Source organism: Solanum dulcamara, chromosome 3, assembly GCF_947179165.1.
Source record: "Solanum dulcamara chromosome 3, daSolDulc1.2, whole genome shotgun sequence".
NCBI lineage: Eukaryota > Viridiplantae > Streptophyta > Magnoliopsida > Solanales > Solanaceae > Solanum > Solanum dulcamara.
The window spans coordinates 64841628-64913716 of NC_077239.1; the positions used below are offsets into that span (position 1 = coordinate 64841628).

At 37.1% G+C, this 72089-nt stretch overlaps 1 protein-coding gene across 5 annotated transcripts; it reads left to right on the forward strand.

Annotated features, from left to right (window-relative positions):
* Window positions 1–18037: 18037 nt before the first annotated feature.
* Window positions 18038–34248, forward strand: LOC129882695 (uncharacterized). 5 transcript variants are annotated; one of them, XM_055957104.1, is made up of 6 exons: window positions 18038–18720; window positions 20196–20247; window positions 30866–30975; window positions 31927–32013; window positions 32093–33671; window positions 33777–34248. In XM_055957104.1, exons 1-6 carry the CDS (start codon window positions 18367–18369, stop codon window positions 33947–33949), a joined length of 2355 nt encoding a protein of 784 aa, XP_055813079.1. In that variant the 5' UTR covers window positions 18038–18366; the 3' UTR covers window positions 33950–34248. The 5 variants fall into 5 exon arrangements, with proteins under 5 accessions (XP_055813079.1, XP_055813078.1, XP_055813080.1 ...); XM_055957103.1 differs by having other exon boundaries at window positions 32093–34248; XM_055957106.1 differs by lacking the exon at window positions 20196–20247 and having other exon boundaries at window positions 18642–18720; window positions 32093–34248.
* Window positions 34249–72089: the final 37841 nt, after the last annotated feature.

A 72089-nucleotide genomic window follows, 5' to 3' on the forward strand; every position in this document is an offset into this window, starting at 1 on the left:
GGGCTTGGTCACTGCGACCCTTTTTATGAGGAGGCACCCCTTCTTCCGAAGTTATGAGGCTATTTTGCTGAGTTCCTTAGAGAAAGTTGTCTCATGCCCCTAGGTATTCTCTACCTATCCATCTGTGTTGGTTTCGGGTACAGATACCCTCTTGCTGAAAGTCATTCGAGCTTTTCTTAGGAGTATGGCATGGGTTACTTCAGCGGCGTAGCGCTTGGTATTCAAACATTTTCACTATGATGTTTATGCTTTGCTTGATCTAGGTGCAAACTTGTCTTTTATTTCCCCTTATGTGGCCATGATATTTGATATTAGTCCCGAGACATTATTAGAGCCTTTCTCCGTTTATACTCCCGTAGGTGAGTCGGTTATGGCTAAAAGAGTCTATAGAAGTTATTCGATTACGGTCTTCTATAAAGTTACTTTATGTGATCTAGTTGAGCTTAAGATGACTGATTTTGATGTTATCCTTGGTATGGATTGGCTATATGCATGTTATGCTTCTATTTATTGTAGAACCCGAGTGGTTAAGTTCTAATTTCCAAATGAGTCTATCCTAGAAGGGAGGGGTAGTAATTCTGTGCTCAAAGGTCAATTTATTTCGTACCTTAAAGCTTGGAAAATGATTTTCAAGGGTTATATTTATCATCTTGTGAGGGTTAGGGATGAAAATTCTAAAGCCCCTATCATAGAGTCGGTCCCTATTGTAAATGAGTTTCCGAATATGTTTCCTAATGATTTACCCAGTGTTTCTCCTGAAAGGGAAATTGTCTTTGGCATAAACCTTCTTTTGGATACCCAGCCTATTTTTATTCCTCCTTACCAAATAGTTCCGATGGAGTTAAAAGAGTTGAAAGATCAATTGAAAGGCTTGTTAGAGAAGGGTTTCATTAGACCAAGTATATCCCCATGGGGTTCTCCCGTATTATTTATTAGAAAGAGGATGGTTCATTATGTATGTGCATTGAGTACCGACAATTGAACAAGGTAACTATCAAGAATAAATACCCAATTCCGAGGATACATGACTTGTTTGATAAATTACAAGGAGAAATTACTTCTCCAAAATATATCTTCGTTCCGGTTATCACTAATTGAGGGTGAGGGAGTGTGACATTCCCAAAATGGCATTTTTGGATGAGGTATGACCATTATGAATTTTTAGTTATCTCATTTGGTTTGACCAATTCCTCCACGTCTTTCATGGGCTTAATGAATATGGTGTTGAAGAAGTATTTAGCTATGTTTATGATTGTATTCATTGGCGACATTTTGGTTTACTCTTAGAATGAGGAGGAGCATGGAAATCACTTGAGGATTGTGTTGTAATTTTTAAGAGACAAACAATTATTTGCAACGTTCAACAAATGTGAGTTTTTGTTGAGAAAAGTGGCTTTTCTTGGTCACATTGTATCCGGTGAAGGGATTATGGTTGATCCTAAGAAAATGAGGTGATTAACAATTGGCATAGACCATTATCTCCTTTGGATATTAGGAGTTTCTTGGGCCTATCCGGATACTATAGGAGATTTGTGGAAGGATTTTCATCGATCTGGTCACCTTTGACCAATTTAACTCAAACGAAGGTGAAGTTTCAATGGTTAGAGGCATGTGAAAAGAGTTTTCAAGAGTTGAAAGACTGTCTCACTACTGCTCCTATCTTGACCTTGTCAGAAGGGTTTGATGTTTTCGTAGTATATTGTGATGCTTCAAGGGTTTATCTTGGTAGTGTATTGATGCAACATGGTAAGATAATAGCCTATGCTTCTAGGCAACTTAAGGTGCATGAACGGAATAATCCAACCTATGATCTTGAAGTAGCGGCGGTTGTGTTTGCTTTTAAAATTTGGAGGCACTATCTTTATGGTGTCCATGTGGATGTGTTTTCCAACCATAAAAGTTTACAATACGTGTTTAAGCAAAAAGACTTGAACCTTCGGCAAAGTAGATAGCTTGAATTATTGAAGGATTACAATATGAGTGTGTTGTATCATCTGGGCAAAGCTAGTTGCCGATGCACTAAGTAGATTGTCCCTGAGAAGTATTGCACATGTTGGGAAAGATAAGAGAAAATTGATCGAAGACGTTCATAGATTGGCATGTTTGGGCGTGTGTTTGGTTGATGTTAATAATGGAGGTGTTCTTGTTCATAATGGTTTGGAGTCATCTCTTATAGGGGAAGTTAAGGATAAGCAAAACCAAGATCCAATAATAAGTGAGTTAAAGAAGTCAGTTGTCGAAAAAGCCATTAAGGATTTCTCCCAAGGGGAATATGGTGTGCTTCATTATCAAGGTCGGTTGTGTGTACCTAATGTTGACGGGTTGAGAGAGTTGATATTAAATGAGGCCCATAGTTCACAATATTCAATTCATCCAGGTTTCACCAAGATGTATTGTGACTTAAGAGAAATGTATTGGTGGAATGGCATGAAGAAGGACATAGAAAGTTGGTAGCTAAGTGCCTAAATTGCCAACAAGTTAAAGTTGAGTATCAAAGACTAGGAGGTCTAGCCCAAGACATTGAAATTCCTACTTAAAAGTGAGAGGATGTAAATATGGATTTTGTAACGGATTTGCCTTGTACTAAGAAGCAATATGATTCTATTTGGGTTATTGTAAATCGGATGACCAAGTCGGCTCATTTTCTACCAGTTAAGACCAGCTATGGTGCCGAAGACTATGCTAAATTGTATGTTCATGAGTTCATAAGACTTCATGGTGAGCCCTTATCCATCATATCAGATCGAGGTACACAATTCACTTCCCAATTTTGGAAATCATTTCAAAAGGGTATTGGTACAAAGGTTAAGTTAATTTCCACTTTTTATCTTCAAACCGACGGTCAAGCTGAAAGAACGTCTTATAGGATGAGCCCAAAAAAAACCCATAGACGCTTTGACAGGTCGTAAACATAACCCATTCCCAAACTTCAAAGACTCGATTTTTTGCACTTTTCTCAAACCTACAGGACGAGTCGTCTAGACAACTTGTCATTCCTTAGACGGCCCGTAGAAGGTGATTCATAGGGTCAAAATCAAAAGTTTAATAAGGGGAAATTGTGTCTTTTGAAAATTTCAGTTCAATGAACCTAGAAACTTTTATGGCCAAGTTCAAAGTCTATAAATATCTAATTCTTCAAATTTCCCTCCTATTCAATTCATTCTCTCAAAATTTCCCAAGGCAAGAACTCTCAAAGTCTCTCAAGGTTTCTATCCTAATTCAAGCTAGGGTTTTCAGATTTCTTCAAAGGTTCTTTTTCAATTCTTAGTGAATTCAAGCAAGGTATGTTGTTATTGATTCATAGATCCTTTCACCGATGAAGTCTCAAAGATTTCTCAAGTTTAAATCAATTATGAACCCTAATTTTGATGAATTGCATTGGGCTGATTAAATTACATTTTTAGATGTTATCAATAATCACTATATGCATGTTCTCATATGAATTGAATGATTTCAAGTTGAATTATGAGTACCCATGCATAAAGCTATTCTCAAGCTATGATTATGAGTTAAATAATTTTCAATAAAAGTTTTATGAGTTAAAGTTGAGATAATGATTTTTAAAGTTAAAGTTATGATAATGATCAAATTTCAAATCAAAAGATGTTGTTATAGTGTGATAAGTCCAATTCTCACACAAGTATGTTTTAAAGATGTTGATAAGGAGAATTCTAACTGAAGTTACGAATTCTTATGAATCACTAAGTTAATGATCTATGAAATATGTTTTTAAAGATGGATTGATAGGCAGTTACTATCTTTCCCTATTATATTAAGATCATGTTTTATGAGTTTTCTTTGGGATATTGTCTAAGAATCGAGAGGACTTCTAGGTGGGGTTCGGTCTAGTAACATAGTTAGTTACCCAAGAAAATCCTAGTAGCAACCTAAAGTTTCAAACTATATTGTCTGCATAGGATTTCCTTCATGGCCTAGATAGTGTATCCACATATAACATAATTGAGTTGAGTTACTTATAGAGTATGCCCTAGAAAAGTAGCCTCCTCTATCTCGATGTAGGAGTCATCGGCCTGTCTCGATACAGGAGTTATTGAATTTCATGTAATAGCTTACATAATCTTAGATGTCGGTTATAGGTCTTATCCCATACAAGTTGAAGTTAAGTTATGAGTTGAAAAGTTAAAGTTGTATGATATGCGTTGACCATGAGTTTCATATGTTTACGCATGTTTCTAAGTTCTATTCATGTTCATCATGATTGGTCATGCATGTTATGGCATATTGATTACGTTCTTTTACTTTTTCATGCATACCTCACATACTTAGTACATTCAAACATACTAACACATATTTTGCCTACATTATCTCGGACGATCCTTACGACCATCCTATTCGTGGCTAGAGATTGCCCTAGATTCTTAAGGAATTGGTGAGTCCTTATTCAATCGAGGACATGACTTTTTTTCATGTTCTATTGCTTTGACTTTTTTCTATTGTTAGGGTAGGTTGGAGCTTGTCCTAAGATCCCATCAAAGATTAGACTAGAGGCATGTTTAGATGGCTTATGATGTAGTCCGGTTTGGACATCTATTGGGTTGATTTCCCTTAGTACCGTTTCCCCACTTGATGTTACTTCCTCTTATCTTTTCATGTTTTTTTATCTTATGTATGCGATATATACTAAGATGGTTTATTATTGGGGTCCCTCACATCCCGATTGCTGTGTCATGGCTTGGCCCTAGTTTGAGTCGTGACAATGGGTAGGTCAAATTATCCATGGTGAATACTGAGCGTGGATGGCGAATTATGGGATGTGGTAAAACACAAGAGAGCTTTAGTAGGCTCAAACATAAGGGAAAGATGGAGGTTAACCACTAAAATGAAGAAATTACAAGTAGGGACTAACATATAAGTTGATAAAACAAGGGGGAATAGGAAATAGTTCTTACATAATGATTTCCCAATAATTTCAGAGTATATGGAAGTTATGCTTTACAGTCTGCTTGGAGTTCATTTTCAAGTTGATGTGGTGTTTATTATTTCTTGATGTACAACTTTTAAAAAAATATTAGGATACTCTTAATCCATTACTACTTTAATACCATGAAGTGAAGTTGAGCGTATGCTGAATAGGTACATAGGTGACTATTCCAGAAATAGAAACTTGGACTACGTTTATGTCATGACCCAAGCTAGGTTTAGGCACGACACAATGATTAGAATCCCCAAGGACTCCAACCAAGCCTGTTAGCATATCATTCATGAATATATATAAAGTAATTAAGACTTAATAAGAATCATCATAAAATGGAATAAAGCTCTACACATAAATGTTTTGAAATAAGAGAAATCAACTCAAAGTTCAAAGAAAAGAAGACAACATAGACTTCATAATATCTAACATGCCTCTACTCGTTTAGATAGGGGCATAAGACAAGCTCCTATCTCACCCATAAGAAAATAAGTGTCATAAGGAACATATAGAGAATATAAATGTCACATCATCGAATCATGAAGACTCATTAACAAAAGATAAGTAAGCTTAATCTCTAGCAATGAGTGGAGTGTGCGTGAAGATCGTCTGAACCTATATTATGATACTATATAGGCAAAAAGTATGCATTAGTATATGGAATGCACTAAGTATGTGAGAAACATGTATGAACAATAATAATAGGACATAGTCAATATGAACATGTGATGCATGGCCAATAGGTTTAAAACATGAGTAAAAGAACTTGTAAATCATACTCATGTGGTCAATGCATCATAAAATATTATCATAAGCGTTTATAGAATATAACATATACATATGTGGGATATTAACTTTAATCGACATGTAAGACCATGTGAGATATAACATGAAATCCAATGTAACTCCCTGTAAACCCCAAAAGTTGAAAAAGTTGACAAATTGAGTTAGAAGGGAAAACAGTGAAAATTTTGGTCTAAAATTCACAAATGGTACTTGACGACATGCCCAGTGGGTTGGGAGAGTCTCCCAGACACCACGAGTTCTCCAAGTGACTTGGGAGGAATGTTTAATGATCAGGGATAGTTGGCGAGTAGAGATGGGCCTAGGCGACTTGCCAAATAGGGGTGGCAAGCAAGAATATCTTGCTAAAAGATTTAGAGAAGTTACTAGGAAAAAAAGAGGTTGGGTGATGGGAAAGGGTGAGTTGGTGACTCGCCAATGTATTCGGTGAGCTAAGTCATACTTGCCAAAATCTTTTGAGATTTTCCCCTCAAAGCTAGGGAGGTTACTGAAGAAGTAGGGAATCTTGGCGACTCATAGACTGGGTCGGCTATCTCGACCAACCTCGCCCAACTATCCTCCGCCAATTTTAAGTGTGGGATTTTTAGCCCATTCCAATTTGTTTAATCCCTAGACTACATCATTTTAAGCCTAAATCCCAAGACTATAACTTCCCAAACACGTTGAATTCTCCTCATTCACTCTCTAATTCCTAATCAAGTTCTTTGTCAAGGTTAAAGTTAGGGTATAAGGGATTTCAAGTTCAAGTCTCCGTATTCACCGAATTTAGGGCATTATTGATCAAGGTATGTAAGAATTTATCCATGGATCCTTTTATTAATGGAGTCCCCAGGTTTTCTCTAAATTCTTCTTATTGAATTTTATTTCTAAGCCCTAATTCTTATAAAATTGCATTAGATTAGTTTGAATATCATTTGTCTCATTATCATTGATTTAATTGTGCATAAATGGAGTTGAATTGCAAGATTTCAAATTGATTTTCATGGACCCATGCACTATATTATTTTCAAGTATGAACTTATGAAGTTATGATCATGAATTGAGGTACTATTTTATGAAAAGCTATGATGATGTTTCAAGAAAGTATCTATGATTGTGAAAGGTAATTCTCACACTTATGTTAAGGAGGTGAAAGGATTTCTCACCTAATCAAGGATTCATAAGGATTGAAAGGTTTTCTCATTCTTATATGAATCAATCATATTTATGAGCTACTCTTATGATTATTCTCATGATGATATTAATGAATATATTTTATTGAATTCTGCTATAGAGAACTTTAAGGTGGGGTTCGTCCGGTAACCCAAGTAGCTATCCAAGGAAATTCTAGAAGCAACTTTTAGTCCCTAACTATGTTGCCCGCATAGGTTTGCCTTTATGGACTAGCTAGTGAATCTACATATAGCTCATGATGTTAAGATGTTCTCATAAAGTCTACCTTGGTAAGTAGCCTCTCTCTTCTCGATGTGGGAGTTATATCGGATTTAATGTTATAGCTCGCATGGTATTAAGTGTCGGTTAAGGTCCAATCCCACACAAAGGTATATGAAGTATTATGAGTTCTCATGATGTTATGATGCATTGAACACATGATTACGATTGACATATAAATATTTTTCATGTTTTACTCATGTATTAAAGATATTGATAATGCATCCCACTTTCATATTGCTCATTTCCTATTATCATTGTTCATGCATGCTTCTCACATACTTAGTGCATTCCATGTACACATTTTTTCCCTACATTGTATCATAATATAGGGTCCAGAAATCACCACGCATATCCTACTTGTGACTATAGTTTGAGTTCTACTCTCTTATTATTGGTGAGTCCTCATGATTTAAGGATGAGATATTTATACTTTTATTGTTCCTATGCTTTTATTTCTTATTGTGGGTGGGCTAGAAAATTGTCTTATGCCTCCACCTAGACTTAGTAGAGGCATGTTTAGACTTTCATTAAGTATGTAGCTCCGTTTATTCGGAAATGTTGCTTTAAGCTTTCTCTTTATTTGATACCTTCTTTTAGACTTATCTTCCACTTCATGTCTTATTAATGTCTTTTAATTACCTTATGCATGCTATGTATGATAAGAGGTTTGGTTGGAATCTCTCAAAATTCTAATCACCGTGTCATTCCTAGGGCCTAGCTTGGATCATGACAAATTTGATATCAGAGCACAAGGTTTAAGGAATCGTAGGGGAGTCTAATATGCCGCGTTAAGTAAAGTCTTATTCATCGGTGTGAAACGTGCTACACCTATGAATAGGCGGTTATGTGGCATTTTAGAAAATTCCACTTCTTTCATGATCTTATCGAGCGATAGAGTTGAACTCTAAGGATTTTCTTCTAATTCTTTCTCTTTGCGAGTTCAGAACTATGCCTCCAAGAAGAATTCCCATACGAAGGAATGTTAACATGGAGAAACAAGCTTCCTAAGATCACAATGACCCTTTGAATGACCAAGTCTCTCATGCGGAGTTCTGAGCTGCTTTCTAAGTTCTTGGTCAAGCTATAGCGGCCCAAGATAACCGAGAGGTAGTTGCTCCCGTGAACCCAAATATAGGTACGAGTGTAACAAGGGTTCGTGATTTCAAGAGGATGAGTCCCCCAGAGTTTCATGGATCTAAGATGGATGATGACCCACAAAAATTTGTAGAGAGCATTCATAAGATTGTGGAGATTATGGGGGGTAAGTCCAGTTGAGATGGATAAATTGGCCACTTACCATTTGAAAGGGGTTTCTAGGATTTGGTTTGACCAATGGAAAATAGAGCGGGTTAGAGAAGCTGATCCTATTGTTTGGGAAGAGATCAAAGAAGTGTTCCTTGACCGTTTTCTTTCCCTTGAGCTAAGGGAGATAAAGATTCAAGGTTCATCAACTTGAGAGAAGGTATCATGAGTGTGAGGGAGTATGTCCTCAAATTTACCCAATTATCAAAGTATGCACCGGTCATAGTATCTGACCCAAGATTTCAAATGAATAAGTTTGTGTCGGGTATTTCATACTTGGTGTCTAAAGAGTGCAAAACCGCCATGCTTATTAGAGAGATAGATATCTCATAGCTCACGACTCATGCTAAATAAATGAAGGATAAAAAGCTTAGGGAGAAGGCAAGGGAGGCAAAAAGAGCAAGAATTGACGGTGGTGACTTTCCACACTATAGATCTGGTAATGGTGGTCGCCCTTAATTTCGCCAAAGGTATTCGGCCCAAAATCATTCAAACACTCCAATTCTAATGTTATGATAAAGTGAGGGTGTCTAACCTTAAGGCTCAAGGAGGAGCTCCAAGTGGCCAAGTTATTCCTCCATGCAAAAAGTGAGAAAGGAACCATAAGGAAGAATGCTTGATGGGTTCGAATGCATGTTTTAGGTATGGTAAGTCGAGTCATAAATCAAAGGATTATAGAGGTGGTGGTCGACCCTAAACTCAGACTTAGGCTACAGGCCATTTGATTCAGTTGGGTGCTACTATGGGTGTTGATGGCGGTCAACGCCAAAACTGATTCTATATTCTTCAGACTAGGTAGGATTTGGAGGAGTCTCCCAATGTTGTGATGGGTATGTTGAAAGTCTTTGACTTTGATGTTTATGCTTTATTAGATCCAGGTACTACTCTATCTTTTGTTACTCCCTTATCTTGCTATGAGATTTATTGTTGATCCTGAGATATTGGTAGAGCCTTTTTTAGTTTATACCCAGTTTGTGATTCGGTTATGGCTAAGAGAGTCTATAGAGATTGTTTGGTCTCAATTTTTCATAAAAAGTTACCTCATGTAATCTTGTAGAGCTTGATATGATTGATTTTGATATTATCATTTGTATGGATTGAATTCATGTATGTTATGATTCCATATATTGTAGAACCTTTGTGGTCAAGTTCCAATTTCCTAATGAGGCAGTCGTAGAATGGAAGGGTAGTTATTCGGTGTTTAAATGTCAATTTATCTCGTGCCTTAAAACCCAAAAAATAATTTCCAAGGGTTGCATCTATCAACTATTTCGAGATAGGGATACGAATGCTAAAGCTCTTACTCTTGAGTCAGTTTCTGTTCTTAATGAGTTTCCAAAAGTCTTTCCCAATGATCTCCCAAGTATCCCTCCCGAAAGGGAAATAAACTTTGGTATCGATCTTCTGTCCAATACCCAGCCTATTTCTATTCCTTCTTACTGTATGGCCTCGATGGAACTTAAGGAATTAGAGGATCAACTAAAAGATTTGTTGGATAAGGGTTTCATTAGACCGAGTATCTCTCCATTGGGTGCTCCAGTCTCTTTTCTAGAAAGAAGGATTCATAAGGATTGAAAGGTTTTCTCATTCTTATATGAATCAATCAGGTTTATGTGCTACTCTTATAATTATTTTCATAATGATATTAATGACTATGTTTTATTGAACTCTGTTGGGATAATGACTAAGCACCACGAGGACTTTAAGGTGGGTTCGATCTAGTATTAGTTACCCAAGGGAATCATAGAAGCAACCTTTAGTCCCTAACTATGTTGGTTGCGTAGGTTTGTCTTTATGGCGTAGCTAGTGGATCCACATATAGATCATAATGTTAAGATGTTCTCACGAAGTCTACCTTGATAAGTAGCCTCTCTCTTCTCAATGTAGGAGTTATTTTCATGTTGTAGCTCACATTGTATTAAGTGTCGGCTAAGATCCTATCCACACAAAGGTATATGAAGTAGTATGAGTTCTCATGATGTTATGATGCATTGACCACATGCTTACGATTGACATATAAATGTTTTTCATGTTTTACTCATGTCTTAAAGATATTGGTCATGCTTCCCACGTTCAAATTAGTCATATCTTATTTTCATTGTTCATGCATTCTTCTCACATACTTAGTGCATTCCATGTACTAACACATACTTTTGTCTATATTGTATCATAATGTAGGTTCCAACGATCATCGTGAAGCTCCCACTCGTGACTTAAGTTTGAGTTCTATTCTCTTATCGTTGGTGAGTCCTCATGATCTGATGATGAGACATTTATACTTTCTTTGTTCCTACGCTTGTATTTCTTATTATGGGTGAGATAAGAGCTTGTATTATTCCCCCATAGACTTAGTAGAGGCATGTTTAGACGTTCATTGAGTATGTAGCTCTGTTTATTTAGACATGTTGTTTTAAGATTTCTCTTTATTTGAGACATCCTTTGAGACTTGTCTTCTGCTTTATGTCTTATTAATGTCCTTTACTTACCTTATGTATGTGATGTATTCCAAGAGGCTTGGATGGAGTTCCTCGGGATTCTGATCTCCATGTCACTTCTAGGGCCTAGCTTGGGCCGTGACACTCCCACACCTAGAAGAGAGAGGCTACTTGCCAATGTAGACTCTGTATCATAAACATAACATAATCGTGAGCTTTATGTGGATCCACTAACTAAGCCGTAAAGGCAAAATCTATGATGACACATAGTTTAGGAACTAATGGTTGCTACTAGAGTTCCCTCGTAGATCCTCACCATAAAGTTCGTTCGGTGCTAAGTTAATCCCAAAGGAATATATAAAATATAGTCATTAGGAAAGGTAAATCAACCAATTCAATATCATGAAAATATAACATAAGAATAGCTCCTTGAAAAACCATGATTATAACTTGAACTTGTGGATACTTATCCATCTAAGCATCCAAATCATCATAACTTGCATATTGTGAGAAAACCTTTCACAATTCACGATTTTATCCTTGAAAACATAACTTTTGTAAATCATACATAAATCCTTGATCATAAATTCATAGCTTGAAACATGAAGTTTAAAGCATAATGTAGGTCATTGAAAAGCTTATTGAAAACATGTAATTTAACTTCAATCATGCAAGAATAGACTATTGAAATTGAAATAAATCATAATCGATTGACCCCTATGCAATTTGATGAAAACCCTAGAATTTGGAGAATTGAAATTGATAAAAGAAGAGATAAATTCTTGGGAATTTATGGAGGGAAATGTCCCATGGATGAATTACCACATACCTTGATGAATATCAAATTAAAATCTTAAAGAAAAAGCTTGAACCTTAGAACCCTAGCTTGATGAAGTAGAAGAGCTTTTTGGGAGAGAATCCTTATTGCATTAGAGCGATTTTGAGAAAAAAAGAGTGAATGGTAGGAATTTGAAGGATATAGGCAGTTATAGTCTTTGCATAATACCCTAAAAACATCTAGGTATATTGATAAAATAATGAAAAAAGACCAAAATGCCCTTCATTGATTCTGGTCGGAGGGGCTACGGGCAAGGACCTATGGGTCGTAGGTGTGTTGACCGGTCATAGGAGCGAGTCCATAGAATAGCTCAATAATTAGTCAAAAATCCAAAACTCAGGAACCCATCCTACAGTGGAGTCTATGACTTGTCAACCTTCCTACGAACCGTCCTGCTTGTTCGTCAAAAGAGTTTTGAAACACTAAAATTCCCCAACTTCAGGAACCATTCTATGGGTTTGATTTTCGGCCCATCAATGGTCCTGCAGGTTGTAGGTACCCTTCCTCCTAACAACTCTTCCAAGTCCCAAATACCCGAGTCTTTGAACCTATCCTACGGGTCCTTTGTACGGACCGTAGGATCCCTTCGTAGGTTGGTTCATACTTAGTAAAATTTCCCTTCTTCAAAACCCTATCTACCATGGCTCGTCAATGCATTTACGACCCATCAATGGGCTCGTCTCAGAAGATTTAATTTTCCCAAGACGTTCAAGCTTCCTATGGTTGCCTTCCTACAACCTATAGAATTTCCTACGGTCCGTAGGTTGAAGTGTAGGAACCTCTACCAACAGTTTTTTGCAACTTTTATCCTTGCTTTGGCTTTCAAACTTCTAGGGTCTTACAATATTTCCCCCTTGGGAATATTCTTCCTCAAATGGGACTCAAGCTAGCATGAATAAAGTAGGATAGAGTCATAGCAATCCAATATGAATGCAAAACACATCAAAATGCACAAAAACATGGAATATTCAACCCCAAGCTAAAATGTGGCTTAAAAACTCATTTCCTGAATATGCATGCATATGAAAACATGAAAATGAATGAAACACATGTTTTTAAGGGAGTGAATCATGAAGGTATTTAATACCTCATCTAGGAGCGGAAGGAAAGAGATGAGAATAACATTTTATCATATCGGCCTCAGCCTCCCATGCAGCGCCCTCAACCTCTTAGTTCCTCCACAACACCTTCACGATTGCAACATTCTTATTCCTTAACTTTCTAACTTGCCAATCTAAAATCTCAACCAGTACCTCCTCATAAGAGAAACTCTCTTTCGCATCAATATCTAAAGGCACAACAAAGCTAGGATCACCCACACACTTCTTCAAAAATAACACATGAAACACTGGATGCACCGATGCCAATTCTGAGGGCAACTCCAACTCATATGTTACCTTGCCAATCCACCTTAAGATCTAGTATGAGCCTAAATATTGGGGACTAAGATTCCCTTTCTTTCCAAAAGTGCATCACACCCTCCATGGGTGAGATTTTCAAGTAAACCCAATCACTGATTCCAATCTCTAGTTCCTTTCTTCTTGCATCTAAATAAGACTTTTGTCGACTTTGAGCAGTCTCCAATCTCTCTTTAATGAGTCTAAACTTCTCCATAGCCTTATCCACTAACTTGTGTTCTAACAAAGCAAATTTACCAACCTCAAACCAACCAATAGAAGACCTACACCTCCTTCCATATAAGGCCTCAAATGGAGGCATTTGAATGCAAGAATGGTAACTATTGTTATATGCAAACTTGATCAATGGAAAATGATCATCCCAATTTCCCTTGAAGTCAATGACACAAGCTCTCAACATGTCTTCCAATGTTTGAATAGTATGCTCGACTTATCCTTCAGTTTGTTAATGAAAAGGTGTACTAAGCTTAACTTGAGTCTCAAGACCCTTTTGGAAAGATCTCCAAAATTAAGATGTGAATTGAGTACCTCGGTCTGAATTGAGTACCTCGATCTGAAATAATAGATAATGGAACACCATGAAGCTTAACCAACTCATGAATATAAATCCTAGCATAATCCTCGACTGAATAGATAGTTTTAACTAGAAGAAAATAAGCCGACTTAGTCATTCTGTCAACAATCACCCAAATAGAATCATGTTGCTTATGGGTACGAGGCAAACTCATAATGAAGTCCATATTCAAAACTTCCCAATTTTCGATAGTCAACCTTCACTTAATGACAATTAGGACACTTAGACACAAACTCCACAATATCTTTTTTCATACCATTCCACAAATACACTTCTCTCAAATCTCTATACATCTTTGTGGAACCCAGATGAATAGAATACCGCAAATGAGCTTAAGATAATATTATCTCTCTTAAGCCATCAATATTTAGAACATACAATCGGCCTTAATATCTAAGAACACCATCTCCCCCTTGGGAGAAAGCCTCAATGGTTTTTTTGGCAACCACTTTCTTCAACTCCACCAAGGTAGGATCATTATCTTATTTTGCTTTAACATCCACCACAAGAGACGATTCAGAACCATTTTGCACAAATACACCACTATCTCCATAATCAACCAAGAGAACACCCAAACAATCTAGCCTATGAACATCATGAAGAGCATCGGCAACCACATTTGCTTTACCCGGATGGTATAACACACTCACATTATAATCCTTTAAAAATTCAAGCAATCTTCTTTGTCGAAGGTTCGAGTCCTCTTGGTTGAACACATATAACTCCTTTTTATCCTCAATATGGGTAATATTATTCATGGACAAACTACTAAGAGCATCGACAACCACATTCGCTTTATCCGGATGGTATAACACACTCATATCAAAATCCTTTAACAATTTAAGCCATCTTTTTTGTCGAAGGTTCAAGTCCTTTTGGTTGAACACATATTGCAATCTCTTATCATCGGTGAATACATCAACATGGACACCATATAGATAGTATCTCCAAATTTTCAAAGCAAACACAATCACCACTAACTCTAAGTCACGAGTTGGATAATTCTTTGAATGCACCTTAAGTCGCCTAAAAGCATATGCTATTACCTTACCATTTTGCATCAAAACACAACCAAGACCAACCCTTGAAGCATCACAATAAACAACTAATCCATCGGAACCTTTTATCAAAGTCAACACCAAAATGGAGGTAAGCTTATCTTTTAACTCTAGGAAACTCTTCTTACATGCCTCGAACCATTAGAATTTCCCTTCTTTTGAGTCAAAGTAATCAAGGGCGATGCAATGAAAGAGAATCCTTCCAATAATCGTCTAAGACCAAAAAACTCTGAATATCAGAAGGAGACAAAGATCTAGTCCAATTCTTAACCTCTTCTGTCTTCTTTGGATCAACCACAATACCTTCGCTAGTGTCATGACCCAACCTAGGGCCTAGTCGTAACACGGCGATAAAAATCCAGAAAGGCTCTAACCAAATATCTTGTTCATATTGTAAGCATACATACGGTAAAGTAAAGCAGAAATAACATAGGAAAGAGTCTAAATCATGAATCATGAAAGCATCGGAGTTTGACAACATAGACTCTACATCATTTGTCCAACGAATGCCTCTACTAAACAAGAAGAGCGGGGGCTAAGACATGTCCTTAGCTTACCCTCAACATGAATGAAATAATAGCCTTTGAAAGAAAGAACCAACTCCTAACTAGTCTTCGATAGAGAAGAACTCACCAAAACTCCACCGGATGGAAGCTCAACTAGCCACGTCTAGGAATGTGATCCTCGACCCCTATATTATGAGACAATATAGGCAACAATATACATTAGTACGTTTGAATGTACTAAGTATATGAGTATACCATGCAATATAAATCATAGGATGCAATGATTAAATAACGTACATGATAAAAAGGATAAGTAAAGTCATGATGAAACCATAATGATCAAAGCCTTAAAAGACATAGTTAAAATCATAAAAAAACGTAAAAAGAGTATTACATATGTGGGAAAGAATCATAACCGACAATAAGACCATGCGATCTATAACATGGAATACCGATGTCTCTCCATACAACGGAAGAAAGAGGAATCTACTTGTCAAGGTAGACTATACCCCGCTAGGTAGAGCATAAACATACGCTATATGTGGATCCACTAGCTAGGCCAAAATGGACAACCTACGGTGGCACGTAGTTATGAGACAAGAGACTTTATATAAGGACCGCGTAGGTCGAGCCCCCACCTCAAATCATCATTTGGTGCTAAGTTAAATCCCACGGAATAGATAACACACCAATCATAATTAACATAAAATCATACTCTTGTTTATAAACTTCATACTTCATAGAATAACTCATTTTCATATCATCCTTGCAACGTGGATAAAAGCCTTTCGACATCACTATATCATAGTTGCATAATTCATGTCATTAGGTTCCTAGGTCACCAATTAAGGATCCTAAGTAACCTGTTACCATAACTTACATGAAATTCATATCTTGATCATAATTGAAATCCGTAATCATAGTTCATACTTGAATTTAGCATAAATATTAGTGCATAGTCAATTTGTTTGAAAACCATGAAATACTTGAAAATCATTGAATCTTCTAATCATAATCCATGTATATAATCATTGAAAGTAGCTTCATGCATGAGATTTCATAAGGTAAAAATATTGATTTTAAAGTCTTAAATGTTAGAACTTTAATATAGCTTAATTAAGGAATGAGGTAAGAAACACAATTTTTGTTAATTTTAAAATATAATAGTAGGAGTTCTTATCTATTACAAGTAAGTAAGTATTTAATCGTTATACTTTTAATTAATTTTAGAGTCCTAAATATTATGATAATAATTAAATAATCATTATTTGAGGAAAATAGCAAATAAATTTTTTGTCTATTTATAGTCTTTTAATGAATGACAAAAGTTCAATCAACATTTCTAACTATCTTCATACTTTTAAAATAATGCTAATTTAGTGTATGTACATATGTCAACCAATAAAACTATATACCAATAAAACTATATTAAAAAATAGCTACTGATGTCAACATAAATGTTATATCTATCTAAAAGACAAGAGTTTCAAAAAGAAATGTTACAAAGTTATTTAGAAAAAGTGAACCTCTTTCTTTAATTTTTTTTTTTTAAAATTGTTTACCAATTACCACAATTAAAATAAGATTTACATAAGGTAAACATATTAATTTTAAAATATAAATATTATGACTTTTAATATAGTTCAAATAAGAAGAATTTAGTCAATTTTAAGCACTAAGTATTAGGAGTTCTTACCTATTATAAATAAGTAAAGAATTAATAGTTATAACTTTAATTAATTTTAAAAATTCTAAATATTAAGATAATAATTAAATTACAATTATTTGAGGAAGGAAAAAAAGTTCAATCTAACATTTTAAAGAATCTTTATGCTTTTAAAGTTGTGCGTGTGTATCACGTCAACTCGTCTAGCAATAAATATATAAAAAATATGAAAAATAATAATTAAATATAATATTTTTAAAATGATGAATTAAAGTTTATTACATAACTTCTCAATATGAAGATGCAAAGTGATAAATTTCGTTAATATTTGTATCTCACTTGATATTTTTTTTACAAATGATAAAAGGTAATCAATCAAAAAAAAAGAAAAAAATAGTCTATCAATCTAAATGGATTCCTATCTTTATCTCTATTCATGGAGATACCTATATATATATATGAAGATAGATCTATCTATGATATTATTGATAAGTATTCTGTTTTGTTATTTTGATTGCATTATCTTTATTAATATTTTATTATAATATAAATAAATCATCAACTAAATACTTTATCAAAATATTTTTTTACCTAATAATTGATTAACTGTATAAATACTTTAAACTCATTAATTAATCCATAGAATTAGTAACACATACACTATTGTCTATTTGAATTATGAGAGGTTCTCAACCTGTTGAGGACTTGTGACTTGGATAAAAAGTCGGAACATTGTAACGTCAAAATAACGTTACAGTTGAGGAGAATTTTCCATATCTTTTACTTGGGTCCTACCATGATTATATAAATAAATGATAGAGTACAAGTACTTTCGCCAATAAATAATACTTTCTCTCTTTCTACCAAACAAAAAAACAAACAAATTTTCTCGATCCAGAACTATTAAGAGCAGAGGGAGAACCTGTGGCGTTAATTTAAAACAATAATAATATATTTAGTAAAATTTATTATTTTCGAAATTGTCCACAATATTAAAATAAATATTTTTTTTAAAAAAATTATATAATAAAATCAGGAGAGAATGGGTAAAGAGCATCTGGCAATTTACCTGGTTCGTGACTCAACGAACCAAAAAACTCAACGCAGAAAAATCAAAAACTAGAGAGTAGAAAGGAGTGAGAATGAGCAAAAAGCTCCTTCATTCAATATCTATTTCCCTTCCAAATTTGTGTATATTAGGGTTCCAATCACTTTTACTTTTCAATTTATCATCATTATTCACTTGCCTCCCCTCACTTCCTATTCACCTCTGACAGCGGAATTTCTCTGTTGCAATTGTTCAACAAACCCTAGTCTTGTGTTTTTTCTAAAAAAATCTTGGTATGTAAAGATTTTGGGGGATTTCAAGAAATTGTGAGAATTTGGGTCACGCACGCAATGATGGATGATCCGGAGAGAGTGATATTGGATATAAGTTCAGATGAAGAAGTGGGTTTTGTGAAAAGCAGAGGTGGCGATGGTGGGGGCGGTAAAGGGAGCGATGACTATGACTGGATAACGGAACTTTTGGGTGAAGGAGGGGATGGACGTAGCAAAGATGATTCTGACGATGTTGTAGTGGTGGGGGAAGTTATTATGAATCCAAAGCAAAATTTGAAGGCATTAACCAATGCGAATGATGACGATGATGATTGTGTGGTTTTGGAGGAAGACCCAGATAAGCCTGTTGAAGTTAACAATGATAGAGGTGATGATTCTGATGATTTGCTTGTTGTAAGCGAAAAGGGTCAGGTACTAAGTTTTACAAGATAACACCTTCTTATTTTTGTTTTTTATGTTACCCAATTGCTCCAGTGTCTGTTTCATTTGCTTCAACAAGTGTCTTGATTTATGCTGGAAAGTTTTAATTTAGTAGTAAAAAAAGACATAACAAAATTGCAAAGGGAATGAAAATACAAAATAATAGATGGAAGATTATGAACTTGTGGAGTTTCAGAGATATGATAGTTTGTGCTCATTTCCTTAAAATAGTTTATAATTTTACTATTAGATTTCTTGACAGGATCTTCTAACATTTGCTGGAAACTTGTTCTGGTGAAACTGAACAATCATGTATTATTTTAATTCTGTGAATGACAGAAAAAAATTAATCTTTTCATCTAAACCCTTGTTGAAGTTCCCTAGCTTTTAAAATCATAAAGATCTTACGGCTCGTTAGTTGGGAACAAGTTATCTCCGGATTAGTTATTTCAGGATTATTATCCCACCCTCAATGTGGGATATTAGTAACAGTACAATCTCGAGATAAGTTATTCCGCGATTTTATCCCAATCAAACATAGGATAAACTCTTCCTAAAATTAATCTGGGATTAGTAATCCTTTATCCCTCCTGCCAAACAAGCCCTTAAATTAAGAAATTACCAATAATAAAAAAGAAGGATCTTAAATAAGAAACCTCTTTCTACATGTCATCAAAAAGTACAACGGAAGGCGGGGGTCCCATATAGTAGATAAAGTGGCGTGTCTGTGTACTGTGTGTGTGGGTGTGGGGGGGGGATATGTAGAGAGTTTGACATGAAAAGTTGAGGCTTAAGATTGGAGAACAAAGCTAAACTACAAAGGTCCAATGGAGAATGCCAGGCTGGGTGGGAAGAGAGACCCTTCACTGTGTTAGTTATTAGATGGCCTATCTCCTTAGCTACACCTACAACTATATTTCTTTTTAGTACAAATTGGAAAGATACTTTGGGTTCTCATTTAGGTCTTCCCTAGGAGGATTTTCCAGGCAAGTTTATCCTATGGAATGTCTTTTTTTATAACCGTGATGTTTGGACCAACTAGTGCACACCTCGACTAATTCCATAGGCTAACTATTACCTCTCACTAGGACAGGTACTCCGTCCAGCAAGCTTGGATAGATGGGAAGATATCACCTAGTTTTTTTGCATTAAACCTAAGACCTCATTGTCTTTTTTTCTTCCTTTTCTAGATAGGGAAGCAGAAAATGGTGGAACTTTTGTATCTAAACACTACTTGTTCTTTCCACTCATTTCTTTTGTATGATACATTTGTGTCATTTTTTCTCTCGGTTTTAGTTGAGCTCAATGTTAAAATTGCCTTTGCATTACAATTCACTTTTGTTCTGGAATTGTTTTTATTTGCGTGAAACCAGAAAGCACATGTCAAACTAGTATGCATTCTGGAATTTTAAACAATTAGCGGCAAAAGAGATCTTCTAATGTGGATTTTTGTTTTTCAAATTCAGTCAACATTGGGTCTGGGGTTTCCACACTTGCGCTCGTTTATGGAAGTGTCAGGTTGTCTTTATGATTTATCTGCATTAGCTAACTAGTGGTATCATATTAATAGACATAGAGGTGTTCTTTATGTATTTCCTTAATCTTATTCTTTGTTACCTCAAAGGGTTTGTGTTGATTCAGACTAACAATATGTTTCTTCACGGCCATTAAGCACTGTTTCATTTTCTAGCTTGTTACACTACCAGATTCTCTCTCTCTCTCTCAAGCCTTTTCCCAAGTTAGAGTACACCTTTTCATGTTGGGGTAAGTTCCTTTTTGTTTTTTAACTCATTGTCACACCACCTCTGCTTCATTTGTTAGACATACATTTTTATTAAGGCAAAGCTCAAGTGAGATACATCTTTTGTTTATGCTGGTTAAGGCTTTTTCCTCAAAATCCTCATCTTTACAATTGTAGCAATAAGGTTATGCTTAAATGGTAAGCCATTATGATTCTTTCCAGTCGGTTGCTTTTGTATTCTTACAAGCAACTAGGGATTAGTATGGTTGTTAATTTGGAACTTTTCTTGAATTTTCTGTAGTCATAATTTTGTTGCCAGTATACAAGAGGATTTGGAGGTCGTAGAGTAGGGTAGAAGATTATTGGGTAGTTGAGCGTTCTCTTGCTTTCCTGAGAGATAGGCTTGGTGTTAGTACTTGTAACTACTTTCTTACCAATAGTATTAGCACTATTCTTGTAGTTTTTTGTTCTTTGGTTTTGGTGTTATCACTTGTGCTTTTGTGCTTCGTTTTATCGCATTATTTCATTGTCGTTACTATCTTTCTTCTCTGTGTTGTGTACTGCTCTCTATGTCACATTATTTCACTGTTGTTACTGCTTTCAGTTTTGTATTCCCTTTTTCAAACTGCTTTAAAATGCTTTATTTAAGTCGGGGCTTTATCAGAAATAAATTCTCTATGACTACGAGTTAGGGGTAAGGTTTGAGTACACTCTACCTTTTTCAGACCCCACTTGTGGGATTACATTGGGTAAGTGGTGGTTGTTGTTGTTTTAGTAGTCATAATGTTCATGGTTGCTTCATCATCTTGCCTAAGTAATAAATGGCTCACTGTCTCAATTTTTCTCCCCTCAAAGATAGCATCTTGAACAAATGGGGATCCTGCTAAGACTATCTTGGGTCAAAACAACTTCATTTTCTAATAACCATGTGAAACAAGAGACCTTGAAAGGTATCTGCACTTTTCAAATGTGTTTCCAAGGTCGGTGAACTATCTCTTGATTGTCTTGATTCAGGAGTTTACAACCTAAACTTACTTTAAAATAGGAATGCTCGACCAATTTTCAACATAGATTAATTATCTAAATTACCTGATAGAAGAAAAATAACTCAGAAAGCAAATATGTTAGATCCTGTTAATAACTAATAATGCAAACTATACAACAAGAAGTAAGCACATAGATGTTGCTTTATTTTAAAGATGAGCTATTCGACAGAGGAAAAAAGGACTACATGGACAAGAATTGCTCGTTTGATTTAGAATTTGGTATATACTAGGAAGGTTGACTTGTGTTGAGCCCCAATTTTCTCACACCTTCAACCATTGTACTTTCGATATCCTTTGATGATATTCCCTAATTTCCTTATAGAATGAAGGAAAAATAAAGTTTTTCAAAGATAGGGGCTGGGCCTTGAAAGGCTGCTTACGTAATCTCACAAAGGAAAATTCAGGCTTTACGTTGTTTGAACTTTGTACAAGGATACTTTTTGAAATTTCATCCTTCACTGATTACAAGGAAAAGGGAAATAACAATAACTTCATAATAAAATATGTGTCTCCCTCGAGGCTTCTCCAAATGACAGTTGATTCTTCTTCAAGGATAATACAATGGGAACTCAATCTTGATCTTCCCTGTATTGGTGAGGCGCTCCAAATCAACTCTGAAAACCTGACATTCCTCAATGTCATGACCCGTTGTACCACAATAAAGGCAAACCCCATAATCCTCGCGCCATGTAGAGGGAATCTTTCTTTTCTTGCTTTCTACGGGAGTCAAAATCTTTCCGCTCACCAACTTCTTACAAATGTCCAAGTAAGACTCCGCAAAGACAGTGAAATTGTGGTGATGAATCAGAACATCTTCGATGATGGGGTTCCCTGCTATAACTTGGTTTCACAAGCAAGGATAAAAGGGCCATACATAAGGCTAATCTTGCCACTGCTGATCATCCCATAGATAATAGTCCTCAATTCCTGACACCCATCAGTAGTATGGCCTTGTTGATCCATGTTGTAAGCACATCTCTTGTGCTTGTTCTCGGGGTAGCCTTATAATCTGTTCCCTCAATGGTATTGAGGATACCCATAGCTTGCAAAGTCTAGTAGATGGTGGAGCATAGGATGACCTTTGGGCCATCATAATAATCTCTGAAGTTCACCTAGAAAGTGATCCTTTCGTCCCCTTACCTGAATCAGTATAGCCAGGATGAAACACTTAATTTTCTTCTTTGACTTCTTTTCTCTGACGGAACAATCTATTCTATTTGATTGGGTTCTTTGTCCGTCTCGTTTTCTTCTTCATCAATCTCCTTTATTTCCTCCATGTCTTCTATGATGGAAGTGCATCCATGAAGCACTTCCCTAATGTCTTCTATGATGGAAGTGCATCCATGAAGCACTTCCTTAAGTTCTTGGACACAGTCTCGGGTGATTTTGGGGGCCTTGTTGGCTTAAGGCCTGAACCAACATGTTAACTTTAGCCAATACTTCTTTCATTGCAGTGATTTTTCGCTTCCACTTACATAACTTTGATCAAGAATAACCTCCTTGGCCTCTTTTTGTTTGTCTTTCGACCTCAACGACCTTTCGATCCATTTCCTCCATCCATCTTAAAAGAGCCTTTCCGACTTCATCAATAGTTAAACTCAAATCTCTCTCCCATTTTTGAGGGTGGCAAGTTCAACTTTTCCTGAGATGAGAGAATAGGATTTAGAATTTAAAGAGTAAAAGGTTCTAATTTTTCTTGGGAAACTCAAGACTCGAAGAGTATTTGGATGGACGTTTGATACTAGAAAATATTTTCGAAGAAGAGTAGATTAGTTTTTCCTTAAACAAAGCAACATAATCACATAAAGCAGTTGTAGCACATAAACAACTACATAATGTGTCCTTAACAAATATGTGACTCTTTTTTTGTCAAGGGTAGGGTAGGCCTAACGATTTGAAAGACATGGGCCGTAATTAGATCATTCCATTGACTCAAAAATATAAGCTTCAGATATATAATCAAAAGTCAAAACACTCCTTCAAGGAGTATACAAAGCGAAATGAAATAGGGGGCACATTTAGGGGAAGGGAAATACATAAAGCAATAGGACCATGTAAGGGCAAATAAAGGAATGTATGTAAAAAAAATACATAAAAAGCAAACCTACGCAGGGGCGAAAATTATTGAGATGCTCTGGATGGCCCTTCATTGGCTCGGCCTCTCGTGGATTGCCCTATGGTGTTCCGGAGTGCATACTGGTTCATCAGAAAATAGCCATTGTACCTGCGACCCTTCTCCTCCCATGTTTGGAACCTCCCTTCTTTTTTGCTCCTCCATTCTCATGTCAAGTTCCCTCATACCTTTCCTTAGGTTTCTAGCTCCTAAGTTAGACTTTCTATGGTGTGTTTGTCTTCCTCTTGTTTTTGGAGAGAAGCGTTTTGCATTTCTAATGATGATTATTTCCGAACTTGTTGTAGCTCTATGTGCTTCGACTCCTTGTCCTCAATGCTACCGTAGATGTTTGGTACTATAAATGCGAGACTCTGTAAGTCTTTGTTTACCATGCTTTGTACCCTTCGTCATACTCGACATTGAACCTGTCTTTGGCGATAGTTTCAAAGGCAACTTCTTGTAATTCTTCCATTCCCTTGGGATTCTCCCGCTTTCGGGACTTTGTCATCTCATGGTTGAAAACATAGACACTCGTATGTCCAACTGGGTTATGGATTGTCTACTTCTAAATTGTCTGATGACTTAGAGAGGTGCATATGGTCGGATTCCTTAAATACCTGTGAGTGGTAAGAACGAAAGTCTATCACCTCGGACTGCGATGGTCTTGGAGATGAACTTTTTGAACATCCATTGTATGTCATCTCTCTCAATTTTGAAAAGATTCAAGCCCAAATCTCCTTGATTTTCTTTCCTTCGAAATCTCTCCAATATAACCTTTCGTTAAGACCCAAAAGACCATTTCTCCCATCCTGGGTGTGGAGGTCTTTTGTTCCTTCCACTTTGATCAAATGGCTGACTATCCACCATTGAAGGAGTAGATTACACCCCGAATGTAATTGTGCCCGTTCTTGCATCTTCCTAAGGCATGTAGATGTCAGCTAAGATGGTCGGTGCAAGAGGATTGTACTTTATCGTCTCTTGGCTTGGAATGCCATGAAAGATCCATAATAATCTGAGTGTTGATAGAGAGACTTAGACCCTGAGGGAACACAATAGTTCCCAACAACCCAATGGCAAACGCTAAAGCTCGTGTTCAGTCCCATTTCCGCTAGGATCAAAATTCTTTGGAGAAGTTCACAAAGTTGCTTTTCTGTCCAAACCGGTCATAAAGATCTTTGAAGGAGATGCTCGACCCATGTGGTTATTAAATTCTAAAAGGCTTAAATAGTTTTTTTTTTTTAAAATTCAAAGATCTGGGTAAGGGTTTTGGTGACTCTTTGGAGCTTTTATGCATTAAAAGTGTCACCACATGATTCACCGGTAGACCAAATGTTTGTGGACACTTTTATCTCAAGCCAAGGGTTCATGGGCCGAGCATCTCCCTCAAAGATCTTTATGACCGGTTTGGACAGAAAAGCAACTTTGTGAACTTCTCCTAAGAATTTCGATCCTACCAGGAATGGGACCGGACTCGGCCTTTAGCGTTTGCCATTGGGTTGTTGGGAACTATGGTGTTCCCTTAGGGTCTGAGTCTCTCTATCAACACTCTGATTATTATGGTTGCTCATACCATCTTTCATGACATTCTTAGCCAAGAGAAGGTAAAGTACTTTCCTCACGCACCGACTATCTTAGCCGATATCTACCATAAAAAAAAATGCAAGAACGGTTTGTACCCATTGCTCACCTTCATGGGCACCTTGTGATGCATTGTTTGGAAAACCATTAAGAGGTTGTGGTCTCAGTTCTACAACAACGTTTCCTTCCAAGTGGGCAACAGAGTGAAAGTCGATTTCTGGAGTGAGCATTGGGTTGGGGAAGAGAACTTGAGAAGTCTCTTCCCTCTCACAGGTGTGGAGCCCCCATGGTTGGAATTTGATCTTTTGAAGAGCACGAAATGATTGGGAATCGACTGAGATTGCTAGGCTTCTTCAGGTGCTGCATAGTTTGTCAGGTATTGCCACTAAAGCAGACAAGCCTGCCTTGTTACTACACAACAAAGGGGTCTTTTCAGTGAGCTACTGGGGGAGGAACTATAGCCAAGTCAATACAGAAGTTTGGCCCTGGAAGCTAATTTGGAAGGTTAAAAGCCCATTAACAATATCTTGTTTTACTTGGTTGGTGATAAGTAAAGCATGTCTAACACATGAAGTGTTACAAGGAAGAGGTTTCCAGATTTGTTCAAGGTGTTTTATGTGCAATCAAGAAGCAGAGGTAAACAACTTCATTGCGAAGCAGCTACAAATCTGTGGAACATGTTCCTATGTATCCTAGGAGTCAATTGAGTAATGCCTAAGTCCACCGTGGAATTACTCAATAGTTGAAAGGTATTGGCAGAAGAGGAACCTAGTGAAGATTGGTGGAAGACCATCCCAGCTTTTGTCTGTTGGACATTGTGGAAGGAGAGAAATACCAGACATTTTGAAGGCAAAGGGGCCAACATTCAGAAGATTAAAATCCAATGCCTTTACTTTATTTTTGGTGTAAACATGATATGGTGGGGGATACAGTAAATCTAGTTGATTTCATAGGTAACTTGTAAAGTTTTTTGTATAGTCCTCATTGAGGAAAGTGCACACAGTGTGTGGGTTGTAAAATGAACCTCATCATGTTTTTTGTGAATACAAAGTTACCTTTACTCAAAACAAGATCTCCATTAGCGGACTCCATAAGAAGAGTGCACTTCATTAGTCATCCAACAGTTGTCTTCCTCATATTTAGCTCTGATTATACCACTCCAAAAGGATGGGGACTCTTATGAATATCTCCATAACCATTTTAGTTTGAGACCTTTGTTGTGCAACTTTAGATTCCTAGTTCCTAGTCCACCTTGCATTCTGCCAAGTAAAGCAGACCTCTACTTAACTATATGGAAAGCTTTCTTCTCTTTGTTTCCTTCCATAAGAAATCTCTTCTAATCTGGAATGGTGTTATGGAGAAGTGTGAGAAGAGATTGACAAACTGGAAGAGTCGGTACTTATCTAGGGGTGGCAGACTTACTTTGGCTAATAGTGTCCTAGATGTTCTTCCTATTTACATGATGTCCATATTCCCAGCTCCAGCAATGGCAAGGAACTGAGGATAACTGGATAAGAATAACTTTCATTTGGTTTACTGAGAGGAGCTGACTTTTGGGTAAGAAAGCAGGAGGAGTGGGCAGTTTGGAGGGCTATCAAGAACTTGTGGTCAATGATGAAGGCAAGGATTAACTACAAGGTAGGAAATGGGCTGAAGGTATCCTTTTGGAATGATAACTGGATAGGGCAGGCACCATTTAAGCTACAATATGCAGACCTATATACTTTGTGTCTTCAGCAACATGCCACTGTTGCTGGGCTGAAGGTATCCTTTTGGAATGATAACTGGATAGGGCAGGCACCATTTAAGCGACAATATTCAGACCTATATACTGTGTCTTCAGCAACATGCCACTGTTGCTGGAATGTGGATGGGGCGGGGTTGAAATCTAAATTTCAGAATGAATCTCAATGACAGGGAAGTGGGGGCTGAGTGGCAGCTTTCTATACCACAATGGCTAATCTCAACAATCTGTCTGAAGAAAGGGATATAATGGTCTGGAAGAAAAGAGGGGAACAAGTATTTTTTTGGTCATTTCAGCATACATGGAACTGAACATATCAAACTTTAGGGAGGAGAACTGGCCTTGAAGATGATATGGAAGACCAAAGTCCCATACAAGGTGATCTGCTTCACCTGGCTTTTGGCAAAGGAATCAGTATTGACACATGAAAATCTGAATCAAAAGAGAATTTCAATTATACTCAAGATGTCTCTTGTGTGGGGGACAAGTGGAGACAATTAACCATCTCTTTTTACACTGCAAATGGATAGAACAACTGTGGAGAATGTTTGTCTGTTTAAGAAAGATTAACTGGGTGAAACCATGGAGCATTAGAGGAGTCCTAAATAGTTGGAACAGTGATGGCAATGCAGCAACACAGGAGGAGAGATGAAAGATTGTCCCAACATGTATATGGTGGACAGTGTACAAGGAAAGAAATCAGAGGTGTTTTGAAGACAAGCAGAATGTCCTACAACTTTAAGATGAATTGTCTAGCCTCGTATTATTGTTGGTAAACAGAATATCTTAGCCCAAGCAGAAGATATTTTTGATGTCTTAGATTACTTGTAAGATATAGTAATGTTAGGGGGTAAGAATATTTAGTTTGTAATACTTTTGAAGGGAAACTACATTTTTTTGGATGTAGTGTACCTGTGAATATATAGATTAACTGTTACCATTCTCCAAAAAAAAAAAGAGATCCCTTCTAATATTGTCCAATCTCTTAGTAAACCCCACCGGAATGGGAAAGAGTGATGTCATAGGGAGTGCATCAAGCACTGAGTTTATAAGAGTGATCCTTCCTCAGACAGGTACTAGGCTTTCCAACTGTTAGTTTCTTTTCACATTTCTCCACAACTGAGTTCCAGACCTCCTTGGACATGGCACCTAAGGGCATTCCAAGATAAGCAGTTGGCAGGTCTCCAACACCCAGAATCATTGACAACCAGTTCATATTTGCAACTTCATTAATAGGATATAAGTGACTCTTTCTCCAGTTTATATCCAAACCTGGACCTCAGGGCGCTTTGATAAACATGTATGCAAACTGATCATTTGAAACAACAAAATTGGTAGAGATGAAAAGGTTGGCAGAGATAATTTTGAGGAGTATTTTCGTATTGTTAAAGTGACAATTGATCTCATTGTGTTTAGTTCTTTGTGAATTACGGTATTATATGCAATGCAGTTCACAGTTTGATTGTGACAAAACATTTTCATTTGCTTTACTTTTTCAAATTTAAACCGGATTAACTGCTCGATCACTTAAGCTTACATATTGCCTAGGTCATTGTTCTATAGTTAGCTTCGGGACCACATCATGCCTCTTTACTTTTTTCAAGAGATTTAGGTTCTGCCAATCGATACACTGTAGCGGCACATGGATCACCTGTCAGATGGAGATCCAACCTGCCCTACATTTGAATAATAGAAATTTTTGTTGTTTTGTGATCTTTGTAATAGTATATCAGTATATAGAAAGATACATATTGTAAAAGTATATGGAAAGATGCATACCACAACATCCAATGACTATCATTAGGATCTTCTGGAAATTTACTAACACTGGCTTCAGATGAAATATCCAGACAATAACTCAATTTCCCCACAGTTTGCTTGTAGTGTCCTGGTTTTGATATGGATCCTCTGTTTCCTAAGTGAGTTTATTGGTCATACCAGTTGTGTCCATAATGCAGAGCAAGAGATTACTACACTCTAGTTGGAGTGAGGCAGTGAGCAACGTCTGTGCCCAAAGAGTCTTTAAGCCTCCCAAGTCTTTGGTTTTGAAAATGAGTAAAGACCTGCCTCTGTAGTGGCTCAATCTTTTTTTGTTCATCTAGTAACAAATATATACAACAAGGTATAGACACAATTCCTGTAGCCAATAGAAACATAATGATCTGGTTTACTATGGACAAATACAGATCGATGACTGCAGAATGGTATTGTCCAGACTATGCTCCTGAAGATTGTTTCATATATAAAGATAAGTAATGAGCTTGACATGCTAAACCAGACTATCTTAGACGACAAAACAGGCGTTTGTTCTTTTATGAACTTCTTTGTCTAACTCACCATGCAGATATGCATGTTTGGTATCAAGCTGATAGAGTAGCTGATGACTCATGGACACCATAGATAAGAATGATTATAGATACAATCTTTGTAACAGATAGAAACATACATTATCCTGTTCATAAACTTGGGTAATATTCTTTGTTCAATAAGGCGACTTCAAGCTGATCAACTTTTCCATATGGCCCATTCTTTAACATGTAACCAGCGACGACTAACTATGTTTGGCCGGCAGTGGCACTAATTTCAAAGACTTCTTTCTCATATAAGGCAGGTATTTTATCAATCATCACCTGTCTCCAATTGGGATCAGCCAGCTAATACCTCACTGTACCCAGAAATAGGCAAGAACATAACAATGAGAATTTACGAAACAAATGGGGTGGATACATTTTCTAATGGCCACAGAGAAATCATACGCTGGAGCATAATCCTCGTTGAAATAGGCGCCAAAGAAGGTCTTACCTGAATCATTTATTGTGCTTTCAGAAGATGTATAGCTACAATCAGGGAGAAAAATGAACGATGTTCAGTACAGAATGGTCAAACAGGGAAGATTGAAAATATGGAATGTGCTCTAAGGATGATACATGCATACAAAATACTGCTACTCCTGTGGAAAATAGTATCTGTACCCTTTTTGAAGTCCAGAATACCAGAGGAAAACATGTTCAATTGATCTAGCAATGAGTTTATCCTTCTGACTCATATCATAAAAACATGTGCTTCAACTTTAGGTGGAAGTTTTATAAAGGTTCAGAAGGATGAAGGAGAGAAAAAGGGGCCTAATCCTGTATGGATGAAGAAGACATTCGGTTGATTAATGCAGTAAGAATCTCATTTACCTGAAATTAGAACATTTGATGAAATAATACAGTGGGGCGGTCACAATCAAGTGATTGTTCGTGTGATCTGCTACCTATTTAGTTGTGGATTATTGTGGAAGACGTGGAATTAATCATTTTTCAAAAATAGTTTATTTTAGCAAAAATAGTCATCGGTAAAGGTTACAATGTACTGAAAGTTTATACTGCCAGTAACCTGACCAGAACCTATTCATTAATATGAACAAGTTCAAATGGATATGCATGATTATTAACTCATCTCGGAGAGGATGTGTTTTTTTCTCCTTCAAGTAAACATGGGTCGAAAGAAGAGAAGGGATCATTCAAGTTTGAAAGATGTGGATGTTCAGGATTATCAGATCAGTGAAGAAGTGAGTATCAGTGGCAGTGCATGTAGTTAAAGATGAACTAGCAGAGAGATAGTAATGACCTCGTCACTCACGCCTCCATGTCATACCTCGATCTGTACAAGAGCATATTTATTGCCAAGTCAATAGAACAATATAAGCCTTTTATAAGTTTATTGATTTTAGAGTTATAGGCTTCTGAATCAAAAATCTAGTAGGCACGAGAGAGAGAGAGTTGGTGAGGCAGGAGACAAGAGTTGACCTGATTGTGCCACATAGTAGGTGATAGATGACTCCTTAGGAACTTATTGTAATCAACACTCTAGATATCATGGCGGTCTGATCCTTAAAGGATTTTGATTTTCTGTTCACATTACTATTGCAGCACCAGATGGCTGCAGTTACATGGATTCCCTTGAGGGCAAGGTCCTTTATCTCGACAAAAAAATTCTAATCATTTATCTGGGAAGCCAGGTCAGAGGTCTCCACAATGGGGTAGGTCAAGCTTCAGTGACAGTGAGCTTTATTTTTCAGAGAGACAAGATCAGAATGGACTGATAAGTAACATATCACCATGAAAAGTTTATCATGTTGCTTCTTCCATTTATATGTTTGGCAATGACTTCCTGAACAACATAGATGAATTAGACTGCACCCTTACATGATCATTATGCTTTGATGTGTGTGAACATATCATAATCTCTCTGGTTGAACCCTAGTACAGTTGGATTTCAATACAGCGTCTTGCAATATTCCACCCTTTGTAATGAGGAAATTGTATTGTAATGAGAATGTAATTAGTCTCAAGTCTCATTGTATTTCCTTGTTATCTTTTTGGAGAAACATGGCAAATGTACATGATTCTCTTTATGTCGAGACCATGATTGACTTGATTAGTTCTCTACACAACCTGTAAGAACTCTTTTGATGTATAGCATACTCTTGACGCTGATACTCATATAAAATTTTACCTTACAAAAAAAAAATACACAAGTCATCTGTTACCTAGTCCGATGTCGAGCTTGCTTAACTTGTGGTTGGTAGTGAAATATCTGCTTTGCAATAGTTCTCTTGCATGGTCTTTGCACGCAATGGGGGCTAGATTGGCCCACTATGAGCATGCACAAAGGCACATTGATGAGTTATTCAATGACGAATGCTCTTAATATCAGTAACATTGCAATTTTCTGTGGAGTACGAAGTGTTGAATGCAGAATTAAGAGCATTCGCCATTGAATAACTCATCAATGTGCCTTTGTGCATGCTCATAGTGGGCCAATCTAGCCCCCATTGCGTGCAAAGACCATGCAAGAGAACTAATTTATTGCACATTTTCTCACACTAATTTATTTTTTCAATTGTCAGGTGTAATTTACGAATCTCACTTGGGAGTTTGGAGGTGGTCTTTTGATGTTGATTTCTTCTGCTTGTCTTCCTTTTTTGCAGATTGCCTGCAGAGATTATCCCCATTCACGACATCTTTGTGCTAAATTTCCCTTTGGTTCTACTCCCCATGAAAGGCACTGTGATCAGGTAATTTTATCCTTCATTTGAAGTCCATTTAGTTTGTGTGAAAATTTATTAATTTTGATTACTATTCTCTTAATTTCAGTGCCATTGTTATGTTTGTGACACACTTGCTCCATGTGTCTACTGGCGCACTGGCATTTCCAGCACTGCTGCCCATTGTCATGCTACTGACAAGGACAAGTTTTGGAAAGCACAGAGACAAAGCACAAGGAAAAGTGATAAAGCGCTTCCAGTGGTCACTCCATGCCGTGGTACTTCAGTATCTGTTCCTCCACCTGTAGCTCACCAAGCTCCAGGTTTTATTCAGAGATTGGGTAATTATCCTCCACATAATCAAACATTAAGACAAGCTCCGATTCGTCCTTGTTCCATGTCAAGCAGTCCTGGGTTACCGAATTCAACTAGACAGCTGCCCACTGCTCTGAGAGACAAATTTCATAGCCATGTTGTCTCTCAACAGTTGCGCAATGCAAGCATTAATGTTAATCCAGGGGACAGAAGGCACAATGTTGGTCACATGGGTCCCCAGTTCTTTACTACCCGGACAGCGTTCAAAAGGGCAGGGTCATCTGGACAGGCATTTGCAACTGATAGATCTAGATACAATTCACCAAACACTTGTTCGGTGCCTCAATTTGGTAGAACTCATTCTTCAGCGGCTAGGTGGAAGGTGCCTTGTGGCTCACGGCCTGTAGGCTCCAGTAAGTATATTGCTTCCTCCCAGCACAATGCTGGCATAGCTGTTTCTTACCAGCCTCCACTACAGAGGCAGCCTGGTTTTGTGGGTGTGCCTTCAAATTATGCACCAATGGGACCTCAGATACCCTCTCAGCCCCATGCTGGGATACTTGGTCCTAATGCTGTTTCTTCCCAACATCAACTACCTCGGCAGCCTGCTCTTGTGGGTGCACCTGCAAATTATGCACCAATGGAGCCTGAGATCCCTTCGCAGCCCAGTGTTGGCGTAGTTGGTGCTAATGCTGTTTCTTTCCAACCTCCGTTACCTAGGCAGCCTAGGTTTGTGGGTGCATCTACAAATTATGCACCAATGGAACCTCAGATTCCCTCTCAGCCACAGGTTAGTGTATGTGCAAATTCGGTGTCTTCGGAAGCTCCAACATTCTTTCTGCCATATGCTAATTCATCACCTTCTCAACCTCACTTGTCTACACTTCCTAGTGTTCTAAGTGAATTTGAAAGTCTTGTTTCCTCTGAAAATTCAGTATCCTCCCAGTCACAGGTGGGTAATATGTATAACAACCCACTGTCATCTGAAGCCCAAATGTTCTCTCAACAGTATGCAGATGGGAACTCTGCTAACAGTTTGCCTCAGCAAACTTCGGTAGCCTTCCATCTTGAAGGAGGGAACACTTCTGTAAATACAACTGCTTCCCAGTATCTACTGGCCTGCCCGGCAAATGCAGGCACCGCTCTTGGAAATTCAACTATCCCTGTCTCCCAGTTGTCCAATCAGCCAGATGGGGGAACCTCACCAAACAGTTCAGTTCCCGGAAGTGGCGATTTGCCTTCCCCTGTTATGATGGAAAGTACTTTTGGAAGGTGTGAGAACACTCTCTCTTGCCAACCTGAACTTTGTAGACAACATATTTCATCATCATCATCATCTAATAGCCAAAATATTTCCCAGCATGGATATCAAGGTGAAAATACTTTAATTCCAAGTTTCGAAGATTTTGACTTTGGTTGGGAGACACCTGTTAGCCAAACTAACAGTTTGGGTAATGTATATAATTCTAAACCTGCAGAGACACCGGAGGTAAGTAGACATCCTCAGTTAATGGAAAACATAACCGATTTGGACATTCAGTATGATGATTGGTTAGTTTCTGGACCTTCAGACGCCCCAGTTTTGACAGGATTTAACATATTGTCCCCTGAAGCTCCTCCCATAGATTCTGGATTTTTTGTTGACTTCTAAATGTTGGTGGCATCCTTGACGAAACATGTCCTGGTTTCTTCTAAGTTTTTTCTTTTAAAAACAAAATTAGGAATGCTTCTCCCCTTTAAAGGGTAGCAGGGTACATATGGTTTAAAGAGTTAGGGTTAACAGGTTAAGTTTTCTTCTGGTATAAACTGCTTTTGTGTCTGAAACACAAATTCCATGCATCTGTAAATGGTACTAATTTCTTATGTAATGCTATCTAAATGACAGCTGTTTTCTCAAAAAAAATAATCCTGTGAAGAGATATGAGCTACAATTGTCAATTTTTATGAATACCAGTGGTTTGGAACTCATTGGTTTTATTAGCTACCAGTTATGCAACAGTTGAGAAATTCACCTGTACATGGTGCTAATTTCTTATGTAAAGCTATCTTAATATCAGCTGATCTCACTCGAAAAATGGACTAGTGAAGATATGATTTACAATTATTTTCTGTTTTAATGGATATCAGTGATTGGCCTGGACCTCATTGGTTTTATTGATGACTAGTTTTGTAACAGCTGAGATATTAACCTAGTATCTGGTGGGCAACAACACTGGTGGATAGGTGATTCTTGCCCTCTATCTAATTCTTTCTGGGCAAAATGACATGGTGATTGTGCTGATGGGAGATAACTGGTATCATTTGCAAGCTGACTTGGATACTATTGTTAATAAAAAAGAAAAATAGAGAAACAATGCTTGGTTGGCTAGTAGCTGTACTTTGGAAAGAAAAGGCTCTTGGTAGCATGATTTATCAATGTTTGATTTTGGAAGGTTATATATCTGGTCAACAGATTATTGAAGACAGTAGTAAACCGCAGCAATAGAAAGCTTAACATGGAACAAAAAGAGGTGAGGAAGGAAAGGATAAAGTGATCAGTTAGACTTTGGACAAGGGGTGAGATGGCCTTTCTATGTAGTTATAATAATAATTTTCAAAGTATAGTGCGTGGAGAATTGATTTCCTATGTTTACATATAATTTTCTAGTTATATGACCGCCAAATATCTTCGATGAAAAATGTCATATAAAGTAATATTTGTAATAGACTATAAAATCAAATCTTCCATCTATATACGGTAGAAAAACCAATAAATCAAAACTTACACAAGAAAAATCAAAATTTGGCATTTCTCTCTTTATATATATATCAATTTATCAATACGTGTGTTGCATATATGTGTACCTGTTTTTGTAAAATAATATTTATATTAGTCGAACAAAGATGTGAATAAAAATAGTTATACAAATTAAAGAGTAAACTACAAATTTATATGAATGATCAATTTGAATTTGTTTGTTGAGGTCAGCCATTGGATATCATTTCAACTGATAAAAATGAATAATCTAAGTTTGATTTGATACGTGTGATTTTTTTAGTATTTTGATTCATGAGCATATATTTATATAATAATAATGATAGTATTTCACATCCTTATAAACGATTACTTTCATTTTAAAATAAGATTTTAGCAGATCAACTCAAAATCGACTTAATAAAATCAAAAGTTCATAATATGTGAAAAGCTACTTCGAGAGTTTGGAATCTTAGTTCAAAAGCATTATTTTGTTCCTTATATCATTGAACATGTCACGTCGTTTTGGTCAACAAATAACGTTAATCTAGAATGGTAACATGATATAACTTATTCATATTGAAATTACATGAAAAAAATATGAACTCAAGAGAAAATTGACTTTACAACCTTCAGCCTTAGACAAGGTGATCCTATGTCCCCTTATCTCTTCATTATGTGTATATTGACCTTGAGGTTAGAAATAAGAATTGGACACTACTTAAGGGCACCACTAGTGGCCCAAGTATCTTCCACCTTTTCTTTACCGATGACCTTACCTTGTTCTCTAGAGCTAATCAATGCCAACTCAGAATGGAAAATCAACCATAGCAAATCTAAAGTCTTCTTCTCCAACAACTGTTCTCAGTTTTCCTGAGAATGTTGCATCATGCTCTAGCATATTTAATATTGAAACATGCAATGCTTTGGAAAGTACTTGGTTCCATCAGAGATACTAACAATGATTTTCAATTTATAATTGATAACATGAACAATAAGTTAGTTGGTTGTAAAACTAAGTTTCTAAACATGATTGGTCGAACAATCTTAGTCAAAGCAACTCTTACCAACATCTCTTCTCATGTTATGCAATACATCAAACTCCCCATCAAAACAACTAAAGTCATTAATAAAATTCAAAGAGACTTATTTAGACAACCATGATTTAGAAGAGTAAATGCATCTTGTTAATTGGTGCACCGTTACAAGTAGGAAGATAGAGGATGGTTTGGAAATAAAAAAAAGGTGAGATTTAAAATGAAGCTCTTCATGCTAGCATCACTTGAAAGATTTGTAATAATCCCAACAACATATGAGGTAAAGTGTCATTGGCAAATACCATAGCCCCAATAGAAGTGATGAAACTAAGAAGATTGTGTTCAAAACTTGGCAAAATATTCAAAAAGGATGGGTTGACTGTGTTGGTGCTGCTCGATGGACAACCCACAAAGGGGACAAAGTAAAATTCCTTCTTTAATGCCCTTTGAAACAACATTCATAATCATCTCTTGAGAGAGGAAGATATATAACCTTAAGATTATGATCTCTACCAAAACGGGGAATGAAATTTTAACAAACTCTCTATGAGCTTAAGGCCATAATCAGAAGCTACCCTCTTCCCTCATGCAATGCAAAAGAAGACGCCCTTATCAAGAGTCTTTCAAATAATGGTCTTTTCTTTACTGACAACCATATTAAAGACTCTACTAGAGGCAACTATGCAGGTACCACCCAAATCTTTAATTGGGTATGGTCTTCCCAATGCCTAACATGATTAAAACCTTCCTCTGGCTTGACAGGCTCCCCATGAGCTACTTCTTTCATAAGATAGGACTGAACATCAACCCTATTGTGACTCTCCAAAGGAAGATATATACCAATTATATTCATTTCTGTTGTCTCAATATCATCACCTTGTTGAATATGATTATGAGGAAAAACACATCTGTCCAAATCATAGACATTACCTCCATCAATATCAATAATTGGATTGAAATGGTCTCCAGGGAAAATCTTATAATGTCTGAATACCGTGGGACATCATGACTCCATATTACGTGTGGAACATCTGGCTAACAAGAAATAATAACCTTTTCAAGAACATCTCTACTGACAACGCCATTGCGCAAGACATGGAGTACCAACTGATGATCACCCAGAAAAAAGTGATCGGAACCAATAAAACACAAACATTCACGTCTCCCGTGGAACATACAAGCATAACACTGATGGCTATGTGGCCTTGGAGGAGTCTTTATGAACTACACTTGGCATTGGATATTGAGTTTTACGGAGAGCAACCCCCCGTACCAATTCAACCATGGCAGAGCTTCAAGCACTTAGAAAGGAGTTACTCCTTACAATAGAATATAAACTCACTCTCCTAGAAATTAATACCGATTCATTTGATATCATTCACATGATCATATGCTCTATAATATTCCAACTTTAGAGAGCATGTCCTTAATGTACAGGTTGGAGGCTCCACTACTATCGCATGTGTTCAGGGAACATAATAAACATACTGCAAAGCCCAAACTCTAAATATTTGATGCATATTAATCATAATAAATCATTTTGTATGGAGCCAAAATTCTAACAAATTGAGAATATAAATTGTTGCATCTTCTAAACATTCTCCTCGTAAAAAAATAATCGGAAAAGGGCCTAAAATGCCCTCGAACTATTAAAAATGATACAAAAATGCCCATCATCCATCTATTGAGCCTAAAATGCCCTTGACATCCACTTTTAGGTCTAAAAATGACCTTTTCTTTAACGAAAAAGGACATAAGGGGCATTTTTGTACCATTTCCAATAGTTCGAGGGAATTTTAGGCCCTTTTTTATAATTAAAAAATCTATTAAATAATTTTAATTTATAATTAATTTTAAATAATTAAATTATAACTAATAGATGATCGCCACGTGTTTAAAAAAATTATTCAAATTATTTAATTAAAATTTAGTTAAATAAACCTTCAACTGCCATAAGTCGGGTGGTTCTCTCATGAACCTTCAACTGCCGCGAGGCATAGGCTATAACATTCTTATCCTGTATCAACACAACACCCAAGCCTGAATATGAAATATCACAATAAACAATGAAGTCCTTTACTTTCAACTAGCAGGGTCAAGATAGGTATCATAGTTAGAAGAGTCTTGAGCTTTTGAAAGCTCTCATCACATTTATAAGTCCACTCAAATCTTGTCTCCTTCTGAGTCATCCTTCTTAAATGGGTAGCGATAGAAGCAAAGTTCCTCACGAACCGACGATAATAACTGACAACTCCCACAAAACTCTTAACTTCAGTCATAGAGCTAGATCGGCCCCAGTTCTTGACCACTTCAATCTTTTTTGGATCTACCATTACCCCTTCTTTTGATACTACATGTCCCAAGAAGGCAATTTAATACAATCATAATTCACACTTAGAGAAGTTTTGCATATAGTTTATATTTTCCCAGGACACCTAGAATAATGCGAAGATGGTCTGCATGTTCTTCTTCACTCCTCGAGTACACCAGAATATCATCTATAAATACAATCACGAAGGAATCTAGGAATGAATTGAATACCCCAATCATCAAAATCATGAAGGATGCAAATGTATTGGTCAGCCCAAACGACATCACCCAAAACTCATAATGCCCATATCTGGTTCTAAAAGCCATTTTGGGCACATCCTTAGGTCTAATCTTCAATTGATGGTATCCTGAGATCAATTTTTGAAAGAACGATGCACCCTGCAACTGATCAAAATGGTTATCTGTGCGAGGCAACGGGTACTTATTTCGACTGGTGACCATATTTAGTTGTCGACAATCTATGTACATTCTCATGCCACTATCCCTTTTCTTAACAAACAAGATCGAATCACCCCACAGAGAAGCACTAGAATAGATAAATCCCTTATCAAGAAGTTCTTGGATTTGAGCCTTAAGCTCTCTCAATTCTGCTAGAGCCATGTGGCAGGGAAGAATAGAGATTGGGCCAGTGCTCGGCTCCAAGTCAATATAGAATTCTATATCTGTATCATGAGGCATACCAGACAAGTCTGTAGGAAACATTTCTGGAAACTCACACACTACCAGGATAGACTCAATGGAGAGAGGCTCCACATCGACATTTCAAATATGAGCAAATAAGACAAACAACCCTGCCTCACTATTTTTCTAGCCCGGAGAAAGGATATGACCTTAGCTGGCTTAGACTTGTACACTCCTTCCCACTCTAACCTTTCCCTCCCTAGGATCTCTAGAGTCACAGTCTTAGCATTTATAGTTAAGTAGAATATAATGAGGGGAAAACCAAGTCATGCCTAAGATCACATTAAAATCATTCACTAAGTCAGCCCAAGTTTGGAAATCCATAAATATAACAGGACAAACACGATATACATGGGTGACTATAACAGACTCTCCAATAGAGGTAGAAACATGGATGGAGGTATCAAGTACATCATAAATCGCATCAAAATAAGTAGAACCCAGATTAAATAAAATAATAGCCTTCCGGTCACAGATAAGAATAGTACCTGTGATCACTGCATCAGATGCCTCAGCCTTGATCTTATTTAGAAAAGCATAAAACTGAGCCCTGTCATCCTGACGGGTCACCTCCCTTCCTAACTGCATTGCTCCTTGACTTGCACTACTATTACCTCGGCCTCCAAGGTCTCTCATATTTCCTGCTCACCCACCTTGTGGACGTCCTCTACCATTTCCACCTTTGCCTATGGGTACCACTGCCCTAGCCTATTGCAGTACTGAATCTGTCTTGTGAGGGTTGGGAAAATCCCTCCTTATGTGTCCCGACTCTCCATAATTAAAACAGCTGCGCTCAAAGGACGACTTGCTACCTGGCATAAAAGAAGCTCTTTGGCCCTTTTGGGCAGGATGCTGTTGTGGAATACTTGAAAAACTACCCGTAGAAGCGGGCATTGCTGACTAAATTGGTTGGCTGCCATCGCCGTCCTGCATGACCCTCTAGAATAGGATCTCTAGAAGTTTCTTGTATTTTTGGGATTCTTAGCCAAAGCCTTGGCCTGCCCATCCCATCGCACTTCTTCTACTTTCTTCACAAAGTATGTAACTTCGTTGAAATTCTTGCCTGAAGAGGTCATATGAGCAGAAAAAACATGCAACTTGGGGTTCAATCCCTTCACAAATGATCGAATTTTCTCCTCCTCTATGGTCACCAGCTGAGTAGCATACCTGGACAATGCATTGAACTTGGCCTCATAGGCAGCCACAATTATGTTATGCTATTCCAATGCCATGAATTCGTCTTTCTTGTGATTCTTTAAGGTATGTGGCATATATTTTTCCATATACAAGGCATAAACTGGACCCAAGTAAATGGGGGAAAAATTGGTGAGCAACACTCCACATAGGCCCTCCATCACTGCTTGGCTTCACCTTGTAGTTGGAAAGTCACAAACTCAACTCCGTGCTAGTGAACTATCTTTAACTTGTGCAACCTCTCATAGTAGTCGAGTATGAACTCATACCCATCCTCACTTTCAAAACCGTGGAAGACTAGAGGCTTAAGCTTTAGTAACTTGGTTAGAATGCCTTCCCTGTTTTGGTTATTATTGGGAACATAAGTGGTCTGAATAAGGCATCAGTGACTACCACCTTATCTACTTGAGGATCTACAGTAGCAAATAGGAGAGCAACTAGAGTTGGTGCTGTGGGCATGGTAGGAATCAGTAACAACGAACTCACTCAAGAAAGACTTAATTTTCCGCACTAATATCGGGTCTAGAGCAGGAAGATCGGCAATCCCAGCTCAGGTGTCTCCACCTATTCAACAACTTCTTCTTCCTCAATCTCTTTGTTCTCATCTAGCTTATCCTGGGGTGCATGAGGAACCTCCTCTCATGGTATTTCCTCAACCAGAGACTCACCCCAAATAGGCGCTACTCTTTCCCAGCCTCTGCCATGTCCCCTTCTCCTGCCCCTACCTCAATTGCGTCCTTTTGCAATTGGTTTCTCCTCTAGTTCAATAGGAGCTACAATCCAAACAGCATTAAAGTGTGTGTTAACCATCTATGGAAAAGAGAGTGAAAGAGGTTAGATACTAATTTGGATCACTAGATACCAAATAGAATCAAGTATAGCAAGAGGAAAAGAGGATAGAGAAACTTTTCCTAAAGACCTATAGCCCCTTGAAGAAAAGTACAAACGTCTTAGTACCATCCTGCAAGGGTCTACTAGACTTATTTTCATATATCAAGATCAATGAACCTAGGGATTTGATACAACTTTGTCACAATCTTGACTCGCTATGATTGGCACCCATACTAACCCTCCAATGGGAGAACCACTATTATAGCCCAAACTAACAGCAATCGCAAGAGAATAAACAATTTAAGGTGCTAAATAGATTAAATATAAGAAAAGGGTTCTGAGTCCCCATAAACTAAGCCAGTTCAATTAAACAAGCAGAAATACACCTAGAATTTGAAAGTCGATGTACCAAAACTCTAATGAAATAACAAGTCTAAAGAAAGTGGATGCAACACCAAAATTCATAAAATAAAATAAGTGTTTGAGAGTCTAAGTCCTGAGTGAAGGACTAAGATAAATCCCATGGTATCCTAAAAGAACCGGCTCACCCTTGAATTTTGATCAACTAATAGTCTTCGATACGAGGTCTCTCAATAGCCGTCTGAAGATGCCTTGTACTCAATAACGATAGAGCAAGCGCAGTATCAATACACAAAGACAATAGTATACTGGTAGGATCATGCGGCTAGCCAGTAAGTGAGACATGAGAAAGTAATTACAACAAAATAAACAGAAATATATATAGAGAATAGTCTTATCAATTATCATCTCATATCTAGTACTTAAGCATACTCACAGATTAACAATCCTAGTTATCATGCAATTTCAAGAAAGGGTCCTCTCATAGGACCTACAAATACCTCTTAGAGTGTCAGAACATGATACCCGATCCAAGGTTGTGTCGGAACTTAAAACCTAATCTAAATGTGTGTCGAAATGTGATACCCAATCCAGTGATGTGTCAGAATGTGAAAACCGATCCAAGCATATACAATCAACACAAACACATTGAATACTTCAACAGTCATATCTACCAAAAATAAGTTCATTGCAAGCCATAGATAATAAACATTCATTTCGCGTGGTTCAATTCATATTTCTCTATTCACATACATATATGCATATAATGGAGCAATTAGAAAGCATATATAACATAAATAGGAAGAAAAAACCATTACCTACCTCAAAACCAAGCTTTGACAAATCTGAACTGTTGGAGCTTTCCCTTTCTAGGGTCGTCGTTCAACTTGTTCTTGATCTAAAAATAGTCATAAGCATACAAAGAATCAATAAAATTGCCTAATTTATATAAATTATAACACAATTCCCCACTTAGGCCAAATCCATGATCCTTACCCCCATCTAGGGCTTTCTCACCATTAAATTCAAGTCAAGAACCTTCCCTTAAGTTATTCCTCATGGATTCTAGGTCCTAAGAATCAAATTACAAGTTAAGGAAGTGATTTACTTTCCTTTAGCACAAAATATGGTGGAAAACTGTAAGAAATCTCCCTAGGTTGCTTTTGGTTTCTTAAGAACGAAGTGGGATGATTAAAAATGATTTTAGAACTTTTTATCGATTTAATACGCGATTATCCCACCACGGCGGGACCATCCACTCTGGCGGTCCCGCCCTGGAAGAAATATTCCCACTCTAGAGGGATATGCAGAGACAGAGAGCTCGTAAAGAGTATCAAGTTTTCCCATATAACAACACATCCTCATCCCATGACGTCTTAACATCTACCTTTCACACCAGGTTCAATTTCAGGAGTTTTAATCATCCAAATACAATTTCATAAAGCCCTACATGCTCCGTATCGCCTTGGCTATTAATTAAATGAAACACTGTAGGTTCAATCCCCCATCCATTACCGGATCACCGTAGACCTCATCTGACTTAGATTTCGTCCAAGTATAGCCTAGACTCAAAATTTTCCAAATTATTATCCAAAATTTTCTGGCCTGGTTTCCTTCCCCATTGGCTTACCAGTAATGATGGGGAGAGTTCGTTACAATATTCCGGTGTTTTAATGAGTGTATATGAATTTTGATGTGGTTATAATATCATATTTTGAGATTAAGAATTATATTAGAAAACTAGGGTATAGTCCAAATTACAAATTTAATATTTGACCACCTAACATTTTAGGAGATATTAACAGTGATAATATTCTCTTAGCAATGTGTAATTATTTGTAAAATAGAACTATTTTAAATGTATGTGTGCATACATCTAAGGAGGAGTCTAGTGTGACTTTTAATAAAGTTGGAACTACTGAAAATAATGCTAGTCAAACTATTGGGGATACTAAAATAGGTGAAAGTTGCTTTTAATAGGGTAGGTGCACCTCTAATACTACTTCAAATATTGCTTCTACATCAATCCAACAACTTCTAGTATTGTTAATCAATCAGATCTAGTTGATTTTGAAGATAGTTACTACTCTCTAAAAGGATATGATGAGGCAACTGATGATAATGCTACTTCTGAAAATAGTGAACTGATTGGAGATAATTATTATGAAAGTAATGTTCATGAGGAGTTAGTAGAGCATAGGACTGAGAAAAGGTCTTTTTAGAGGAGAAAAAAAAAGGAAAATTTTGCAGACAATGAAGAAGTACCATATAGTAAAACTGAATTAGATTTAGGGTTTGATGAAACTATCACAAATAACATGTCATGACCCAAATCTTCGAGTCATGATGGAGCCTACTATGATCCACCAATAGGCAAGCCAATCCATATCCCAGAACTACGAATAATGAGATTAAGGATAAAAGACCAACATTAAACATAAAAAAATAATAGGAACACAAATGAACGGACAGAAGAAAATAAAAAATATATACAAACAAAAGATCTCTTCCAAAATCTGAAAGTCATATGTACAGAGCTACTAACAAAATGAGTACAAGTCTCAAAAGTGGACCACAGAAACAAGGTTATCTCAAAAAGCAAAAGATAGATCATAAATATATAAAGAGGGAGACAGGTAAATACAGAATGCTGGGTGCTCACCCTTGCCTCCAATCAAGACTGCAGCTAGTTCGAGATCAAGGCTGATAGTTGGTGCTCAAACCTGCATCATGAAAACAGATGCAGAGTGTAGTATGAGTACCAACACAATAGGTAGACAATAGGCATCATAGTCCAACTGACCAAGGAAAGCAAAAGTAAACTGAAATGCGAGAACTAAAGCAAAACTAGAGATAGGAACAAATAAATCAAATAGGTATGTACATGAGCGTACTCACACCCAAAGAAAATGAGAGAAGCTACTAAATCCGTTGGGCTCCCATAAACCTGACGGGTATGGTCATGCACAAGTCTAAAAGAAACATCCTGATAGGACTCCTATAAGCCCGACAAGAGCAAAGATAGTTGAAATGAAATGAAGAAATTCGATGTAGAACTAATAGTGTCACAATATCCCGTTGACTTGAACCGAACCAATCCAAGATCCTGAAGCATTGAAGCCAAAACATGGAAGAATTAAAGTCTTGAACTGAAGGAATATAACAGGATCAGGGACTTGGACCAAGATTTGGAGTAACCAAGGACTTAAGCCAAGGATAAGGATAACTGTGGACTTGAACCATGTGTAAATGAGACTAAGGACATAAACCGAGGTAATAGTAGCTATGGAATTGAATTAATAAGTAGCTATGCACTTGAACCAAGGATGATAAGCTATGGTGGACTTGAATTAAGGCTAAGTAAAGCCAAGGAATTGAACCGAGGATATAATACCAAGGTAAGGACTTGAATAGCGCCCGATGGAGCGATTTGGGGACTTGAACCACAAGTAGAGGTGAATCAATCATAATTAGGATTAGTAGCCAACTGAGCGTCATGGGGAGTACCCCTACTCCGAGTGCCATCAATAAATCACTCTAGCCCGAACCACATCAAACTCGAATCGACTAATAGACTTCCAGAACCAAGAATCAAGTGATACGGGACTGATAAAATTATGGAATTATTGATATACGGTTTCGAAGTTGTGTCACTACCTAGCTAAGGCCCAGACTATGAGACTCAAGTCTGTTATACCAGTCTATAGGTAGCTAAGTCGTTCGAAGAAACATCAGAGAAGATCCAAGGCCTAACGACACCAAAAATATGCAAGTCTATGGTAATCACTAGTCTAAGGCCAAACATGCTTCCAATGACAAAAACCAAACACACAATATGCAACACAAAGTACGAATGATCAACAATAACAAGAGGCATTCTTTAATAGCCCAAATTTCTAGAAAATAACACCTAAGGCATGGTTTCTAGGAATTTAGCATGGTCGACACCCAACTACCCCCAATCTCACACAATTTAATATATAATTGCTTAAACATGCTCAGCCTAAAGAGGGAAAAGTTGTAGCCTACTTGTAGGCCGACCGCTCGCGCTCCAACTAAAGTAACCAAAGCTTTTCCCTTTCGTATGGCCTCAAAATGCTTCCACGCTTTTAAAAATAGAATCACAATGTCGATAAGATTGTTTTAATACTAAAATTAACAAATTTAGTGACAAACCAATTTCGAAGTAAAAAATGGGAATGAGGGAGACGCTCTAGAAATTTTGGAATTAACTCCGTAATAAGGTTCTATATGCTACCCCAAACTTTTGTTCCCAAAGGGGAACACAATTTGGGGCTCGAATCAACTCAAACGAAAACATGGAATAAAATCACAAATTTCCACCATTAAAGCTTATGGGACATTAGGTATTTTACACAATTTACCTTAAATGAAGCCTCTCCAACACTTTCCGATCACCAAACCAAGTAGCCACAACAATTAAAAACCCACCAGACTTGGAATAACTCAATTTAGACCTGTAGAGAGGGAGAAATCGCATTTTTAAATACAGAGGAAAGGCTAAGTTCGTTGTTGGTCTTAAATTAAAAGACCATGGATTCCTTCTTTGTGAACGCGACTATATTAGCCCGTGAATGTGGAGAATAAGACGTTAGACCTCTGTGAATGCGGATAAGATCTTGGCCAACCTCTGCGAACATAGAGGCCTTCATATGAACGCGGAGGCCAGAAGGGCAACTCATCGTGAATGTGGCCCAAGCCCCATAAATGTGGAGAGTCAGACCATTGACTTTTGTGATTATGGCCTAAGGTCCACAAATGCAAAGGGTAAATCACCCTTGCACCAGCAACTTATACAACTTTTAACTTTGACAATTTCTTAGTATCTGATGGCTGCTCGGGATTTGTTCGAAATCTTGTGCGCACAAATGAACTATGCTACCTCACCAAATTCGACGTTCCGGACTTAATAATACATTAAAATTCCCATACAAGGTCATTTTAATAAAATATGGATCCCATATCCATGTGCCATTTTAATCCAAATTTTATAATGAGCCTCGAGAATAGACATGAAGCCTCTAAAAGCGAACGAAGGATCGTTCTAGACGAAACTCGATATTTAGGAACTAGCTGCACTAATGTTATTTTCATTTGAGAGCGTTTTTCAAGAATGTTGAACAAAGTCAACCTTAGACAAAATTCCAAAGGTTAAAGCACCAAATGACCCCAAACTCATACTAATTGCCTCGATACTCATGCCAACCATGCTACTAGCCTACTTTGGTCATTTTCGAGCTGATGGAGTCATCAGAATTCTGTTCTAAGGTGGTTTACCTAAAGTAATGACAGAAGTCAACCTTTTAAGTTATAAAAGCTCCAAATTGGGAAACAGACCTAAAACCCAAATGAACGACCAGTCGAAGGAACAATCAGTGCCATTAAGCCATAAATGACTTAGGGTAGCTACATGAATGCTCTAAATGATGAAATGAATGCTTTAATTCCATAAAAAATAGGAGGTTCATTACAATATCCACTACTAGAAAAACTTTCATTTGCAAAAGTAAGAGTCAAGAAGTACGTGGAAGCTTAAATAAGCAGGGAAGCTTTCCCGCATCTCCTGTTTAGTCTCCTCGACTAGATGATACCTTCAATGGACTTAACCATATGAATGGATATGGATCGCAACTGTCTGACATCTCTATCTAAGATAAAAACTAGCTCCTCAACATAACACAGACGATCATCCAGCTAAACCACATCATACTGGAGCACATAAGACTCATCTGGCACATACCAATGCAATATCAAAACATGGAAAATTAGATGGATAGTTGAAAAGGCCAGGGGAAATGCTAGCTCATAAGCAACCTCACCAACTGTCCTTAGAATCTCAAAACAACCAATATATTTGGGGCTACGATTTCCCTGCCTCCCAAATCTCATCACGCTCTTCATGGGTGATACACTAAGGAATACTCTGTCACTAATGAAAAACCTCAACTGCCAACACCCATGATCCGTATAACTCTAGCGTCTACTCTGTGCTGTGCTTGGCTTATCCTAAATCACCCTCACATTATCCAAGGCCTCCTACATCAAGCCTGTACCATGTGGCTTGGGCTCTATAGACTCAAACCAAATGACTAGAGAGTAACAACACCTAAAATATAAAGCCTCAAATGAGTCCATTTGAATATTGGAGTGGTAGCTGTTGTTGTATGAAAACTCTACCAAAGGAAAAAAATGGTCCTGCTGTCCCCTGAAGTCCATAACACAGGTCTAAAACATATCCTCAATAACTTGAATAGTGCGCTCTAACTGGTGATCAGTCTGCAGGTGAAAACATGTGCTAAGGTCAACACAGATACGTAACTTCTCTTGGAAAGTCCTCCAAAAATTGGATGTGAACTATGAGCCTTGGCCTGAATTGATAGAAACAGACACACTATGAAGATAAACTACCTCCTGAATGTAGATACGGGCCAACCTCTCAAGACTGTAGGAAGTATGAACATGGACAAAGTATGCTGATTTGGTCAATCAATCCACGATGATCCAAATACTATCAATACCTTTGGAAGTGCGAGGCAATCCCATAATGAAGTCTATGGTGACATACTCCTACTTCCACACGGGAATGGGTAATCTCTAAAGCTCGCTACTAGGACTCAAATGCTCGGCCTTAACCTTCTAACAACTCAAATAATTTGACACATAGTCTGCAAAATCCTTCTTAATGCCGCTCTACTAGTAATGCTACCTCAAGTCATGATACATCATAGTGGTGCCCAGATAGATGGAATATTTGGAATCATGGGCCTTGCTAAGGATCAAATGGATAAACACCCAAATCTCAGAACACAGAGATGACTACCAAACCTCAATACCCCATCTGGATCTAATGTAGCCTGGCTGGTGTCACCTCCCGAAACCCAATCTCGAAAAGCAACTAAATCCTCATCCTCAAACTAACAACTAGAAATCTGATCTAATAAAGATGGATGAGCTCCCACATAAGCTAGTACACGACGAGAATCAGAAATATCAATCCAAATCATCCTGTTAGCTAAGGACTAGATGTTCAAAGCCAAAGGTCATTGCATAGTATAAATAAAGGCTAGATTACCCATACTCACTGCCTTCTAACTCAAGGCATCTGCTACTATATTTACCTTTCCCGAATAGAAGAGAATCGAGAGTCCGTAGTCATAATATACTAATTAGGATCTTGCTAACTCATAATGTACTGAAGCCTCCTATGATCATTGTAGATCTCGCATCAAACTCTATACAGGTAGTGCCTCCAAATCTTAAGCGCAAAAACTAATCTCCGCCAACTCTAAGTCATAAGTGAGGTAGTTATACTCATGCAACTTAAGCTTCCTCAACGCATAAGCAATAACCCGGCCAACCTGCATCAGTACATAATCCAAACCAATGCCAAATATGTCATAATAGATCGTGAATCCCCCACCCTTAACTGGAATAGTGAATATAGGAGCGGTGGTAAGAAACTCCTTGAGACTTAGAAAGCTCCTCTTACATTCCTAAAACCATTCAAAGGGAATGTCCTAGCGAGTCAACCGGGTCAGAGGTGCTGCTAAGTAGAAAATCCCTCAATAATGTGCCTATAATACCCTGCCAATATGACGAAGCTATGAATCTCAGTCATAGAGGTGGGCCTGGCCTAAGCACGAATAGCCTCAATCTTCGCCGGATCTACCATAATGACATACTTGAACACTACTTACCCCAAGAATGCTCCAGATCAAGCAAAAATTCTCACTTTGAGAACTTGGCATAAAACCGTCAATCTCTCATAGTCTGGATTACTATCCTCAATTACTGCTCATGCTCAACCCGGCTCTGCGAGTATACCAATATATCATTGATGAAGACTATAATAAAAGAGTCTAAGAACAGCCTGAATATATGAGTCATCAAGTCTATGAACATGATAGGGGCATTAGTCAACCCAAAAAGAATAAGTAGGAACTTATAATGGCAGTAATGAGTCCTAAATGCGGTCTTAGGGATGTCCACTGCCCTAATCCTTAACCGATGGTAGTCGGATCTCAGATCAATCTTAGAAAACACCACGGCACCCTGAAGCTGGTCAAATAGATCATTAATCTTAGGCATAGGGTAAGGTTTCTTCACCGTCATCTTGTTCAGGTACCTGTAATCAACACACATCTGCATATTGTCGTCCTCCTTATTAATAAATAGGACTGGGGTACCTCAAAGCAATATACTAGGCTGAATGAATCCCTTACCTAAGAGATACTGAAGTTGAACACAGAGCTCCTTGAGCTCTGTGGGGGCCATACAGTACTGTGGAATAAAAATAGGATTAGTACCCAGCTCTAAATCAATGGTAGAGTCAATATCACGATCTAGAGGAAGGCTATACAGGTCAAAAGGGAACACATCTGCAAACTCTCAAATTATAGGCACTGAATCAACCAAAGGGCCCTTCCTACTGACATCTATAATGTACGCCAAGCAAGCCAAACATCTGCTAGCCACTAACCTCTGAGCCCAAATAAAAGAAATCACCCTAATAGGCCTACGACTACAACAACCTTGCCATACCACAAACAGTATACCAGGCATGGCTAAGGTAATGGTCTTGGCATAGAAATCCAAGACCACACTATGAGGGGATAACCAGTTCATGCCCAGAATCAAATTAAAATTGAGCATATCAAGTAAAATAAGATCATCCCTACTAAAGAATCACCTACTAGGGTCGAAGCACATAACGACTCAACTAAGGGCTGGACTCATACTCAATCAAGGGGCACAATACACAAATATATATAAATAGATGGAGCCTGGATCAAATAAAGTGGAGGTGGATTAAAGGCATAAAAGAATCGTACTTGTGATCACATCATCCGATGCCTCACCTTCTACTCTAGCTAGAGTTGCATAAAAGTGGACCTGGGCACCTCTACACCATGAATCTACTTAGCCATCTATCCTTCCACCTCGAGGACCTCCTCATGCACCCTAATAGCCACTCATGCGGTTCTTGCCTTGGCCTTTGCCTCTAATTGGAGGTGTTGCTGCTGGTGCAGGTCTAGTGGCCTGTAGAGCTGGTGCGGCTGACCTACGGAGAAGGAACTCATGAGATCAATGATCTAGCTTCATAGTAATAGCACCCCTATGTCTATAGACTCACAATTAGAGGTTGGCCATCTCAGCCAGAAGAACCCATATGAATACAACCTCAGCCCTGACTCAAAACGTTACTAGAGCCACCCTAACGGTGTTGGTCACCTTCTGATGTGTGAAATGAAGACTGAAATGGCTTATTGGACTAAACCTATTGGACCTCTGGTAGGGCCTATCATATGAATCCCTGAGCCTGAAATGGGGCCGCCTTGGCTATCATCCTGCCTAGCTCTCTTGTCGCTGCCTCCTTAGTCCTCGCAACAAAGATGCTCAAGTGTGAGGGTATGGTCCACCATATCCAAAAAGGAACTGCCCGTTGAGTCTAAAGACTGAGTATCAATTGGTAGCTGGAGTCTCAAACCTCTGACGAAGCATCGAACTCTCTCTTTCTCAGTAGGTAATATCATAGTGGCATGCTTAGAGAGCTTGTGGAACCTGGCCTTATACTTTGATGTTGTCATAAATCCCTTCTCCAATCATGAAAATTGTTCTAAAAAATGATCTGTAATGCTCCTAGGGATGAATCGGGCCAAAAATGCCTCAGAATACTCTATCCATAATAATTTTAGAGACCCAGCTATCCTGGTCCCTAGATATGAATATCACAATTGTCGGGAAGGACCGTCTAGCTGATAAGTAGTGAAGTCATCTTCTCTCGACTCCACCAAATCCAAAGTCTGCTGTCGATTATGTCAAGTAAGTAGAAATTATGGGCATCCTTACCTACAACCCTATAACACCTCAGTGGTGATAATCTAAGAAACACCTCGAGTATCTTTTACTCTGATAGTGTCATAACGCTATTTAAGTTATTCATCTGGTAGGCAGGTGCCGATGAAGACTTAACTATTGGTGCCGTTGGTGCAGGCTGAACCTGTGGTTTTGGAGAAATTAGAGGTGGGACATGTTGCATACCTCTTATAGCACTCTTTCCACTAAAGAACTGAACCAGGACTAGGGAATAAAATAGTGCGGACTAATACTTTATTCGACTAGAGGAAGAATGTATGGATTGAAGCAATCCCTAAGGGCAGGTTTGAGAAGTTCAATAAGACGAGTCTTACCACTGAGAGAGAAAGCCAGCCTTTTGAGAAAGAGAGAGTAGCTCTAAAACTTTTTCTTCTTAAATGCCTTTCTAATACATTTTATGTTGATGTAATTATTTATGCCCTATTGCCTATAGGTACGGAGCTGCAACTGGCATGAGCGCGGGATGTGGCTAGGCTCGTCTTGAGACCATCAATCAATGATGTACTAGAGCTACCTGTGGTTCCACCTCCAGCTTCGGAGTCTGCTCTCTGTCATTGGTAGGCCTTTACCCCTAGTTTGGGCCCTATCATGCATGCAAGCCATCCTGTAAAAGAGTGGAACAAGTGAGATTCTATGAAACTAATAAGACACATACTGCGCAATAATGATACAAAAGAGATCAAGTTCCTAAAGACATCTTGTAGCCTCCCGAATATATGTTACGAACATCTCTGCATCGATATACAGGACTCTACTAGACGTTAGCTCTGACAAGTGAGATCAGTGAACTTGAGATTCTAATACTAACTTGTCATGAACCGAATCATTAAGTCATGATGGAGCCTACTATGACCCACCAGTAGGCAAACCAACCTATATCCCAAAACTGCAAGTAATGGGATGCAAGGATAGAAGACCAACATTTAAATAATAACATCTTGAATGGATTCCCATAAGCCCGACAGGAGAAAAGATAGTTGAAATAAAATAAAGAAATTTGATGTAGAACCAACGATGTCACAATTTCTCATGGACTTGAACCAAACCAATTCGAGAGCCTAAAGCCTTGAACTCAAAGCATGGAAGAATTAGGGACTTAAACCAAAGGAATATAAGATGATCAGGGACTTAGATTGCGATTTGGATTAACCAAAGTCTTGAACCAAGGATAAGGATAATCGTGGACTTGAAACATGTGTAAATGAGACCAAAGACTTGAGCTAAGGTAATAGTAGCTATGGACTTGAACCAAGGCTGATTAGTAGATATGGAATTGAACTAAGGCTTATAAGCGGCGGTGGACTAGAACCAGGGCTAAGCAAATCTAGGGACTTGAACCGAGACTATAATACCAAGGAAAGGACTTGAACACGCCCAAGGGAGTAATTTGGGGACTTGAGCTATGAGTAATTTGGGGACTATAATAGTAGCGGCCAACGTGGCATCACAGGGAGTACCCCCAATCTGAGTTCCATTAATAAGTCACTCAAGCCCAAACCACATCCAACCAAAATTGATGAATGGACTTCCAGAACCAAAAATCAAGTGATACGAGACTGATAAAATTAGGAAATTATGGATACACGATTCCAAAGCTATGTTACTGCCTAACTAAGGTCAGGCTATTAGAATGTAGTCTGCTATATCAGTCTACAGGGAGCTAAGCCATCCGAAGCGACGTCAGAGAAGGTCCAAGGCCTAACGGCACAAAGAATACACAAGTCTATGGAAATCACTAGTCTAAGCCAAGACTAAGGCCAAACATGCTTCCAACGACATAAACCAAACACACAATATGCAACACAAAGTACAGATGATCGATAATAATAGGAGACATGCTTTAACAACCCGAGTTTCCAAAAAATAAAGCCTAAGGCATGGTTTCTAGGAATTTATCATGTCAACACCCAACTTCCCCCAATCTCACACATTTCAATATACAAGTGCTTAAACATGCTCAGTCTACAGAGAAAAAGTCGTAGACTACTTGTAATCTAACTGAGCACTCTCCACCTTAAGTAATCAGAGCTTTTTCCTTTCATACGGCCTCATAACGTTGTCATGCTATCAAAAATAGAATTAAAATATCAACACGGTCATTTTAACACTAAAATTAACAAATTCAAAAACAAACCAATTTTGAAGTAAAAAATAGAATTATGGGACTCGCTCCGGAAATTCTAAAATTAACTTCATAAGAGATCCTATATGCTACCCCTAAACTTTTATTCCCAAAATGGAATACAATTCGGGTCTCGAATCAACCCAAATGACAACATACAATAAAATCACAAATTTCCACCATTAAAGCTTATGAGACAATAGGTGTTTTACAAAATTGACCTTAAATGAAGTCTCTCCAATATTTTCTAATCACCAACCCAAGTAGCCACAACAATTATGAACTCACCAAACTTAGAATCACTCAATTTTGACCCGTGGAGAGGGATAAATTGCATTTTGAATTATGAAGGAAAGGCTGAGTTCATCCTTGGTCTTAAATTAAAAGACCAGGGATTCCTTCTTTGAGAATGTGACTAAAGTATCCCGCAAACGTAGAGAAGAGGAACTTAGACCTCCGAACGTGGAGGCCTTCACAGTATACAGAGATCGGAAGGGGAATTCACCGCGAATGCCGCCCAGGCCCCACGAATGAAGAGAGTCAGGCCACTAACTTCCATGATCACAGCCTGAGGTCCTGAACGCGAAGGGTAAATCAGCCTTGCACCAGGTGATGCTACAAATTTTAACTTTGGCACTTTCTAAGTCTTTGATGGGGTGCTCGGGATTCATTTAGAATCCCATTCGTGCAAATAAACTTTGCTACCGCCACCAAATTTGGTATTCCAAACTCAATGGTGCATTTGAAATTCCCATACGAGGTCATTTTAATGAAAAATGGGTTCCATACCCAAGTGTTATTTTAAGCCAAATTCCACAACGGGCCTCGGATTAGACCGAAAGCCTCAAAAAGCGAACGAAGGGTCATTATAGACCAAACTCAATATTTTGGAACTAATCACGTTGAAGGAATTTCCATCCAAGTGTGTTTTCCAAGAATGTTGACCAAAGTCAACTTTAGGCCAAATTCCAAGGGCTAAAGCGCCAAATGTCCCCAAACTCGTACTGATTACTTTGATACTCATGCCGACCATGCCACTTGCCTAATTTGGACATTCCAAAGCTTATGAAATTGTTAGAATTCTATTCTAAGGTTGTTTACCTAAAGTTGTGACCGAAGTAAACTTTTCAAGTTATAAAAGCTCAAAAATTTAGAAATAGACCTAAAACCCAAAGCAAGTCATAAATGACTTGGGGTCACTATATGAACGCTCTAAATGATGAAATAAATGCTTTAATTCAAAAATAACCTACATAATAATTAGAACATACTTTAGAAGTAAGACTAGGGGATGATGAATCATATTATACTGGTTTTATGCTTGTAGCTATGAAATTGACGCCGAAGAAAGTTGTCCTTAGGAAGCTAAAATGAGGTTCAAAGTGTCAAAATAAGAAGAAAAAAAACATGCTACAAATAGTTGAGTTGTGTGGAAGTTGGGTATGATTTTTGAAAGTGTGAAAGAGATTAGACTGACAATCACCACGTATACAATTTAGAAAAGTGTTCAGATTGAGAAGTATCTGAATAAGTCAGCTAGAGTAAGTGTGTGATGTTGCAAGAACAATTGTAAATAATTACTGTGTACAAGTATTGACATTGAAACTAATAATATTGTTATTTGGACTTATATTTCAATACATCTAAGTGAGAGGCTTTCTTAAAATTAGTCGTTCAATTCTAACTTTTTGACTAGTATTTTTAAAGTAGAGTAATTGAATAATCAAAAATCAAAATGTTCAAGTTGCAAGAGTTAATTTAGGAAGAAGTATAATGTGCATGTTGATAAGACCAAAATAAAGAGAGAAACAAATAAAATTTTGAATAATATTATGCGTGATCATATTAAGGAGTTTTGGAGAATTCTTGATTATAAGAATAAGCTGTTAAGGTCTAATTTCAAGAATACTTGACTGGTGAAATTTGGTGAAATTAATAAACTGGTAGGCTAATGTTTGAGGCATTTTACATCTGTTTTGAAGCACTCAAGTTGACATTCATGTCATGTAGGAAATGCATGGGGTTGGATGGTTGTTTCTTGAAGGAAGTATGTAAGGCTCCATAACTTGTTGTGGCCAATGATGAAAACAACCAAATGCTTCCACTTGGTTGGGATGTAGTGAAAAATAAGAATAAAAAAGTTAGAGTTGATTTATTTCTCCGTTGCGTGAAGACTTGAAATTAAGAGATGGAACAAGTTTCACTATCATGTTAGACATGAAAAATATATATTCTGTAATATTAATTTCTATTTTACTATTGTTTCTGTTGATTTACTCTTTTTTTTCAAGTAAATTGTGTAATATTTGTTCAGCTAATGGATATATCCATTAAGGAGTTGTTACCAGCTTGTGAGAAAATGAGGTGTGCTAGGCATAACCTAGCAAATCTATCAAAAGATTAAAGATCGCAAAGAAATAATCTAATATGAAAGTGTGCTAGAAACACTTTTGAAGCTGAATTTAATTATTTTTTTGATAAGCTATCCAAATTAGATAAGAAAATAGTGGATGATCTACTTTACTATGATAAAGAGTATTGATTCACAGTGTATTTCTATTGTTAAGTCAAGTATGATGCAGTGTATAATGATATGTATAAGAGCTTTAATGATTGAATCTTGACAACAAGGCATAAGACCATTATTAGTAAGCTTGACGAGATAAAAGTCAAGGTTATGACTGGGCTAGCTAGATTAAGTAAATTTCAAACTTTTGAGTCACCAACTTCTCTCCAAGGAAATGAAGGTATTAGAGGACAATATTGATAAGTCAATGATATGTAACAATGAATTTAATGGAATAACATGATATAAAATTTTGGATCGATACAAATAACACACTATTTATTTGAGAAAGAAAGATTGTAGTTACAAATCTTGAATGTTGAAGGGGATACTATGTGCACATGTCTTAGCTGCAATATTGCATAATCAATATGATATACATGATTTCATTCATCCTTTCTACTTTAAAGAGAGATACTTGATGACTTACTCACATTTCATGCAATCTATGAATAACATACTAATATTATCAAAATCAATAAATTATTTTATTGCTTCACTAGTGATAAAAAGTGTTAGATTGTCACGATCCAAAAATTGAGGTCATGATAGAACACATCCCAAAATCCAACCTGATGTGTAAGCCTAAAAGTAAAACTTATACGAGAATACCAAATGGGAAGTCAGGCCAAAAAATAAACTAAAAGAAGGATAATGAAGAAAATATCCAAAAACTTAGTATCATAAGTGTAAAGAGCATCTAGTACAATATTCAAAATTTGATATACATCATAAGTCTTTGAGTAATAGTAAAGAATGAAAATGAAATATAGAACTAGTGGCGATCTGAATCTCAGGATCTCACCATTAATCTGATAATGTGATATCCACTGGAGAGATCAGCTGCCGCGCAGGATAGTTTAACTAGGATCTGCATAAAAAAGGGACACAAAAATAGGGGTGAGTATAATCCACATGTACTCAATAGGTTTGACTGTCTGAGTATAAGAAATTAATCAAGCTTATGGAATAAACTAAGGAACGCTTCCACCTGTATACAGAAAAGTCACGTTCCGGTATCAATGCCACCAATTCATATAGAGCGACTGGACTAAAGTACACACATAGGGATGATTCAATATCACTGATAATCAGATAAGTCAATTAATTGAAAGAGCAATACAATGAGATGATGCAATGATATGATGGTATGGTGGGATCAAGGTTGTCGTACAACCTGTTGTATGCAACTATCAAGCTAAGGCTTCTGAACAAGGACCCATGGGGGACTCACAATCCATATACCAAATCACAATCTCAATATCTTATCAACTTACCACCTAGCTCATAGTCAAGGACATAAAGAAGTGCCGCATTCTTTTTCTCAAAAAGAATTTCTATATTTCTCAATTTTCCAAGATCAATAATATGATGAATTAGGATGAATGAATCTCAACACATATGTCATGGAGGAAATATTCAACTCAACATATAATATAAGGTTCAAAGTTTATGAAACTCTACCTAAACATGATATACACCCTCAATAGATAGTAATGGAAAGAAAATACATAGAAATAAATGTTCTCCTTTTCTAAAAATATTTTAGTACTCAAGTGTGATAAAAAACCCTCAACTTAACCCCTCAGGATGGTATTACAAGTCAAATAGTATAAGCCTCTCTCACAGGCAAATCGTGAATCTCAAGCTCTCAAAGCAATTATTATAGCAAATAAGGCCCCTACACGGGTACCACAGTACATATAAGCCCCTACACAGATATCACAATACAAATAAGCTCTCACATGAACATCATAATGAAATTAATAGTCCCAAATCACATTACGATCCCATTCTAAAGTTTGTAACATATAAATGACTAATTACCCAATCTCAGTCTCAAAGAAGGATAGCCAAACCTACCTCGAAGGCCAAAACATCACAAGATCACTCTAATCAGTTCTTAACTCACGAACACCTACTCTAAAGAAATTACCATTATTAAAAATGGAAAGTGTCATCAAAGGAGTCTAACGATACCCATATTGCAAGGTTTTAAAATTGAGGTCAAAATCATCCAAAAATTACTTTGAAAATGAAAAGGGCAAATTTGAGATTTTATTTAAAATTCATGTTCTACATAAAAAATAGACCTCGTGGTTGAAAAAAACATTAAAATTGATCAAGAATTGAGATAGAAATCATCTAATGTTTAAACTTTAAAATTGGGAAGAAAATCCCCAAAACCCCATTTGAAAATTTGATTTTGAAGTGATTTTTGAATGTAAAATTGGTAAGATGGATTACATACATTTACCCAAAAATTTCCTCTCCTAAATCTCCTCCCCAAGCTTCAAACTAAGAAAAAATATTGGAATGAAAAAACTGGAAATAATTTCTAAAGTTGGACACTGTACAAGTAATTTTTATACATTGTGATCACGAGTATTAAACATCGTGATTGCTAAGCACTTGAAGATAAACTATCATGATCCTGGAGCCCTACTCTTTTCCTTCTTCTAGTGCACTCATGAACTTCGGTGAGAAGCAAGCATCACAATTGGGGACATCCACCATTGAGATCGCGAAGAACACAAGAAAAGAAGACCCATCGAGATCGCTGAGCACACTCTTGCAATCACGAAGAACACCGACCCAATACATCGCAATTGCATGACTTAGGGTCCTGATTGGGATGAAGAAAATGCCTTGCACAATAAACTAGAATCTGCAGAAAATACAACTTCAAAAATGTTTTTGGTTGGACCCTCAAAAATATTTGTGGTCCAAAAAAAATAAATCGGATAAGTTACTACACTGAATTCACATTTGTGACTCAGTGGAATCATCAGATTTCTGAGAAAAGGTCGTTATGATGAAATTACCCTCCCGGACTCCTTTTAGGTCCAAAACTCAATTTTTAGCCTAATCTCTCAAAATGAAAACTAAGGTCTCGAGGCTCTAAATCAATACTCAACTAGACCAAACCCGACGTTTACAGAATTGATAGAATTTTTATCTGATTGGATAGCAATATATTTACCAAAGTCAACGATCGCATCGGGAACTGTACCAACCATTTCCATGCTGAAAACACTACGGAGAAGGGGAAAATGGTCATTTCTCATAAAAAATAGTTTCTCAAGAATAGGGGTATTAGACATCTATGCTTAGAAAGTTGAGAAGAAAAGAGGCAGGTGAAACTAAAAAGTCGATAACTTTGCTAAAATTGGAATAATTATGACATGTTGTCTTTGTCATGTTAAATATCATAATAAAAAAGAATATCCTTTATTAAGGATTGATGGAGTTGATTTTACTGCAAATAAAGTGTTGGATCTAATTCATCTGTTGTAGAACTATCAAGTTCAAGTATGAACAAGGACATACCAAAGGTATATTACTATCTTGTCTAATATTCTTGATTGTCAATTGAATCCTAAAGTAGCAGTCCATCAATTGACAATCAAGAATTGTGCTCATCCTATTAAGCAAGACCAAGGATATTTTATATCAAACTTAGTTTCATTGATTGATAAGGAAGCTAACAAACTCATTGAAGAAGGATTTGTTCGTGAAGTAAAATAACCTACGTGGATTTCAAGTATTGTTCCTGTGAGGAAGAAGAATGACCAAATTTGAGTTTTTGCTTACTTTAGATATCTCAACAATGTATGCCCTAAGGATGATTTCCGCTTCCCATTCCAAAGTTGATGATTGATGCTACCACTAGTTACGAGGTAATGCCTTTCATGAATGGTTCATCCGGCTATAACCAAATCCGTATGGCACCAAAAGATGAAGAACTCACTGCATTTCACACACCTAAAAATATTTATTGCTACAAGGTGATGCCTTTTGGTTTGAAAAATATTAGTTCCACATATCAAAGGGTTATGCACAATATATTTGATGACTTTCTCCATGAAAATGTTGAATGTTTTGTTGATGACTTATTGGTGAAGTCGAGAAAGAGGAGTGACCATTTGAAAGACTTACGTATGGTATTTGGGTTGATACAAAGATATCAACTGAGGATGAATCCATTTAAATATGCTTTTAGAGTACTTCTGGAAAGTTTCTTCACTTTATGGTGCAACATCGAGGAACTAAAATTGATCAAGCTGAATTTAATGCAATTTTGAAGATACCTGAGCCACGAGACATTCATGAGTTAAAAGTTATCTATGGAAATCTATCCTACTTGTGGAGGTTTATCTCGAGTCTAGCTATGCCAACCATTCAGCCATATCATGAAAAAGGGTATTCCTTCCAAGTGGGACCAAACGTGTAGTAATCCCTTTGAAAGTATCAAAGCATATCTGGTGAAGCCTCCAGAAGCCCCTATACTTGGAAAGTCATTGATACTCTACATTGCAGCATAAGTAAGGTCTATAGGAACCCTATTAGCTTAGAAAAATAGTAAAGTCAAAGAAAACTCTATTTACTACATGAGCAAAATGATGACCAAATAAGCTGAATTATACGCCAATGAAAAAGTTGTATTTGGAGCTAGTCTTCTCAATCCAAAGATGAAGCATTATTTTCAAGCTCACATTGTTCGCCTTGTTTCTAGAGAAAATCCCATCAAGTTTATTATGTCAAAACAAGTCCTCAACGACTAACTTGCAAGGTGGTATCTCCAGTTCCAATAGTTTGAGATTATGTACATCCCTCATAAAGTTGTGAAGGGCAAAAATTGATAGATTTCTTGGTAGACTAACCAATACCAGATGATTGGGGGTTAACTGATGAGCTTTCTGATGAGTATGTCATGGTTATTGAAATTCAAATTCCTTAGAAGATGTATTTTGATGCACTTGCATATCGTGGTAAAGCTGATGTTCACGTGGAGTTTGTCAATTCACAAGAAAAGGTTCTACCATTCTCTTTTACTTTGAAACAATGTTGCTCCAATAATATTGCTGAATTCCAAGTATTAATACTTGGACTCGAAATGGTTGTCAACATGAAGCAATTACAGTTATAAGTCTTTGGTGACTCTTAGTTGGTGATCAATCAACTCTTGGAAAACTATGAGGTCAAAAAGCATGAACTACACCTTTATCATGCTTATGCTCAAAAGTTGATAGGATGGTTTGGATATGTAACCATACAACATGTACCGAGGAAGGAAAACAAGAGAGTCAATGTCCTGGTTTCTCTAGCTTTAACTCAAATCCATTCTGATCAGACACAAATTACTATCTGCCAAAATGGGTAGTACCACCTCTAAATGAGGATGAATATACATAAAATGAGCTTGAGTATCTCATCACTGTTTCTCAAGCCACGCAAGAATAATGGAGATAACTCATTATCGACTATTTATGTTATGGGATACTTTAAGAAAATCCAAGGAGAAGGATTCGCATACATCGTCGTATACCTCACTTCTTTTACTACAATGACACAAGCATGTTACATTCAGAGTGTAGACTCGAGGCGTGACATAGCCATTTTAGGTTTGAAAGTTTGGCTAAAGTTGATTTCAGTCAACATTCTTAGAAAATTTGCTTGGATGATAATTTTGTCAGTGCGGTTAGCTTTGAAATACTGAATTTGATCTAGTATGGCTTTTGATTTGGATTCCAAGGTGTTCAAAATGATTTTGTGGCATTTGACATTTTATTGTTTAGTAGCTTTTTGTGAGTGTTGGCTAGTGTCAACATTCGATTGCAACGATCTCTGTTGGTTGTTCATCGATCTCGTTGACTTCAAAATGTCAATTTTTATAGGGTATCATAATTTATTTGTGTTCATAAAGTTCTGAATATTTCTCGAGGCCTCATCAGGGCATTTTATTAACTTGAAATTATGCCGACAAAGCACTGCTGGTGCAACATATTTTTATTCTTCGCATTCGCGAGCCTTAAGTCGCATTTGCGGAGGTTTAGTCATTTGGGCACCGCATTTGCAGGTTATACTCCATGTTCATATAAGGTCAATTGACCAGACCTTCATATTTATGGACCAGCTGCCGTATTTGTAGAGGGTCAATCATGTTTACCTCCGTGTTTGTGGATAAGGTCCTGTGTTTGTGGAGTCCAGTTGACTAGTAGTTAAATATTTCCTTCACAATTCATTATGCATATTTTCAAAAGAGTGTCATGACCCAAACTAGACCCTAGGTGTGATACAACAATTAGAATATGGGAGGACCCCAACCAAGAGTCTTAGCATATCATTCATAAGCATACATACGGTAAATAAGCAAATATGGCTAAAGTATAGACACAGAAGCATAGTCTCAATATAGAGCATAAGTCTCAAAATACGTAATGAAAAACAACATAGACTCCATGAACATATAACATGCCTCTACTAACTTGATGAGAGAATAAGATGAGCTCATAGCTTACCCATGACAACATAAGAGAATGAAATAATCAAATGCGTAATTAACATAAAGTGTCTTGTCCTCGAAGCATGAGGACTCACAACAAGTGCTAGTTTAGGCTCAACTATACTTATGAATAGGAGATGCGCGATGATCATTTGTCCCTACATTATGAAATGTGTTAGTACATAGAATACACTAAGTATGTGAGAAATATGTATGAACAATAAACATATGACATCATAAATATAAATCATAGTATGTAAGACCAATTTCTTAAAACATGAGTAAAACCATGAAATCATTAAAACATTAAACTCATTGGTCAACGCATCAAAAATGTTATCATCATATAAACTTTATAACTTTTCTTTAACTGGTGTGGGATAGGACCTTAATCGATACTTAAGATCATACGAGCTATTATATAAAATTTGATGATCCTCACATCGAGAAGGGAGAGGCTACCTTGCCAGCGATACTCCATCATGGTACATTCTTTATCTATGCTATATGTGGATCCACTAGCTTCACCATATTAGCATCTTTATACCTAAGTGGGCAATGTAGTTAGGGGCTAAAGATTGCTACTATAAGACCCTTGGGTAGCTATAATGGCTACCGGACCAAATCCCACCTTAAATACCTTTGGTGCTAAGTCTATATCCCAATAGAACTTTCATAAAACATAATCATTTACATCATTAGGAAAGATAATAGAACATATCAATCCATATTTATAAAATAGCATAAGAGTAGCTCATCTATCATCATCATAGTAAAATCATAAGAATAGCTCATTAACTTGCTTGATTCATAAAGAATCCATGAGTTGGTAAGAATTATACTTATCATCTCTTTTAACATAATTGTGCAAGAATTATTCTTATTGCACCATAACTTTGTGTACAACATCATTGAAACATCATTCAAAACTTCTTTGCATAAAGTGTCATTCATAAATATTTCATTGAAATAACTTGAAAATCATGATCATAACTCATAAATCATACTTAAAACTAGCATATATCACATGTCTTTGCAATTCACCTTGAAATCATGCATTAAAATATGAATTATGCATAATTAGGCTATAGCATTGAAATACATCATTATTAAGAAGACCAATGAAAATCATGAAATTAAGGCTTGTAGAAGAAGAAATAATAAAAGATTTGTAGAAGAAATCTTTGGGATTCCATGGGTGGAAGGGCCCAAGGATGAATTCTCACATACATTTGGTCTAGGAATCCCTAATTTTGCTCTTGATTGGAGACTTGACTTGAATTCCCTCTTGGATTGCTTGAGGAAGAAGCAGACTCTTGAGAGAACCCTTTACAGAGAGGATTTTGTTTTTTGAGTAATTGGATGAGAATGAAAGAATTATGAGGGCTTACGGTAGTTAATAGGTTAGAATAAGTCCCTAAAACCGTCCACATTCATTAATGAGAACATATGAAATGACCAAATTACACCTGTTTAAAATTGAAACTGCAACTGTATAGGGGGACCCATCATAATCCATGGAGATCACCACGACTCGTGGTGGTGATTGTGGTCTTTGACTTGAACTTTGAAAATTTGGGGATTTGCAGGACTTTCTCCATGGAGTCAATCACATTTCGTAAAGATCACCACGGCTCGTGGTGGGAGGTGTGGTGAGGAACCTGATAGGGCATATAGGAGGTGTCCACTATGGAAGGGTGCCCCTCGTGGACATCACCTCAGAAATCAAGATTATAGGTTTTGCACCATGGTGGCTCTTCACATCCCATGGTCCACTTCACGATCCATAGTGAGTTTAGAGAAGGTCATTAGTGCCAAAAAATGAGTTTTTTGGGAAAACTTCCTTTGAACCTCATGCGAGTTTTCAACTTCTGGGGTCTTACAATATCTCCCTCTTGGGAACATTCATCCTCAAATGGGACTCATGCTATCATGAATGGAATAAGAATGGAGCATAACTGCCCAACATGAATGCAAAACATTTAGAAAATGCATAAAACATGAAATCTTAAATTTTAAGCCAGAACACGACTTTAAAACTCCTTTCATGAACATGAATATATATGAAAACATGAGAATGACTGAAACACATAGTTTGGGCTGAATGGATCATGAAGGAACTAAATACCTCAACTAGACTGGGAAGGAAAGAGATGAGAATATCGCAATATCATATTGGCTTCGGCTTCCCATGTAGCGCCCTCAACCTTTTGGTTCCTCCATAATACTTTATCTAATGATATTTCCTTATTCCTCAATTTCCTAACTTGTTGACCTAGGATCTTAACCGGAAATTCCTCATAAGAGAGACTCTTCTTTTTAACTCAATACTGTCCAATGGCATAATAGAGCTAGGATCACCAATAAATTTTCTCAATAAAGACACATCAAACACCGGATGTACTAATGCCAAAGTCAAAGGTAAATCTAACTCATAAGCCACCTTACCAATCTGCCTTAAAATCTAATATGGGCTAACATAGAGGAGAGTTAGCTTCCCTTTCTTACCAAAATGCATCACACCCTTCATGGGTGAAAGTTTCAAGTAAACCCAATCATTAACCTCAAACTCAAGTTCCCTTTTCCTCACATCTGAATAGGACTTTTGATGGCTTTGGGATATCTTCAATGTTTCTCTAATTAATCTCACCTTCTCCATAGATTTATGTACTAACTCGGATCCTATCAAGGAAACTTCACCAACCTCGAACCAACTGGTAGGAGGCCTACACCTTCTACCATATAAGGCCTCAAATGGAGCCATCTGAATGTTGGAATAATAATTGATATTATATGAAAACTCTATCAATGGAAAGTGATCATCCCAATTACCTCTAAAATGCATAATATAGGCTCTCAACATGTCCTCTAGAGTTTGAATGGTATGCTCAACTTGACCATTCATCTATGGGTGAAAAGTTGTACTAAGCTATACTTGGGTACCGAGACCCTTTTGGAAAGATCTCTAAACTAGGATATAAACTGAGTAAATAAATCTAAAATGATAGACAATGGAATACTATGAAGCTTAAATAACTCTTGAATATATAACTTGGCATAGTCCTTGACTGAATATGAAGTCTTAATGGGAAGAAAATGAGTTTACTTAATCATTCGGTCAACAACTACTTAAATAAAATCATGTTTCTTACGAGTATGAGGTAAACCAATAACGAAGTCCATATTCAAGGCTTTCCAATTCCAAGTAGGAATCTCAATGTCTTGATCCAAACCTCTCAATATTTGATGCTCAATCTTTACTTGTTGACAGTTTGGACACTTAGCCACAGACTCTGCAATATCTTTCTTCATGCCATTGCGTCAATAAAGTTCCCTCAAATTATTATACATATTTGTAGAACTCGGATGAATAGAATACCATAAACTATGAGCCTCAAATAATATCATTTCCCTTAATCCATCAACATTGGGAACACACAATCGGCCTTGATATCTCAAAGCACCATCTCCTCCTTAAGAGAAAACATCAATGGCTTTTTTGGCAATTGCCTTCTAACACTTAACTAAAGTAGGATCATTATCTTTATTGGCCTTAACATCCTCCATAAGAGATGATTTGGTACCATTTTAAACAATCACACCACCATCCTCGAAATCAACCAAATGAACAGCCAAATGGGCTAATCTATGCACATCCTAAACTAGCTCTTTGTTCTCTTTCTTAATATGAGAAATACTATTCATGAACAATCTAATAAGAGCATCACCACATTTGCCTTTCCTGGATAGTATAGCATACTTATATCATAATCCTTTAACAATTCAAGCAATCTCCTTTATCAAAGATTCAAGTCCTATTGAATGAATACATATTGCAAACTCTTGTGATCAGTTAATACATCCATGTGGACACCATACAAATAGTGTCTCCATAACTTCAAAGAAAATACCATGGCCTCCAACTCCAAGTCATGGTCAGGTAATTCCTTTCGTAAACCTTTAGTTGCCTAGAAGCATAGGCTATCACTTTACCATTCTACATTAGAACACAACCAAGAACAACTCGTAAAGCATCATAATAGACAACAAACCCATCAGAACTATCTAGAAAATTTAACACTGTAATATCCCGTGTACTCTAGCCTAGACGAAACCCTAGAACCATGAGAAATATTAAGAATTAGATTGACTGGTGGACCATGAGGGCCACTTATAATTCATAGACAATTCTACGAGTCATAGGGTCAACTCGTAGGTCCCTTCATTAATTAGTAAAATTTTGGGTCTAAGAAGCCTTCCTACGAATTGACCTTATAACTCATAAGGATGTTGACGACTCATAGAAATGAGTCATAGAGTCATTTCCTGATTTTTGGAAAATATTAGATCCGTACTTTAGGTACGATTTAATACGACGAACCATAGAAAGGATTATGAGTCATAGTAATGACTTGTAGAACCCCTTCACACTTAGCAAAAATTCAAGGCTCTAAGTTACCCTTACGAGCGATGTTGATAACTCGTCAAAGAGTCTACGAGTCATAAGGATGACTCATAGGAAAAGTTCAAAGACTAAGTTTCTCAGAGTTTTAGAAAACGGCAATATGAGTGGAGTCTATAACTCATTGAGTGGTTTACGACTCCTTGACCTGAGTCATAGACCACAATGTTTTCCAGCTCTGTTCCACTAGTGACATTGACAATCTGTAGAAGTTTCTATGAGTCATTCTATGACTCATTGATGATAATTTCAGGTTCTTAATAAAGGGTATATTTTTCCATTCCCACCCTTCCCAAACTAAAACCCTGACATTTTAGAACTAAATTAAGTCCCTTATCAGTATTCTAATGCCAAAAACTCGCATTAACACTTAGACTAATTGAGAAAAAGGACTGGAGAAGAGGAGAAATGCTAGGGTTCAAGCTATACGAGTAAGATCTTTAAATTTTTGATTGTTGTTCCAGTCCAGATAAAAGGCTGAACTAAAACATGGACTTTGTTCCTCCATGTGCCCAAGATTTTAAGAGATTAATTGTGAATGGGTTGAGTCTCCATGATTGAGATTCTTGAGAAATTCTTTTCTTAAAATTTATATGTTTTACTAATAAGTGATAAATTCATGCTTTTCTATGAATTTGTTTCTTGAATAAAGGATTTGAACTACCGCTTCATAAACCCTAATAGCATATTGATGAACATTGGATGTATGAGTTTAAGGATTGAGTCTAGAGCCTTGCATATATGAATGAGTGATTATGATTGGGATGTGAGCATGATGATAGTATTGATGAACTTGATAGTCCCTTATACTTTATTATTGAAACCAAGTGGTCTCAACTGAATATTTTCATAAATGACTGTCAAAATTTTTCTTAAATAATTGATAGGGAATGATTGGAAAATTGATTGGTTGAAAGGATTGATTTGATAAAATTAATGAACTGATAAGAGTCCATTAGAGACTTATTGATTTGATTTGATTGAGTAAGAGTAAGTAATAACTCAAACCTAATAACTATGTCGCTAAACATAGGAGAGGATTGAACTGTTAAGTCAGATGTTTCCTAACTTATTGTCCTAACATGATAAGACTCGATTGGTTTTGGATCCATGATTGGTTGATTTGTTCTTATCTTGGAAAGGTATTGAACGTATGTGGCAATAACGTCAGCTTATTGTACTGTCACTAACTCATATGTAATGGTTGTAGGATAATACAAACTCTTATATAGCTCTTGATAGTACTCTGATTGGATTGGATTGTATATGATTGGTCTTTATCTAAATCTATTTCCTGTCTAGACTTAAGACATCCTGATTGAGTTATTTGAGATGATGTTATTCTATCTTATGCATGTTTTATTTTTTCATATTACATACTCATACATTCCATGTAATGACGTCCATTTGGACCTGCATCATGTCATGATGCAGAGACAAGTACTAGAGATCATCAACCAACGCTTCATTAAGGTTCTATTTATATTCAGCTAATTGGTGAGTCCTCCTTGCTACCAAAGGATACCACATATATCTTTCTAGATTTGGAGTTTATTTTTCTTCATTTGTTTTGAGGTAGCCATGAACCTATCATTGGCATTATTTAGATAGTTGATAGAGGCTTCATATACTAGATTATTGATATTGTTGATTCATATTATCTTTGAGTTTCATTCATACTAGTTTGTTGATTAGATTTAATAGATGGTTGGCCTCTGTCCTTATCTTATGAGTAGTTTTCTTAATGAGTTGAGTCTTTCACTATTAGAATGTTCATGAATGATTATGTGATTGGACCAAGGGATTCACTTGGGGACCAACAATGGTCTTCAAGTGTTAGTCGTGCCTATGGTACCTCTCAGAGTGTGAAAAACTTTATATCAGAGTACAAAGTTCAAGAGTCCTAGGGTATCTATAGAGTCATATCTAGTAGCGTCTTGCTTATGAGTGTGTCATTCACCATACTTATAATATGGAGGCTATAGTACATTAGGAAATTGTTTCACTTCTTTCCTACTCTGAGTTCGTGCTAAAGAGTTTAACTCTAAAAGTTGTTTCCTAATTCATGCATTATACGCTTGCAGATAATACCTCCTAAATATACCGTCAATCAGACAAATACTGCCAATATTGAGGTCCTACAGACTGGTATGCCCCCACCATCTGGAGTGAGGACTAGGGGCTGACCTATAAGGTTTATTAAGGCACCCCAAGAGCCTATTTCTCAGCCATCTCCTACTTCGGAAGCTGAATTCAAAGGTGTTACCATGCTCACCCAATTGATAGCTGGCCAGAAGGGTAACTAGAGTTCACAAGTTCCAGCTCTATCTCACAAGAGCTGTCAGCTTCAGTGAGGATCCGAGACTTCTTGAAGATGAACCCACTAGTTTTCATTGGTTCTAAGGCTGAGGAGGACCCCCAGAACTTCATAGATGAAATATGGAAAATACCGAAGGCAATGCATACCAATAAGATTGAGAGAGTTGAGTTGGTTTCCTATCATCTCAAGGATTTCTCTAATGTGTGGTATAACCAAGGGGAAAAAGGTAGAGGTGAGGATGTTGATCTTGCTATTTAGGATGAGTTTGAGGGAGCATTCCTTGATCACTTCTTTCCTAGAGAATTAAGGGAAGTGAAAGTTGAAAAGTTTGTAAATTTGAGGCAAGAGGGCTTGACTGTGAAAGAGTACAACCTTAAATTTATTCAATTGTCTAGATATGTTCTAGAGATGGTCCTTGATATACGGTCTAAGATAAGGAAGTTTGTCTCTGGATTAGGAAGACATATGAAGAAGGAGTGCAAAGCATCACTGCAGATTTTAGCCATGGATATTTCAAGATTGATGGTGTATGCTCAGTAGGTAGAGGGTGATAAGAGGAAATACAAGGAAGAGCAGTTGAGCAAGAAGGAAAAATCAGTTAGGCATGAAAATAGGAAGAGGCAGAGTAAGGGCAAAAGGTCCTTCTTCCATAGGAGGTCTTCGAACTATACTCCATCAGCAGCAAGTGCAACTGCGCCATATAACAGGTATGATTTGTGAGTATAGAGTCACCATAATCTAGAGCTCAGGGCTCTTAATCCCAAGCTAGTATGACTCAAGGTTCAAAAAGAAAGATAACTTGTGGCAAGTGTGGTAAGATTTATTTAGGAGAGTTTAGAGAGGGAAATAATGGTTGTTATAAATGTAGCCAAGTGGGCCATTTCTAGAGAGAGTGTCTGATATGGGCTAATAGAGCCCAATACTCTACTACAACACCACATACTAGAGGTAATCAGAGAGGTACCACTTTAGATACGGGTGGAGGTTCCAATCGTCTATATGCCATGGGTAGTCGCAAAGATCAAGAGAACTCCCCAGACATTCTGATGGGTATGATTCGAGTCTTTACTCTTGATTGCTATGTTTTGATGGATCTGGGTGTCACATTATCATTTGTATCTCCTTAAATGGATATTATATTTGATAGAACTCCTTATTCTTGAGCCTTTTAATGTATCCATTCCTGTTGGTGAGTCTATCTTAGCTAAGAGGGTCTATAGAGATTGTAATATGTCTATGTATCATAAGGATACCATAGATGACATAGTTAAGTTGGATATGGTTGATTTTGATGTGATTTTTGGTAGGGACTTGCTATATACTTGTTATGCCTCTGTGATTGTAGAACTCAGCTTGTTAAGTTCAGTTTCCCAAATAGGACTATCTTAGAATGGAAGGGTAATGTTGTTGTGCCTAAGGGTAAATTTATCTCCTACCTTAGGGCCAGAAAGTTGATCTCTAAAGGGTGTATCTATCACATCATTAGAGTCAGAGATGATAGTATTGAGTCCCCTACTTGTGTGTCAGTCTGGATTGTAAATGAGTTTCTTGAAGTGTTTCTTGAGGATCTGCCTAGAGTTCTTCCTGATAGAGAAATTGAATTTGGGGTTGATTTCCTTCTTGATACGCATCCTCTTTCTATTTCTCCATATAGAATGGCTCTTACTGAGTTAAAAGAATTGAAAGAACAATTGAAAGATATCCTAGATAAGGGATTCATTAGGTTGAGTGTCTCTTCTTAGGGCACTCCTGTCCTATTCGTGCGAAAGAAAGATGGATCATTGATAATGTGCATTGACTATCGTCAACTGAATAAGGTCACCATAAAGAACAAGTATCCCTTTCTAAGGATAGATGATTTGTTTGACCAGCTTAAAGGTGCCACTTGTTTTTCAAAGATAGACCTCATATCAGGTTATCACCAGTTGAAAGTGAAGGAATGCGACATCCCAAAGACTATTTTTTGAACTCAATATGGTCACTTTGAGTTTCTTGTGATGTCCTTTGGTTTGACCAACTCTCCTGCAATATTTATGGACTTGATGAGCATAGTGCTCAACAAGTATTTTGATATATTTGTGATTGTATTTATAGATGGCATACTGATTTATTTGAGGAATGAGGAGGAGCATGCTAATCATCTCAGAATTTTTTTCAGATTCTCAAAGATAAGGAGTTGTATACTAAGTTTCTGAACTGCTAATTTTGGCTCGCTTCTATGGCGTTCGTAGGCCATGTTGTATCCGGTGAGAGTATACAAGTTGTTTCTCAAAAAATTTAAGTTGTTAAGAACTGGTTAAGGCCCACATCCCCGATTGACATTAGAAGTTTCTTGGGTTTGACCAGTTACTACCATAGATTTGTTGAAGGATTCTCATACATATCTTCACCATTGACTAAGCTAACTCAAACGAAGGCTAAGTTTCAATAGTCATATGCTTGTGAGAAGAGTTTCCAAGAGTTAAAAACTAGGCTGACTACTACTCTAGAGCTATCCCAACTCGAGGGAACGGATAGTTTTGTCATCTATTGTGATGCATCTAGAGTTATATTGGGTTGCGTATTGATGCAGAAGCGCAAGGTTATTGCGTATGCTTCTAGACAATATAAGACTCATGAAAGGAACTACCCGACTCATGACCTTGAATTGGCAGCCGTAGTGTTTGCTCTCAAGATTTGGCATCATTACCTTTATGGCATGCATGTCGACGTGTTCACAGATCATAAGATCCTACAATATGTGTTTACTTAGAAAAAGCTAAACTAGAGGCAGAAGAGATGGCTTGAGCTGCTCAAAGATTATGATGTAAGCATTCTCTACCACCCAGTTAAAGCTAATGTGGTTGTTGATGCTCTTAGCAGGTTATATATGGAAGGATTGCCTATGTAAAAGAGGGAAAGAAAGAATTGGATAAAGAGGTGCATAGGCTTGCACATTTGGGAGTTAAACTTATTGACTTGAGTGAGGGT

Excerpts from the sequence above, each read along its gene's own strand:
- LOC129882695 (XM_055957103.1), top strand. The coding sequence starts at position 18,367 with ATGATGGATGATCCGGAGAGAGTGATATTGGATATAAGTTCAGATGAA. Across the intron at positions 18,721-20,195 it reads TTGTAAGCGAAAAGGGTCAG|TCAACATTGGGTCTGGGGTT; the intron begins GTACTAAGTTTT and ends TTTCAAATTCAG. Across the intron at positions 20,248-30,865 it reads CTCGTTTATGGAAGTGTCAG|CACCAGATGGCTGCAGTTAC; the intron begins GTTGTCTTTATG and ends TTACTATTGCAG.